We start from the raw sequence: 72089 nt of genomic DNA, 5'->3' as shown, positions 1-72089 counted from the left end.
AATCAAAGTGTGTTACATGCTGTTAGTCACGTACTGCCCCTCCCCTTAAGGAACAGGCAGCCCTAAAATTATGTATCCTGAATTGGACGTAAGGATAAATTATAGATCTGTGACTTTTGTGCATGGTGACCTAATTTTTATATTACATTAGTCAGTTTTGTTCTGCTTCCTAAATAGTGTATGGCCTTGTACCATAAAGGAAACAAGGTTTAATTTTTTTTCCCTGAAAAAGGAACTGGAACATTAGCTGAGATTACCGTATATGGTGTAGGGGCCAGCTGTAGTGCTGACTATCATGAACTATTTTGATTTTTATGTATCACCCCCACTCTTGGTGTTGTGTCACATGCCTGACTATCACCCAAGTAATTTCTTGTTCTTCCTATAGATTTTTCTTTCGTCACTTCTCCCCTGATTGATGTTGCATCGTCCCTAGTAATTGGGAATGTTAGCTGTGTCCTAGTCCCATTTTACCTTTTCCATATTCCTTTCACCAGTTAGCCTTCTTTTATTATTATTATCGTATTAGGTTCACACTTCCAGATTGCAGTAATGTACCAGAGACCCCCTATATTATGTATAATTCCCTTTTGTATGACTAGACTGTTTTTTTAAGAATTTTCTTTAGGCCTAACTCGATGTTTTTCAGTCTAACCGTCATGGTAGTGATGGACTGGTTAACTGACTCAATGCTATTATAAGACAAGTTTCCACATTTTTATTATTAGCCTGTGTATTGCATAGTGCACTTCATGCACAGATATTAAAAGGGAGGTATCTACATGTCCCTGATAATCTGTATCATGTAATTTCTCTTTTGAGATGTTCTAGATAAGGAATTTAGGAACACCTAGAGTTAATCATTGAGAGAAAAAAATGTGTTTACCCCATTAGACGATGTCACTATGTGTGAGGACATCCATTTAGATAACATTCTCATATAGTTATCTGCCCTTAGATGGTAGAGGATATGCTCTCACATGGAAACCCAATTGAAGAAATTAGAGGCACTGTTTTGCTTATTGCCTTTGTCTTTGTATTCTATGAGAATGACAGTGTGTTCTAGACCAGAATTGTCTCATGGCGTATGGCCACTCCCTCGCAGATTGCAGGCCACCTGCTTGCAATCCTCTTGTTAAAAACAAACTGTTTTTGTACTAAATTGAAAGAAAATAACAAATGTGTCCCATTTCCTACGTCACTAGGTTCTGCGGGATTAAGTCATAATAACCTGCGGACCTTTGATGAAAAGCTAATTCCCATCAGTGTCAGCTACAGTCCCAGCACCCAGAAAGCAGTAAGGCTGGACAAGCAATCGCCAGCGCGCAATCAATGGTACCTCCAAAGCATCGAACTTGCTCCATCAGACGGCATTGGACATCACAGAACCAGAATTTCAGTGCAAAAGAGCAAAAGAGAAGGATATCTGTTGAAGTTTCAGTTTTCTCACCTGTCATGTGCTGGTAACCTCTGACAGTAGGCAGTCCATTGAGCCCCTTTGCCTGAGTTTTGGCCACCCCCCCCCCCCCTTTTCTTTGCTCCAACGGAAAGGCAGTGCACCAGAGGATCCAGGATTGGAAAAACGCACTACATTTTGGTACCTATGATTAAATGAAAGAGCAGCCCGAGCATCCTCTGACACTGAAAAGCGAGTGTTGGAGTCTGAAAGTGTTGCTGAGTATGAAAGCCTGTTGCTCTTTCATGATTAATAGTACTTGGGTCTGCATGAGATGATCTGTACCCATGATCAATGGAGAGCACACTATCTGTAGTGCCTGCCGCAGAGGAGAGATATTGGTGCACTGCCTTGAGACATTGAGACTGTCAAATAAGCTGCGAGTGTTTGCCAGAAGGGCACTCCAACGGATACTGAGAAGGACCATTTTCATGAAAGGCCTGAATGAAGAGATTCAGAAAAGGGGGTGGTGATGAACAGAGTGTCTGAATTAAGCAGACCACTCTTACCCAGTCCAAAGATCAGGGCTTGATCCATCACCGTTATTTATCTCACTGCCCCATCCCAGCTCAGAACCTGGCTATATGCAAATTAGTCTGTCCCTGGCCCAGTGCATCATGGGAACAGGGCAGACCAAACTACCAAGCCAATTCTTCACCAGAAAGGAGACAAGCTACCGGGGACCGGTTTCTGGCATTTCAGCCTCTTCGGCCCGGCTTGCTTGAATCCTGATGGAGCAGTGAGAAAGGGACTCATGTCTGAGTATACCCTGCCACACCTGTAGTGGCCAAAAACGATTCAGAAAAGAAAATGAAGAGGCCCATGCGGAAGAAAACAACAGAAGATGATTTGATGAACATTAGAAGCCTGCCGGAGAGACTTGGACGGACTCTGGGTATTTACCGTGCGATTGCATAAAATGGGTGTTAAGAGACTGATTTTTGCTGTTTTGCTGGCCTTTTTTTTAAAAGTAGTATTCTGTTAAGTAAAAGTAGAATAAAGTCCATTCCCTGTGGAAGAGTATCCCTTTTCACCTCAGAGCATTGATGAGGATCACCACTGTTTCACCTGAACATATAATAAGTTACTGAAATGCATAGGAGCCATAAAAAATGTTACTAGATAATTTTAGGATGTGCTTTCTGCTCAGAGTTGTGAAAAATTATAATTTTGTTTGTAATAGTGGTCATTACTTTCTCCTGTTGTCCATATGTTCTTAATAACATGTTTTCTAGTATTTTTAAGCATTACGTTGTCTTTTGTGGGTTGGATCGTTTTCACTACCCAATTGACTTCTGCACCCACCTCCCAACCTATGTCTTTTCCTACTACTACTTCTTTGCATTCTTTTCATATCTTACCTGAACACAAGCAGATTAGAAGGTCGGAATTTGTGAATAATTCCTTTGTACAGTTTCAGCATCAATACCAGTTAGTAATGAACATATTGTTGGGTGTGTGGTCTTATGCCACATACTACAGATAGAGGTATTCCCTATTTGGTTCTGTCATTTAGTTACAATGGGTCAGACGATGTTCATTTATGCCAACAAAGTCTATCCCTTGCGTTCCATGAAAGATAACTCAAGTAATAATGCCTTAGTGAAGGGAATAACGGATAATATTGACATCGATTCAGATACAGACTGAGTGATTGCCTATGTAAGGGCAAAAGGAGGGTCTGAGGTTCTGTGAATTCTGAACCCATGGGTTCCATTTTGTGTATGGCAGCCATTTTGTTGTTGCCCTCACATAGGCCATGATTGTGGCTGAAACTAGTCTTTTAAGGACATGTAGACCTTAGCTTGAGTTCATGCTGACTCCTGTTTGACCTGAGTGAACTGACCCTGTTGCCTGAAGCTGACCTTGTTAAACCAGGTCCTGCCCTTTAGCTGATCAAGATTGAGGATCAAAGCACAGACCTTTGTAGAGTTTGGTATGCACACACACACCCCTTATCCTGCTTTCTGTTCCTTCTTTTATGGTCTGTTTATGATATGAGTTGTGGTCCTTTTATTATGGGTTTGTCCGGCTTGTCTAAAGAAGAATGTTGGGTTTGTTCAATGATTGATTATGGGCCGGACAACTGTAAAATGGGTTTGTTGTTTGGCAGACCTTGCATGTCCATGTTAGGCATTTTTTGCATGCTTGCAAAAGCTAGGACTGCCCCTTACTTGTATGCTGAAGTTTGTAACCCTAGCATATAAAAGGCCTCTGTTTTCTGTATTCCTCAGACTACCTCATTCAGTTGCTACGGCTTCTGTGTGACGTGGCCTCACTTATTAAATTTAATAAAGATGTCTTTTCATATTTTCAGCTTCTGTGCCAAGTTCTTTTTTTATTAGTAAGTATTCCCTGAGAATGAAGATTTCAGTTCTTCAGCGTCTCCCTGAATAGCGAGGTCCACCGCAGCGGCTGTCGTCCCACCAGCATTGGAACCTCGGGCGTACCTTGCTGACACAGTTCGCGCTGCTGGGCGCGGCACCTCGGATGCCTCAGCAGATCGCCGCCGAGGACAGGACCCGCTCACCACCCCACCGCACCCTCAGTGAGTAGCACAACTCAGGGTCTCAGATGGTCCTGACCCGGGTCTCGATGCCACCTGTAGATGCTATAGATCGGCCTCGGCGAGCGGAGCCCCTTACAAATGGTGCTACTCAGCCGCCATCTTGGCCATGCCCCGAAACATGTTACTTAAATGAAATCTATATTCTTTACAGATTTGTTTACTGGTTATGTTTTCCAGATTGCAACTTTAAACCATAAGAACAGTCAACAATGAGATGTTATGTAGTCAACACCATATATTTGGTGTCCTGGTGAAGGCTGCAGCATACTTTTTGGAAAAATATGGGGACCCCTACAGAACAAATAGAATTGCTATGTGTAGGGAATAAAGACTAGGTAGATAAATAGAGCAATAGCAAATCATTCAATTTCAGCATATATAGTCTAAGTGCATTCATAGATTATCCACTACTTATATACAAAAAAATATATTTATATTATTTTCTTTTTTCTTTTGCATTCATGATATAATTCATTATTTTTCTTTTTTTTCCACAAATGTTTTAGTTCAATTGATGTATAACATCATCCATTTATAATCACACTTCAATTTCACAAATTATATACATGTCTTTAACGTTCAAAAATAGAAATCCTCAATGGTGAGTAATCATATAGAGGTAACCGATATTTTTGATGATGGCTAGCGGCAGAATAGGAACTACGTGCGTTTCGGCACTGCTGCCTTCATCAGGATACCGTCTTTTAGCACAACTATTGGAAAAACACATAATACACCAAATTAATCATTTATATTAAACTAATACGCACCTAGAAAAAATATATATACATTATTTACACTTGACTGAATACATATAACATATTAATGCAAATATGCATATTCTACACGGCATCAACTTAGTGTTGAGTCTTGGTTTCTGTACACATTATATTACAATGATCATTCAATGACAAAAAATGATTAACAATAGAACTCATAATGATTCTGTACACCTTATATTTACAATAATAATTCAATGAACAAAAAATAATTAACAATAGAACTCATAATGAGATGAGAGAGGCAAGAGAAACATGTATGAAGGAGGGATGAAAAAGAACAAAAAAGCCACAAGAATAATTTTGGGTCAGACTGAGAATAAAGAAAAGAGAAAATCAATAAAGGTAGGGGTAACAATTACAGCTACAAAATTGCTATCCTGAATTTATTTCAATACCCATTTTATATTTATAGTCAGATAGTATCTCATATATAGACTGTATCTTATGTCAATATATCCAAAGAAAAGGCAATCTTTTCAATTATGGCAAAAATTATATATATCAGACAGATGCAACAACTTTCCAGCTGTATATTTTGATACTTGTCTTTAATATATATTTACTAAGGTGTTGTTACAAACCTAGCCATTGATGGGAAATCTCACATTTTATTTTAACGAGGGGATCTTTTATCATCTGTTATTTATTTTCTAGTACTTACTTTCAACAAGATAGATTATTCTCGGTAAATTGAAGACCTCCTAGTTTCTTTGAATAGCCACGGGTCTGATTATACATAAGCCGTGATTATTTTCTTTCTATTATTATTTTTCTATTTTATTTTTAGGAGGTATTTCAGAAATTCGGCACATTGCTCATACTTACTTCAAGACAATAAATGGTAGATAATGCATATAGTTTTCTTAATTCTCATTAAAATAGCATGTACAGCAATAATTATCATGCGCTGACCCGTTCTCAATCTGTTTAATGATGACAGAAGAAGAAAAAGAGATATGAGATTCTAATGGCCGGTATGAAGGATATCTGCCGTTAGAGGTGTTTTGAAACCCTGGTGTCCAATGCAGTGGCGTTAAAAGTATATGCCCTGAAGAAATTGCCTGACAAGTACCATGGCAATGAAACATGTTGGCAAGTAGAACATGGCTCTATAGGTAGTGGCCATATTCACTTTTTTAATATACGCAACCAGCATAAAAGAACAAGAATAAAGTTATCTGTTCATGCTGTATGCGTGGGTTTATGTAGTATGTTACATGTTGTATGACATCACTTTATGTGTTATTTGTATTGTTTCCACTGCACTTATCACTGACAACACAGTTGTTTTCACTTGGACACTGTTTCTTTAAGCTCGATGGCACCAATGATGATAACAGGGCCGTCCTGGTGAGTACCTACCAGGGGTCCCATTGGTGGTGCGCCCGTGAGGTGCCATCTTGCTTTCACACATTTTTTCTAACACAGTTTTTCTAACACATGTAGGTGTGGGTTTCTCATCTGTCTAGATAAGGGGACGGGCTTTTTAAAGGTGGGCTACTGACTGGCGTATACCCTACTCTGCATTTATAAAGATTGGGAGGTTGTCTGTAACAGATTACGACAAGTGATACCCCAGCTCAATTGAAATTGAATGCCCCAGACCTAGGTCATTATTGTTGTTGGGAATTTTAAACTGCCTGAATCATGTGTAGGAAAGCTTTAGGTGGGATAAAGTGATATTTATGGACGTCATTTAGGGGTCACCAGGGATCACAGCTATGACCCACTGCTAGCCCCTTGCAGCCCATGGCACTGCCTTTGCAATCCTTTGCCACAAGGGTGGCAAAATGAGTGCCAGTAAGTCAAAGGCAGCTCGACCTTATGCAGGTTGGTTGGGGCTCCACTTTCCTTGTTTTCTTTGAATCTTTTATTACACTAATAGTGCATCATGATTTATTATTCACTATTAGTGTAATAAAGAATAAGTTATAATTAGCTGGAATATGACCCTCCTTGGCAGCTGAGGTCTGTAACAAAATTGTTTTAATGTATGTTGTGGGTGTTCCTGGGAGGTGAGAGTGTGTTTAGGTGAGAGTGAATGTGTGTCTATGGAATGTGTTTGGATGTGTTAGCACACGTGTGCGTGAAGGTAAATGTTAAATGGTGTGTGATTACACGTTTGCTACCCCTGGCATTTTGGTGATTTCATGTTCCTGTTGCTATTTGAAAAAAACAAAAAGGTGCTGCCGAGGTCGGTAGACTCTTAATAGGTGACAGTTTTGTAAAGACACCAGTTTCATTTCTCCCAGGGCACTGTTGGACCAGCCCAGCCTGTGCCTTAAATATACAGCACTGTATGACTGTCCTCCTCCTCTTTACTCTACAAATGAGAGCTATAATGGGTATGTATAAGAGAAGCATCATAGGAGATAGGCCATATTCAGCTACAGTCATGTGTTCAGGTTATCCGGCATAAATATTTGAGAGATAAATGTACATGCAATGATTCTAAATTTATATTAATATGCCTCGTGAATATTCATGTTGAAGGTCTTAAAACCTGAAAGGCCTGTTGCTCTCAAGGATTGGAGTCTGAGTGATATGGAATGTTGCTTCTACTTGTGACTTCCAGCCTTGATTCAATTATGTGATCACTATAAAGTTGCTTTATAATGCAGTGACAGTTCACATTTTTAATTGAAGAGATGGTTTGGGAATTGCCTGCAAGTCAGTATCCTATGGTCAGAGTTGTATCAATTTTGGCAGTAACCAGCATATGTAGCTAAACCAGATTCACATATCCCAAATTCTATGTAATTCTGTGCAGGACAAAAAAGTTAAGAAGTAGTCAAAATAATGGGTTTTAGAATTCTTACCCACATAGGAAATGCTGTGCTCAGCTACTGCAAAAATTGCTAAACATATGTAAGCCATGTGTGGCATAAACGTAGAATACATGGTTTAGTTGGTTTGGTGTGAATTTGTTCTTTAGAGATATGATCTTTTGAAAAAAGGTGCCAGCTGGGCTTGAACGAATTAACACTTTTGTATATCTTGACAGTTGAGAGGGCATGTTTTGATATGATCATAACTCAATGATAAATATGCATGAAACTTGACAGATGCTTAGAATGTTAAGCTTAAGCTTGCTAGTTTGAAATCCATGTATGTTCATTAAGGGAGAGCAGTCAAAAAATGAAGCGCACAAACGTGTTAATTTGCTACTGACTTTGGCACTGTGGCAGAGGTTTAGAAACATTCGTTTCTATTTTTATTTCAGTTCCTGTACAAGTCAAGCAAGGGGGGGGCAAAGTTAACGTGGACAAATACATTTTTCATTTGCTAATAATTTGGCATAGTGTGATGGATCTGCATAAAATGTGGCAGGAAATAAGCCACACACCACACCAAGTGCAAGTATTTCAAATTTCATGCGGATGCAGTATCGGGGAGCAAAGTTAAATTATAGGAGGTAAAAACATTTGTATCTGCTAAGAACTTTGGCATCGTTTGATGGATCTTCAAGAAATTTAAAAGAGACATATCAGACTTGTGTTACTCTTGGTGTTCTCATGTTATGCACACCCATCTTGAGAGAGCACATTTAAAGAGATATCAAAATTGTTTATTTATTAACAAATTTAGCACTGTTTGATGATTTCACTTCAAATATAGCAAACGTTTGGCAGATTTTTCCTGTTGTATTTTAAGATTTGAGCAGATCTTTAAAGGCTTGCAAAGATAAATGAGGAAGGAGCGTGCAATTAACATTACATTCATTAATTACTTCATGGTGTCTGTTGAATCTGAATGAACTTTACTAGTCAGCAAATAAAGGAAGGCCAGTTCACGAATATCAGGTTTCATGCAGATCAAACGGAGCGGGCATCAAAGATGCCAGGATCTATGTCCTATCCCCCTCTGTGAATGGCCAAATGCCTTTCGTAGTGGTGGTTGTCTGCCCATGAAGCTTTAGTACAAGGCCCTGTGCCAATCATTCAAAGCACACGGCCAAACATGTGCATGTTCGGGGCTGACTAGCCACAAAGGGTGAGCGCAAAGCCTTGCTAAACACCAGGCCCTGCAGGGAATTCCCCCAGCACATGGCCATGTGCAACCCGAATTGGATATAAGGAAGGAAAAAGCAGTATTTTAAAAAAAAACTAACATTCACTGAAAAAACATAGTCAATTGTTAGGTATGGGTCAGGGAACACTAAACCAAAAAGAGCCCTGGAATTTGCCAGGTGTGGTAAGCATACCACAAGGTACACCTTATCTCACGCCCCCAACACCAGCCATGCTCAGGACACCACTTTGATAAAGTCATGTGATAAAAAAGGTCAACAGAAAGGAAAACATGGCAGGCAAATAAGTTCTGTTGCGCATTGCCATAGCTGACAAATTTAAGGGCTTTATCATTTATGCTTTTTATGAAAAGTAACTAACCTTTAACCGAGTTTGTTTTCAGGGAATATATAGCCCTAGTTCTAGTTTCTCTTCTCCGAACATATTAATCTTTCACTGATACATGAACTGAAAAATAAAAGAAGCCACTTAAGAATATAGTAAAAAAAGAAAAACAGCCGCGGAGTTTCACTATTCAAAAACCTGTTCTACGGCAATCAATCTGATGTACCACTGCATTTGGCAAATTGGTCACAACTTCTAATAATCATGTGTTACAAATTAGCCTCTAATTTCTGCAACATGAAAGCCGGAAGGGGTCCCTTTCTGGTGAGAGTGACAGATGGTGCACCATTGTTAACTGAGCTGTCTTTCAGCTTGCAGCCTGGCGCTCTAGTCAGTAAGTTGGCTAATGGGAGAGTCCATTATGGAACCAGCGAAGAGTAGTTTCCAGTCCATCAACCCTTAATCAATTCAATTCAAGCTTCTTTGTTGACTCCATTTTAGGAATCTATCCATGACCTCCCACCGTGCTAGTCCACGCACTAACCGAAAAAAGAAAACCTACCACAAAGAGACGGAACACACAAAACAACAATCCAGGGCGGATAAAAGGACGGAGAAGTAGGAATAGGCTCAGCAGGGGAGGGAGACTTCCATCGTGAACTGCCGAGGTGATATTTCGCAATCTTGCGGGCCTACTGCTGCGGCAAATTAAATGGCAAGGGGACAAATGTAGGTGCTTTTGCTGGGTCTGGAGACGGCCACAGCCGCACAGAGAGTTCACGCCTTCCCACTGGGGGGCGCTCCAGGGTGGTGCAGTAATGGCCACGCTAATGTGCTCGTTACCCGGGGAGCCTGGAGCGCAGCTGTCTGGTAGCAGAAGGGTTTTCCCAGAAATATTGTTTATAATCACCTGCAAGTTCGCGTGCGTCAGGTTCACCCGGAGGAAAGGTCACAGGGAAGAGAACAGACGTAATTCCATCATAACACGGCGGAGTCAAGCGCAGCAGGGTCGCCGCATAAACCGGCAGATGAGGTGGCAAAAATGCCTCTGTGATGATTGGCAGCAACAGCGTCTCAAAGCAGGCGCCATTGTTTCACTCAATGGGATACTACAAAGCATCTCACGTTAAATGTACTGCTAAAGAGGGCAAATAACCATTACTTTACACCCCAAAAAACAGACCTGTCAATTGATAAACGTATCAAGAACATCTTAAGCCATGCGCTCCCAACAGCAATTTACACAGATGGTACTTCTTGATATATTACTATGTAAAACTGTGTTATTATTGTTCCTTCTGAAATCCGTATTCACGTTTTTTTGCAGTTTTATGTAGGCGAGCTCGACTCGAAGCTGTTGTAGCACTTTATTTTAAAGGTTTTATATAGCGCTGGCTTTACTCGGAGGTATCAGAGCGCTTTACATGAGCTTCAGATCATAGTTACAGGTTACATCGTTACAAAGGTTACACAGTTATTAGAGCATGGCAACATAGTTACTTGTAAGGTCAAGATAAACAATAATCACATGTAAGGGGAAAAGCAGGCAGGGGGAAATATTTGGGGGAAGGAGCTGGGGAAGTAGACAGGTAATCAAGGCGATAAAGAGGAGGGGAGGGTGAAGGACACCGCATGGAAAGGAGGGGGAGGGCGACGGGGACACAAACCGGTAGACGAGTCAAAGCAACGTCCAAAGTCCAGTAAGCTGTGATCCCAGGGGAAGTTGTATCACTTCCCTATCTCTGTTGCAAGAGGCTCCCTTTACGTAGTGGACTCTCTCAGAGGGGTCTCTGAGACTCCAAGGCCTACAAACTGGATCCTATCCCAAAAAGGGGAGAGGGAGTGCTTTGGCAAGGGGTGTCATACCATACCTCAGCTGTGAGTGGCTCCCTTGGCGCAGTGGACTCTCTCAGCGGGATCGCTGAGACTCCAGAGTATAACTATTGGATCTTTCCCCAACAAGGGGAGAAGGAGTGCTTAGTCAAAGGGCACAAAGGACAGGGGGCTAGGTAGACTAGCAAGCAAGACGAGAGATTTAGGGGAGAGGGGCTAGGAGCTAGGAGCTATGGAGGTAGACAAAGAGAGAAAGAGTACTAAATGGGAACTAATTTAATTAATGAGTTATTATATAGCGCTGGCTATACCCGAAGGAATCAGAGCGCCTTACATGAGGAACAATATTGTTGCAATTTACATCAGTTAAAAGTTGCATAAGTATCCAGAAAAGCATTTAAAGAACATAGAGGACAAGGTGAATGGAGCAAGGAAGGGTAAGGCGATAGAGTAAAGGGGTAGGAGGAAGATAGGACGTAGAGATGAGGGGAAAATCTGCCCAAGGTCCGGCTGGGTAGGTGACGGCAAGGGGGGGAGGAGGGGAGTCCACAACCCATCTCCTCTTTAGCTATATGGTAGCTCCACCCGGCATCAGCCAAATCACTAGGTCTCCACAGTCTGGGGTAAATTCCGCAAGGTCCAAGTCCTGATGTGTAGGCAGGTTAGGGGATAGGTTCAAGGTCTGGTCAATGTCCAATTGTTATCCCAGGGAAGTAAAACAACGTGTAGGGGGCCACTATGCAAGCCATTTTGGGGTCAGGCAGGGGACCGTACTGTACACTCGGACACTAGTGGCCATCCTAAGGTCAGGCATCAGGCAGTTAAAGTCAATATCCAGGAAAGCAGCCGCCAGAGAATAACAAATCCAGTGTGCACACACCATCACACGCACAGACATGCACAAGCACACACAAATTTGAGCAAACACTCATATGCGCACTGACACACACACAAAAGCACATAAACAGAAAACATCCAAGAACACAAGCACACATAAAATCCTATGCTCTAATACAAAACACCAAAATACATGCACACGCAAACATCGTCACATGCACAGACATGCACAAGTACGCACAAATGCGCTGGCACTCTCATACACCTAGACATGCACACATACACAAGCACACATACAGAAACTATCAAAAACACAAGTGCGCACACACTCTCAAACGCGAACAGAGGGCGCATATAAGTGCGCATACAGAAACATCCACACGCACAAGCACACATACAATCCCATGCTCTAATACAAAGACACTCAAAAACATGCACACAACATCACACACACCGACATAAGCACACATACAGAAACATGAGCACCATTTACACTACACAGGGCACATTCATTTTTTGCAGTCCAGGGGTGATTAGTGATTTGCTCCGAATAACAGGCTGTTGAGCCGAGGACGAGACTCAAGCCTGGTTACCCAGCTCCAAAGTTGCATCTCTGGACCTTACTACACCCTCTCGCTTTTATGTTTTTTCAGCGTAGCCAATCGCAAACATAAGCTATGATACTCGATAGAGTTAACAGATGACTTCATCAACACAGACACATTGGGGGAGATTTGCTAAGATTTTAATGCCGCTTTTGCGTAACAGAAGTGGCTTAGCATTACTTAGCACCAAGGGGGCCTACCATGGGTAGAGCATGGGCGTTCCCATGCAACCACCCAAGGTTTCTCACGCTAAACCCAATTTATTAAACAGAGTAAACAGGCTTTAGCATGAGAAAACTGTGTCATTTTAAAGTAGGCGCAAAGAAGGAGAAATGCTTTCATTTCTCTTTCCTTTTCCAGCTTTGCATGTGTGCTGCAGTGTACAGCGCACATACTAAGTGTGAAAAGGCTTCAAGTTAGTCTCAACATAGTATTTTGTTTTGGAAGGGGTCCCTTCCAGTACAAAACCTATACTAGACTCACAGAGACAATCTTGTACTAAAGAAAAAGGTGCATCAAAATAAAGTGATATCAAACCAAGAATTGAGAACTAAAGACAAACGGCTCGGCTCACGCTCAGAGTCCTGACTTTACACATGGAGTCTGTCCTTCTCTGACTCTTAGAGCTGCGCTGGTGAACTGCAGATCATTGGGCAAACATGCCATTGAGATCTGGCAGTCCCTCCCGGACAATAATTGGGATCTGTTTTTCTTAACAGAAACATGGTTCAATGATACCACGAATCCCATCGTCACTCTTGCCCTTCCGGAGGGCTACAGTATCATTTGCGCCAATAGATCTAACGGTAAACAGGGAGGTGGCGTTGCCCTAATATATAAATCAAAATGGACGGTCACCATCCCTCCTTATGATCAAATCGACTGCATAGAAGGTTTGCCTTTTAGTGTTAAAATATCCCCGTCCACCTCCTGCTCGGGAATACTGATCTACCGTCCTCACACCTGCCAGTTCTGGCGGATTACATTATTCAGATCAGCACACGCTATGCTAACTTCACTGCCTTAGGGGACTTCAATCTCCATGTAAACGAGGAATCCTGCCCCCACAGCAAAAACTTTGTTTCCACGCTGGCGGCCTGTAATCAAGCCCAAAAAGTATTTCTACCTACTCATAAAGCGGGACACACATTAGATTTGATCTGTACCAATCTGACACATATCTTGACAGCCCACCCAATTCCGGTCATTTGGTCAGACCACCTCCTCATCCCTTTTGAGATTGATATTCCTTGTCCCAACAGACCTATTCTTACTCCCAAGGCCTCAGGGAGAAACTGGAGCCGCATTACCTTAGAGACGCTCCAGGAATATTAAAAAAACTCACAACCTATCCCGTCGTCCGACCTCGACAATAGCATTGACTATCTGGACGTCTGGATCGGTCAGGCCCTAGAGGTTTTGGCCCCTTTGAAACCCATTAAAACCTTCAGGGCAGCACCATCAGCACCTTGGTATTCCGAGGAGCTCCGTCAGAAAAAAGCCTCATGTAAATCTCTGGAACGATCTTGGAGGCAGAACTATTCCTTGGAAAGCAAAGCTACCTATAAGATGGCCCTCAAGGAATACCGCAGACTTATTGTGGAGCACAAAAGGGATTACTTGGCTTCTAGAATTAAACAAGCAAGCCATAGCACCAGGGAGATCTTTAGCATAGTCAGGTCCTTTACAGACCCTAACGCACTGACTCGGATTCAGCCTGCCTCCCAGTCCCTTTGCGACAAACTTTCACAATTCTTTGAGGACAAAATTGAGAGTATATACTCCTCCTTCCCTAACTCCAACAGTGATGTACTGGAGGAGGAACCGTATGCTTACAATTCAGGTACCCCTTCCCTACTAGAATTTGCAGACATATCTGAAGCCGACTCTTTGGTGGAACTCCTTAAATGTATATCTGGATCACCTAATGACCCTTGGCCAGCGAAACAATATAAGAAACTGGCAGTTTTTCTCAATCCCCACCTAAACCTTATTTGGAATAAATCCTTGAGAACGGGTAGATTCGCCACCAAATGGAAGCACGCTTCTCTGGTCCCTATCCGGAAGAAGCCCAACTCAGACCCAGACAATCCCAGTAATTACAGGCCAATTTCTCTTTTGCCCGCTCCTGCTAAAATCCTGGAAAAATTGGCACACTCCCAGCTTGCGAATTACATCGAATCCAATGGAGTTCTGCACGACTCTCAGCATGGCTTTTGGACAGGCCACAGCACGGAGTCAGCCCTGATTGAAATGGCTGACTCGGTGAGATGGACGCTGGACCGGGGGTCGAGGGCGGTGTTAGTGCTGCTGGATCTTTCAGCAGCATTCGACACCGTCTCTCATAAGATCTTGCTGAGAAGGCTGGGGGATCTGGGTGTAGGCGGATCTGTACTGAAGTGGCTTTCTTCATATCTATGCGATCGCACACAGCAGGTATATACTTCTCCTTATACCTCCTCCGCTAGACCACTTAAATGGGGAGTTCCACAGGGCTCCTCCCTGAGCCCACTCCTGTTTAATGTTTACTTCACCCCACTGGCGAAATTAATTGCGCAAACTGGGATTAAAACCACCTCCTACGCTGATGACATTCAGCTACTTTTTACCTTTGACGAACCCTCTGCCTCTACCTTTGATCCACTGAAATCCTGTCTTAGGGATATTTCCAGATGGATGGACTCTAATTCTCTCCGACTCAATGCTGAGAAAATGGAGATCCTGTTTTTCAATTCACCGTCCCCTCTGGATTCTAGCTTGTGGTGGCCTGAGGATCTGAGCCAAGCCCCCACGCCCAAAGACTCTGTGAGAAATCTGGGAGTTCGCTGGGATAACCATCTCAGTTTTAATGCCCAGGTCCAAGCAGTAGCAGCATCTTGTTTTGCGAAAATCAAGACAATAAACAGGCTTATCAACTACCTGCCAGTTGACTGCCGTAAGACTGTGGTCCAAGCATTGATAACATCCCATCTTGACTATGCCAACACGCTATACCTCGGCATCACAGCAGGTTTATGTCATAAACTCCAGACTGTCCAAAACGCTGCCGCTCGGCTGGTGGAGAGAATTCCTGCTAGATGTCATATCTTCCCACATCTCCGCAAACTCCACTGGTTACCCATTGCTAAAAGATGCGTATTCAAGGCCATGATTTTGGCTTTTAGAGCCTCTAGGGGTAAAGGATCGGCCCATTTGAAAAGCACTCTGCGGCCATATGCCAACGCCAGGACATTGCACTCTAGTTCCCTACTTCTTCTCGCCACTCCCAGATTCAAACAAACTCGTTCAGGAGGGAAAACATTTGAAGTTTGCACCTCACAGTGTTGGAACAAGCTCCCGATTGCCCTCCGTGCCTGTCAAACAGAATCGGTATTTCGGAAATCGTTTAAGACCCATCTTTTCTGTCTATAATGTTTCTTTCTTCTCTCTTCTTTTTCCTCTTCACAACGCCCCCTGTTCTCAGATCTATCAGCGCCGGGACGCCCCGTTGGGGCAGCTGTGCGCTTTATAAAATACACAAATCAAATCAAAGATCCCCGTTAAAGAAAGGAGGCTCAAACGGCCTTTCAGGTTGAAATGGTCTAAACATAATATGGTAGTTTTAAACGAGTACGACTCTAAAAATTAAAGATAGGAGTAATGTGCTTCCGCAACTCAATTTTAGCCTTATCGGAGAGCACTTTGAACCTCTTTTGTATAACCGGGATCTTTAAATCTCAATTCTTGATTTGATATCAATTTATTTTGATACACCTTTTTCTTTAAACAACACATAATTGGGAGTTTGGTCATGTTTCCTTCTGGTTTTAAATACTAAAGATGACACATACTAGACTAGACAGCAAACCCTGTCCCACCAAGAAAAGAAATGGTGCGCTTTCCCGTACAAGTTAATTTTTTTTAATGTGTAGTCTATAACCAGGCCTTCGTATATTAACATTATTGAGTGGAGGGCGTCCACGTTTTTGCCCCTTTTTGCTCCTTTTTTAAATATAAGCAAGTTACTTGGAACCTTTATAGGGATAAGGTCATGCAGGCCCCAGAACCAGGCTACAACAGTCAGATCAATTTTACCTATCCTGTGGAGTCCAGGTTCAGAGTTGATCTGGCTGTCGTTGGTGCTGAACCGAAGCCACAGATGGTGCTGTTTTTACCACTTAGATGGTGCTGTAGGAAACAACATTTATACACAACAGTTATTTGTTGATTCCATTAGGGGAATGGGCCACCTAGTTGGACGAATATGGACTACTAAGATGCCTCTGTCCTTAAATGTATTATATAAGATGATTAGAATTAATGCCCATACCTTCAGTTTGGTCGCTGACTGGCGAGGAATGTTCCGACTGATTCTGGCTGGTTATTGAAATTGTGCAATCATTTCCATATATTGCCCAGTTCCCTGACTTGGGACCAAGGATTGCTTAGACTGGAAGTCATAATACACCCACTTGTCCTTTCCTTTTAGATATGAGTGTTAATTCTAATCGTCTTATATAATACATTCAGGGGCGGAGTTATCTTAGTAGTCTATATTTGACCGACTAGGTGGCCCATTCCCCTAATGGAATCAACATTAAAGACTAATTAGCCCTGAAGAAGTCCTTTTTAAAAGGACGGAACGCGTCGGCAGTGTCTCAATCACCTTGAACATGTTTTAAAAAGACTCCATTGAAATTAAAGGAAGAAACTTGGAAGATTGTTTGTTGACATGGACTTTATACAATTCTTTATCTAAATTGCTGTGTGGTGCACATGTGCTGTTGCGTTAAAATTGCTATATTCCTGTGTTGGAATCAAACTGTGACAGTGGGTGTTTGTCAGTGTGCACACACATTTCTGGGTAGTTCCAAAGTAAATACACACACATTAGGGATAGCAAGTTAGGTGCTGAGGTCTATAGGGTACCACTGTCTAGCCTCTTTTGATTTATACACAACAGGTACACAGTGGCTGACATCTGCTAATAGTTGCACTATGTTCTCTGTATCTGCAGAGTCGAGTATGGGGGTCAGTTACCGGACTGGTGACCAACAAGTCTCGGCAGCGGTAAGCACAAAAAAAGCTTTGAGAACTTCACAGGGTCCAGGGGAGTGACGTAACAGCTTGAGACTTCAGGACAGGCAAGACTACAACTCCCACAATGCACAGGACGACCTAAGTTTGGGCAATCTATCGAAGGGACTGATGGCCAGCGATTCTTTAGATCCAGTGAGTGTTGTTACCTGTAATTTGCAGGGGACTAGTGCCACCTGTCCAGGGGAAGACTGAAGGTGCTTCCACAAGGGTCCCTCTCTTTGGGAGGGTCAAGTTTTGGCCAACAACAAGAGTTTTTCACTCAATTCCAAATCTGTTACTTCAGGGACAAGGTATCCCTTTTTTGCTTTATGTTTGTGGGCAAAGTCCTGCTGTCAGTGGCACAGGTCTCCACTTGGTCCTTCCTTGATGTACGTTTTTTTAGATGTAAGGTTCTTGTGTCAAGGGGGGGGGCTTAAATCCTAGATTTAGGAGATTTATGGGGTGTGGGAGCTAGTAGCCAATGGGTTGCTAATCCCTGCAGCTAGTCTGTTCCTGAGTATACCATGTCTGGTGGTGTAGGTCACCTCTTCTACCCAGAACCAACAATCCTAAAGATGTCAGAAATCAGTTTTAGCTGTACAGACCAGGCTGCCCAGAGGTGTGGCTAGCCTTACTTGGTGTGTACACCTCTTGCATAGCTAATGTACTGCCTTGCCTGGGTGCAAGCATGCCTTAGGCAAAGGGACAAGCTGCTTCCTCCTCAGGAGGACAGCCCAGATGTATGTCAGAGGCGGTGTAGCTTTTGAAGGTTACTGTTCTTATGTGCTAATTCACTAGCCATCTGGAACGGATGGAGGTGTGACCTCCTTCCTGCCCCGCCTTTGTCTCTGACTTCTCAAAGTGATCACACTGCCTGGCAGGAGGTCAGCATCTTGTCTTGATGGCAGCAGGCCAGGGAAAGTTTGGACTGGTCAGTCAGAACACAGTAAAGCTGGGACAATCAGGGGGTAACCTCTAAGGTCCAGAGAATCATGTCAGGGGTGAGAAGGGACATTGTTTGATACCAAACATGACTTATTTTAGTGATAACATAATGGAGCTGCCAATCTCGAGGGTGTGCGGGTGTCAGTCCATGCCATTCAATGGAACTCAAATGCATATAGTGGTTTCCAATGAAGAACGCCGTTGTAGAGACATATAGGCTTTCACTTACATGTCCATACTTTAAATATAATACATCCTTATTCTTGGGCTGAGGAGACCTTCCTTAGGCATGCCTTACATACATTAACCGCAGTGTATGTGACTGTGTCACACATGGTGAGGACACAGTGGAGTTCTAGCAGTTTGCACTGCTTTTGCAGTATGAATTACAGTGCAACCAGTTTAGCCTGATCTCCCAAACCCAATGTGAGGCATGCCGGCTGTCAATAGGTTGCATGGGTCGCATAGGGTGGCACAAACTTTTGTGCAGTCCTGGGTCCTCTTTACCACCAATGCCCTGGGAACCCCTTATAGCATATACTTGAGACATATAAGGGGGTAAAGCTTTTGCCAATTTGGAATTACCAAGTCAAACATAACAGTTTTAGGAGAGAGCACAGGCACTGCGGTCTGGGCAGCAGACTCCAGTGTACTATCAGAGTGACAAACATCATCATTTGGAACAAAAAGTAGGAGTAACCATACAAAAAGGTCACTTTCCTCCGCCGGGAATAAGTACATTGCTTGACATAAATAGTTAGGGAAATTACCAATCTTATAGTCTATTTAATAACTGTGAGGCTGGATTAGAAGTCTCTGTGAGAGGCTAGGCTTCTTGCCCTCCAAATAATGGACATTAGCCGTCACTGGATATTCAGTCATAACCATCAGCCTTTGGAGCAAAAAGTGGATGTGGTCATACAAAAAGGGGCACTTTGCTACAGGGACATGAATGTATGACTTGGCATAAATAGTTATATTAATTACAAATCTTATAGTCTATTTCATAACTGTGAGGCTAGTAACCAAGATATACATAGGTGTTATGTAGGGATTAGACTAATTTATTACATCTAGTAAGGATGTGTTATGTAAAATGCTTTGGGTGTTTCTAATATCCATATTTTTTATATAAGGACTGTCTAGATTATCTTAATAATTACCATTATTTTAAAGCATAAGGTTTATATACTGGTTGTACATAATAAATAAACATTTATTGTAAAATATCAACAGGTGTGCATGTTTTCAGAAGTCTGAGGGGAGAGTTTATGCATCTTTAAATAAACTCTGCAAAGAGGAGTGTATCCAGCAGAATTGTCTGACTCACAACACTCTGAATTTAGATGAGCCTTACTTGTCAAAGGGAAGAGTGACAGATATCTGTCTGCTCTCCTTCTCTCTGAAAGAGGTGTGACACACATTGCTTCTTGGGAATAAGGGCAGCTACCAGGATGTACACTACTACCAATGGGAAAGTTGACAACAGTGCCTGTCATGCTACGCCCTGCCTCCAGTATGAGGGTGCCAGGATTTTGCCATGGAGGCACCTCTAAGTGAAGACTTATCTGCAGGTTGTCAGGGCAAACAGCAGACTTGCAAGAATAACACCATATTCTCGCTCATGCTCACTTACATTCATTCATTTACACTCACTCTCTCGCATGCTCACTCTCACTAATTTATTCTGATTCACTTGCACTCATTCTTTCCAGATCAATATATGCACTCAATAATTCACACTCAATCATAACTTAACACTTATGTTTTTACATTCTCTCAATCTTACCTGCACGCACTCTGACTCAATGATTTTCACTCATTCATTTACACTCACTCTCACTCCCTCACAGTAGTGGCTCCTGCTGGGACTGCTACTGGGCGGTGACGTGGGGCAGGGAGGGGCAGGGTGGGTGGTAGTAAGCACCGGAATACGGATGAATGCAGGTAAGTTGACAATTAAATAAATAAAACAAATTCCGTTGCGCATCCTGCATCGCCAAATGCGATGCAGCACGCGCAACAAAATTTGTTTTATTGATTTAATTGTCAACTTACCAGCATTATTCCGTATTCCGGTGTTTACTAAACCCCACCCTACCCCTCTCACGCCCCACGTCACGTCACCGCCCGGTAGCACTCCCACCAGGAGCCGCTACTGCTCCCTCATATCCACTTCTTTTCACTCATTCATTTTCACTCACTGTAACTCATTCCTATTCACACTAATTCTCATTTATAATCTCTCACACTCACTCATGGCCTCTTACTCATTCATCCTCCCTCTCTTGCAGTCACTCTTTCTCTCACTCACTCATACTTGCTGACACTCAGCCTCACTCATCTTTACACACTACCTGTCATTCACTCTCACTCAATTATTTCCACTCACACGCTCACAGATGCACGCTCACACATTCTCTCTCACACACAAATATGCCGTCACTCTGACGCAGAGGCACAACATTTATTTAAAAGCATTTCATTTTACCTACCTCAGCTGCCAGTGACGGTCCCTTTCCAGTTCCTTGGGCTCCATTTTATTACACTAATGGGGATTAATCGATTGATGTTCACTATTAATGTCAGAAAGAAATGGGCCAAAATCAAGAATAGTAGAAACACCGCCACATTAATGTCTTGTTACTTATCGGTAATCTTCATTACCCTGATTAGGGTCCTCCTCGTCCCAGTCCTAACATAGTGAGGCAATCCTGCCTCCAGACAGCCAATCAGAATGATTAGAATAATTTCAAAGGTCACATAAGCCCCTCCTACCCACCGCCATGTCTGTTACCAACAAGTCCAAACACAAACACAGCGGGAGGGAGGGAACAGGACTGGGACGAGGAGGACCCTAATCGGGGTAATGAAGATTACAGGTAAGTAACAAGATATTACGCCCTCATGGGTCCTCCTCGTCTCAGTCCTAACATAGTGAGGAACTCACAAGCAGAGACCCAAGAAGAAAAAATGCAGGACACCAGGGATCCTTGCAAAAGCAGAAAACATATTCAAACAAATGATTAAGGAAGAGCAGCATACAAAATGCCAACAGCAAATCTGTCCACACAGGCATGTAAAACAGCAAGGCAATAATGCTGACCAAACATGTGGTGGGAGAGCCAAGTGGCCAAAACACCTGGACAGAGACCCCGCTGATGCCGCCCAGGAAGCGGACCCAGAATGTGCTGAATGACCCAGCACCAGAGACGGAGGAGGCGGAGCAACAGTCCAACACAAATGCACATAGCGAGTGAAGTCGGAAGGAGAAACCAACCATCCCTGAGCCACACCCCCACAGGAGACAAACAGGGCAGGTTAAAGACAAAACCCCAAGAGACAGAGGACAAAAAACAGAAGGGGGCGAACATCCAAGGATGAATGAACAAAGGAGTCCCCATCCCCAGGCAAAATATGAAGGAATTACCTCCAGCTGTAAATGGAACACAGAGGAAACTGAGGGAGAAAAGCCAGGCCCAGCCGCAAAACAACCCCAGCCAGCAGAAACTGCACATAAGGGAAGAAGAGAAGCAAAGCACACAACCGCCGCATGGAGGTGACGGTCACCAAAAAAGCCACTTTAGTGGACAACAACAACAAACAGCCACCAACAATGGCACAAAAGGGGGCACAAAACAGAGGACGGGAGGAAGCGGCCCAAGCAGCCATATGAAAATTCAGACGCCCCTGAATGTAAATAGCCCTAAACGCCAACAGATGAGATGTCGCCCAGACACAAAACATGGAAGTCAGCAGGAACAGACGCGCACCTGGACCCCCCAGAAAGTGCAAGTAACAACAAGCCACCTAATGTGGGTACGAACCAACAGACACGTCGGCCACCAAGGACCCCAATGTGGCTCCCCAACCCCAAGGACAGGCGTTCAAGGACAACAAGACGACAGCAGGAAGCAGACAACGCACCTCCTACACCAGGTTGGGAGAGCAAATCCGCCAGTCCAAATCAGGAACAGAACAGGGGAGAGAGAAACAAGAGCCACGCAACCTGTATGGGAAGGGTCACAACGAGTCAACAGAAGAATCACCAAGGACCTGAGGCACAGGCAAGCCCAAAGAACCACAGCCATGGTGGCAGCCACCAACACCCAGACCTGCAACCAACCCCGAACCGGGGCAGAAGGGCGACCCAGCAGGACCAGCAGAAGAGACAATAGGGTAGAGAATGGAGCCGGAAGGAGAAAACAGCCCCCTGCAAAGTGTTGAACAGGCCCCTGATAAATTAAAGTCCCTGAACAGGAACCAGAGGAGAAATGGCCAGATCCAACAAGAACCCCAGATCCTGGAACAAAGACATCAAGGCCACCACCGCAAGAAGAGCCCCAAGGAGGGTGGAAGCAGAAACCAGACAAAAGTAACATAGGTAAACACAGGGGAAACCCAGACTCAACAGAACCCCCATAGCAGGAACTAACACCGTGGAAAAACCCGGGGAGTAGTAGAGAGGCCGAAAGACAACACCTGAAACTGGTAATGGAACCCGTCACCGCAAACTGCAGGAACCACTGACCAGCCGGATGGATGGGAACGAGAAAACAGGTGACTCTCAAATCCAGGGAAGGCAAAAAAAATCATGCACCAGGTAGAGGGGAACGACGGACGGCAAGGGGAGCATCTATAAATGACCCAGGTGTACCAACCTGTTCAAAGACCGGACACACAGAATAGAGCGTAAGGAACCATCGGGGGCAGGGACCAGGAACAGAGAGGAATAGAACCCCAGGCCCTGCTCCACCACTGGAACCAGCACAAATGTGCCCTGTGACAAAAACAGACTGACGCCAGAGAAGATGGCAGATCACCTCACAGGGCCTATGGACAACAGGGTGACCTCGAAAACAGTCCGAAAGGGGGAAGGCCTAGCAAAGAAACCCAGTAACCAAGATTAAAGACCGACAGGACCCACCAGCTGGAAATTAGACCGGACCAACGATCCAGGAACAACTGAGCCAAACCCCCAAAAATGCATAGCCAACAATGTAGACAGGGAACTCACAACCAGTGAAACACTAGGATACGAACACATAACCTCATGAGGAAGAGACCGCAACCGTAACCACCGGGCCACGACAACTCCTCCTGGGCAGAACAATATTTGAGCAACACCCAGGGGCAGCTGCGGGTGCTGCAGAGGCCGGGAACTAAATGGAACGTAGCCCCCGACTACGTACCCAACCACAAAAGGGCCGAAAAGAAGACAGAGTACCCAGAAACTCCAGACCATGGAAAAAGGACAAGCCCCTCTGCCTGTGGAGTAGGCAAAAAAGCTAGGGATCCACAAACGGCAGGCAACGGACTAAGGCGTCTTAGCAGCGTCAAGGCATCAAAGCACAGTCCATACAGACCTCCTACCAGCCACCGCCACCCCAGCAGCCGAGCAGAAGGTCCTCAGGCTAACAAAAGTACAACAGACAGAAACCAAGATAAGACTTCCAACTGCGCCAAGACTGGAGAGAGATTCCCCAGACCCGGAAGACAGTCAAACAGGTACCCAAACTCTTAGAATGGACCTGCGAAGCATATGAGAAGCAGCAGAAGAATGCAGGAGAGCAGATTTCCCCAAAGACAAAGATGAGCTAGAAGCCATGGAAGACAAAATAGATAGACCCCAGGAACCAGAGGAAATAGAGTATCAAAACTCCGTCAGGTGATACTGCTTCCCCAGAAAACAAGGAATCCCCCGCAAGCCAACCTCAAGCCATTCGTCCTAAATGACACAATGGAAAGGCAGGTCATGCACCACCGCGGAACGACACAGGGAGTCACCCCTCCTCAGACAAGGAAGTAGGCTCAAAGTCCAGCACCTCACGGAATGGAGCAACCTGTCTGAAAAAACCTTTCATGGGACAAACCCCCAAGCAGGGAAATGACCACATACTCACCATCCTCCACAGAGGAGGAAGCAGAAGGCTCAAGCAGCGCAGCCTGCATGGGAAGTCAGCAGAACGAACCAAACCCCTAAACTTAGATCTGGAAATGTGCAACAGGTCAACCACCTGCAGCTTCCGAAACACAGAGCACACCAGCATTCCGACCGAAGTCGGACAGCAATAAAAACAGGCATGGTGGTGGGTGGGAGGGGCTTATGTGACCATTGAAATTATTCTAAGCATTCTGATTGGCTGTCGGGAGGCAGGATTGCCTCACTATGTTAGGACTGGGACGAGGAGGACCCATGAGGGGGTTGTAATGTTGCCCGCGTGTCAGGCCAGCCCACCTGACTCTGGAAGGAGGGTGGCGGCTTATGACCCCGAAAGCGTGTGAACAATGAGCTGGCCCAGCGTCCGCGCGGGCCGTACGCATAGTACTTAATAAATAGCCCAGGGCTCTGGGCGTGGTTTCATTTAGTTGCTGGCCACCAACGCAACCCATAGTGTCCGTGTCTATCTCTCTTGCAGCCCTGCCCCACGACACTACACTGGCGACGAGGTGGTCTTGCCACCCCGCTGCACCTCACCAGCAATCTGGTGCCTGTTACCGGCACGATCGTTGCGGGAGCACCTCTACTGTACCTCCCGGGTGGCCTACCTCGTCTCTGTGGTGCCTCTCCATGCGCACAGACCCGCAGCCCTGAAGGCGTGTCCAGCAGCGGCGACGTGTGTGCCTCACATCGCCTCCCCAGCTCCAGATGGCTCCTGCGCTGTGATCTGCCTTCCCCGTCACGGCGCCTGGCCGTGTGCAGCCTGTCTCCGCCTCCACCCAGCAGCAAGCCGGCCGCGCATGTGCGCGTGCCCGGCAGGAGTTTGTGCTGTTTTCCGGCCTGGTGACCTGCCCTGCCAAAGCCGGTGAGTGCGGTCATGTGCACGAGACCGCCGGTGATGCAATTAGCCCCGCATTTGCCCCCACGACACCTTCAGTGACCTCCATAGCCTACACTCAGCAACAGTGACTGTATAAGAGGTGTGATTGCCTTGTGGTGCTGCAGTGAGCTATTCCAGCACCCTCTTTATCTGCATAGGCACGGCTGTGCCCCATCCCCCACCTGCAGTGTGTGCCTCGTCATGCCCATGCGCTCCCCAAAGCGCTCCTGGCGGCCGTTGCCACCACCAGACTGCCACTCATGCCGCTAAGCTGTCGCAGCCTCTGTAAAGTGCCGACTGTGGACTCCCTCTGGGGCCCTGCCTCCTGCCTTTTGCCCCGGCCGACCGCCCAGGTCTGACACACCCAGGTTCACGCCGCCATGGCCATGGTACCCTTGCTTGAGCCCTTCGCTGTCACTGGGCCCCCTCCATCCCAAGCTGCACGATGGAGGGAGTGGGTGGAGTGCCTGGAGAACTTCTTTGAGGCAGCTGAGATTGCAGCTCCGTGGCGGCGGTCCATGCTGCTCCACCTTGGCGGGGCAGACATTCACAAGATCTCAAAGAGGGTCAGAGAAGGCGCCCGGGAACTACTCTTCAATGCGTGACGCCATTACCGCGTATTTCGAGCCATTTGCCAGCCCCGACTACGAGCGGTTCCTGCTCCACCAAGCCCGCCAACTTCCAGAAGAGTCAGTGGATGTATTCTACGTGAGGTTGAAGGAACTAGCAAGCACGTGCAACCTCCCGGATGAAGACGATGAAGTTCTGGCCCAGTTCATCCAAGGCTGTGCAACCTCGAAGTTACGGGAACAGGTCTTACAAGAGAACAATACGCCAATGAGGGACATCTTAATGCTCGGACGCTCCAAAGAATTGTCAAAGGCTAGGGCTGCACATATGGACCGTAAACCTGCCATCTCTGTCAAGACAGAAGCAGTGTGCGCCCTTCAAACCGACTCCGCGGAACCGCGTCCAAGACCTTCCCGGCAAGCGACCTCCAAGCCCGCCCAATCTTCCCGCAACCGCCCCTGTGGATGGTGTGGCGGCCCCGCGCTCCATGATGGAGCCTGCCCAGCACAAGGCAAAACCTGCAGTGCTTGCGGCAAAGTGAACCACTTCTCAAAGGTGTGCCGATCAGTACCGAGCAGGAAGCAAAACGGCCCACCCCGAAGAGTGCAAGCAGTGGAACTGTCTCCCGGCAGCCCAGCCAGCAGTGACATGGAAGACGGCGAAGCCGACGCCGCCACCGTCCATGTGGTCACGATGGTGAACACACTTTCGGCTACGCAGTCTGCGGCACCCATGTGCACCGTCAACGTGCAAGACCAAGCACTTGCAGCCTTAATCGACCCAGGAGCCACCATTAACCTCATGGCTGCCAGCGTATACAGGGCCTTGCCGAACCCTCCGGTGCTTTGTCCCACCAGAGTGCAGGTCTATGCCTACGGCACCAGGCACCCACTTCGGCTGTGCGAGGTGTTCCAGGTGGACCTCTCCCACGATGCCGCCCGCCAACGAGCCAAAGTGTATGTCTCGCAGGAAGGCTCGAGATTCCTCTTAGGGTACAGAGCGGCACAAGAACTCAGCCTGATCCACTTCGCCCTCACAGTCCGGGCCAATGACCTCGACCACCTGCTGCAAGGCGACCACCTGCTGCAAGGTTTCGCAAACCTATTTGATGGGATCGGATGCCTGAAAGGCCCAGCAGTCTGCCTTCATATCGACAGGTCAGTCGCCACTGTTGCCCTCCGGCAACGGAGGATTGCTTTTCACCTTTGGCCCAAAGTAGAAGCCGAACTGCGCCTCCTGGAGCAAGCGGGGATCATTGAGAGAGTGAGTGGCCCCACCCCAAGGGTGACACCCATCGTCGTGGCAGAGAAACCGAAACAGCCCGACGCTGTCCGCATTTGTGTGTACATGCGGAACCCCAACCTTGCCATCAAACGCGAGCGCCACCTGACCCCGACGGTGGACGACATCATCGGAGAACTATCTGGCTCGAAGTGGTTCTCGAAGAAGGACCTTCGGCCAGGGTACCACCAAGTTCCGCTCCACCCGGATTCACGCCCCATCACAACATTCTCCACACACGCCGGGCTCTGGCGCTACACACGCCTCAACTTTGGAATATCAAGCGCCGCGGAGGTGTTCCAGAACATCATCAAGAACGTTCTTCAGGGGCTGGAAGGCGTCCTAAATGTCAGTGACGACATTCTGGTGCATGCGCCCACACTGGAAGAGCACATCAGAGGCCTCCATGCAGTATTCACTCGACTCCAAGATCACGGCCTCACCCTCCATCATGAGAAGCGCGAGTTCCTACGCAGGGACATCAGCTTTTCCGGATACCGCTTCTCTGACCAAGGGATAGGTCCAGACCCCGACAAGGTCAATCAATTAGTAAATTTATAGAGCACGCTACTCACCCGTGAGGGTCTCAAGGCGCTGGGGGGGGGTGCTGCTACTGCTCGAATAGCCAGGTCTTGAGGTGTTTCCTGAAGGTGAGATGGTCCTGGGTCAGTCGTAGGTGTGCGGGGAGGGAGTTCCATGTTTTGGCTGCCAGGTAGGAGGATGATCTTCCTCCGGTGGTGATTCTGCACGTCCGTGGGATGGTGGCGAAGGCGAGGCTGGTGGAGGGGAGCTGGCGGGTGGGGGTGTAGAACGAGAGGCGGCTGTTGAGGTATTCGGGGCCCATGTCGTGGAGCGCTTTGTGTGCGTGGGTGAGGAGCCTGAGCGTGATCCTCTTGCTGACGGGGAGCCAGTGCAGGTTTCTCAGGTGGGTGGAAATGTGGCTGTGGTGAGGGATGTTGAGGATGAGTCGTGCAGAGGCGCTCTGTATGCGTTGAAGTCGTTTCTGAAGTTTGGCAGTGGTTCCTGCATATAGGGCATTTCCGTAGTCCAGTCGGCTCGTGACGAGGGCCTGGGTGACGGTCTTTCTGGTTTCTGTGGGGATCCACCTGAAGATTTTTCGGAGCATGCGCAGAGTGTTGAAGCAAGAGGACGAGACGGCGTTGACTTGCTTGCTCATCATGAGGGAGGAGTCCAGGATGAATCCCAGGTTGCGTGCGTGGTCCGTGGGGGTCGGTGCAGCACTCAGCGCCGTGGGCCACCAGGAGTTGTCCCAGGCGGATGGGGATTGTCCAAGGATGAGGACTTCCGTCTTGTCTGAGTTCAGCTTCAGGCAACTGAGCCTCATCCATTCTGCGACGTCTTTCATTCCTTCCTGGAGGTTGGTTTTGGCGGTGGCTGGGTCTTTGGTGAGGGAGAGTATCAGCTGGGTGTCGTCTGCTTAGGAGATGATGTTGATGTTGTGTTTGCGTGCGATGGAGGCGAGGGGGCTCATGTAGATATTGAAGAGGGTTGGGCTGAGCGAGGAGCCTTGGGGTACGCCGCAGATGATCTCGGTGGCCGCTGAGCGGTAGGGAGGGAGGCGGACTCTCCGGATTCTGTCGGAGAGGAACGAGGTGATCCAGTCCAGGGCCTTTCCTTGGATCCCAGTATTGAAGAGGCGGGTTATTAGGGTGCGATGGCATACGGTGTCAAGGCTGCCGAGAGGTCTAGGAGGATGAGAGCGGTTGTTTCTCCGTTGTCCATCAGGGTCCTGATGTCGTCGGTGGCTGCGATGAGGGCGGTCTCTGTGCTGTGGTTGGCTCGAAATCCGGACTGGGACGGGTCGAGCGAGTTGTTTGCCTTGAGGAATCAATCAATCAATCAACACATTTATATAGCGCACTACTCACCCGGAGGGTCTCAAGGCGCTGGGGGGAGGGGGTCCGCTACTGCTCGAACAGCCAGGTCTTGAGCTGCTTCCTGAAGGCGAGGTGGTCCTGGGTCCGGCGGAGGTGGGTCGGGAGGGAGTTCCAAGTCTTGGCGGCCAGGTAGGAGAAGGACCTTCCTCCTGTGGTGGCTCTTCGGATTCGGGGGACGATGGCGAGGGCGTGGCTGGCCGATCGAAGCTGGCGTTTGGGAGCGTAGAAGTTGAGGCGGCTGTTGAGGTATCCTGGGCCTTGGTTGTGCAGGGCTTTGTGTGCGTGGGTGAGGAGCCGGAAGGTGATCCTCTTATTGACCGGGAGCCAGTGCAGGTCTCTCAGGTGTCCGGAGATGTGGCTGCGGCGGGGGATGTCCAGGATGAGTCGTGCTGAGGTGTTCTGGATCCGCTGGAGTCTCATCTGGAGTTTTGCGGTGGTTCCGGCGTAGAGGGAGTTGTCGTAGTCCAGGCGGCTGGTGACGAGGGCCTGGGTGACCGTCTTCCTGGTCTCGGAGGGGATCCATCGGAAGATCTTGCGTAGCATGCGTAGGATGTTGAAGCACGACGAGGAGACGGCGTTGACTTGTCTGGTCATGGAGAGGGAGGAGTCCAGGATGAAGCCCAGGTTGCGTGCGTGGTCTGTTGGTTTGGGTGCGCTGCCCAGGGCGGGGGGCCACCAGGAGTCGTCCCAGGCGGAGGGTGAGGATCCTAGGATGAGGACTTCCGTCTTGTCCGCGTTCAGTTTCAGGCGGCTGATCGACATCCATTTGGCTACTTCTGTCATCCCTTCGTGCAGGTTGGCTCTGGCGGTGGTGGGGTCGTTGGTGAGGGAGAGGATCAGCTGGGGGTCGTCGGCGTAGGAGATGATGTTGAGGTTGTGCTGGCGTGCGATGGCTGCGAGGGGGCTCATGTAGACGTTGAAGAGTGTTGGGCTGAGCGAGGAGCCTTGAGAGACGCCGCAAATGACTTCGGTGGCCTCCGATCTGAATGGGGGGAGGCGGACTCTCTGTGTCCTTCCGGCGAGGAAGGAGATGATCCACTCCAGTGCCTTCTCCTGGATTCCGACGATGCTGAGGCGCTGTACTAGGGTACGGTGGCAGACAGTGTCGAAGGCCGCGGAGAGGTCCAGGAGGATGAGGGCCGCTGTTTCTCCGTTGGCGAGCAGGGCTCGGATGTCATCGGTAGCTGCGATCAGGGCGGTCTCGGTGCTGTGGTTGGCCCGGAAGCCAGACTGCGAGAGGTCGAGGGAGCCGTTTGTCTCGAGGAAGGCGGCCAGTTGCTTGTTGACAGTCTTCTCGATGACTTTTGCCGGGAACGGGAGCAGCGAGATGGGGCGGTAGTTCTTGAGGTCGGTGGGGTCGGCTGATGGTTTCTTGAGAAGAGCGCTGAGTTCAGCGTGCTTCCAGCTCTCCGGGAAGGTGGCGAGGTCGAAGGAGGTGTTGATGATGTCCCGCAGGTGGGGTGCGATGACAGCGTCGGCCTTGTTGAAGACGTGGTGAGGGCAGGGGTCGGTCGGAGATCCGGAGTGGATGGAGTTCATCGTGCGGATGGTGTCTTCGGTGCTGATCGGGGTCCAGGCGCGGAGGGTGGTGGTGGGGGGCGGTGGTTCGGTCGTGGCGTACGTCGGTTGAGTGCTGAAGCTGTAGTGGATGTCCGCGATCTTGTTGTGGAAGTAGGAGGCGAGGGAGTTGCAGAGGTCTTGCGAAGGGGTGATGTCGTTGTTACCGGCGTTGGGGTTGGAGAGCTCTTTCACGATGCTGAAGAGTTCCTTGCTGTTGTGTGCGTTGTTGTCCAGTCGTTCCTTGAATGCAGTTTTCTTGGTGGCGCGGATCAGATGGTGGTGTTTTCTGGTGGCGAGCTTGAGGGCCGTCATGTTGTCCGGTGTTGGGTCCCTGCGCCAGGACTTCTCGAGTGCTCTGCAGTTCTTCTTGGAGCTCTTGAGTTCGTCGTTGAACCATGGGGCTTTCTTGCTTCCGGGTCTGCTCGGCGGGGTCTTCAGCGGGGCGAGGTCGTCTGCGCAGTCGCTGATCCATTTCGTGAGGTCGGTGGCCGCTTGGCTGGGGTTTGTTGTGCTGGTGGGAGGGTTCTTGCTCAGGGACGTGGCGAGCTGGTCTGCAGTGATCTTGTTCCAGCTTCTGCGGGGAACCTGTTGCTGGTGATGGTGGAGCGTGGTCCTTCTGAAGCTGAAGTGGACGCAGCTGTGGTCCGTCCAGTGGAGTCCGGTGGCGTGGCTGAAGGTGATGTCCTTGCTGGATGAGAAGACGGGGTCGAGTGTGTGTCCGGCGTAGTGGGTGGGGGAGGTCACCAGTTGCTTGAGTCCGAGGTTGGCGAGGTTGTCCAGCAGGGTGGTGGTGTTGCGGTCGTTGTTGTTCTCCAGGTGGAAGTTGAGGTCCCCGAGGAGGATGTAGTCAGCGGATGGAAGGGCGTGCGGGGTGATGATGTCGGCGATGTCCTCGCTGAATTGTGTGCGTGGTCCCGGGGGTCTGTAGATGAGGGTGCCTCTGAGGGTGGTCTTGGGGTTGATGTGGACCTGGAAGTGAAGGTGCTCGGCGGGTGCGAGGGTGTCGTCGGTGTTGGTCGAGATGCGGATGGTGTTCCTGTGGATGATGGCGATGCCTCCTCCTGTCTGGTTGACGCGGTCCCTCCGGATGATCTTGTAGCCGTCCGGGATGGCGATGGCGATGTCGGGCGATGAGGAGGCGTTCATCCAGGTTTCCGTGAGGAAGGCGACGTCTGGGGCTGTGGTGTCGAGCAGGTTCCAGAGCTCGACGGCGTGCCTGTGGACGGATCGGGTGTTGAGCAGGATGCACTTCAGGTGGGTGCTGCTGGAGTTCGGCTTGGTGGGTGCTGGTGTAGCGTGGGTCCGGTTGCAGGTGAACTTGCAGGAGTGGCAGCTGAAGGGTCCGTGAGTGCGTCTCGGTGTGGCTCGGTAGCAACCCGGGGTTCGGCCGGTGTTGAGTGCGTTGAGTTCGGTGGCGTCGTAGGTCCGGCGGGTCGGCTTCCGTCGGTGGGGTCCAGGGGTCCTGGCACTGGGCGCGGTCCAGGCGCAGACGGGCCTAGACGGGCTTACCTTTGGCGCACCTTCGGCGCTCAGTCGGTGCTCCCGCTGCGCGCGTCCGCTGCGCGGTCGCTCTGGAGGCGTCATAAATCTGGAGCCGGGAGGGCGGGTCAGCTGGGAGGCAGGCGCGGGTCTTCCAATGGGCTGTTGGTGGGCGGGGCCGCAGGGAGGCAGCGGCGGGAAATCTGCACAGCCGGGCGGCTCAGCGGCAGCTGGGTCGCTCGGTGCAGCGGCAGCAGGCAGAAAGGTGGCGGCAGCAGGAGGGGTGACCCGGCCTAGTCAAAGGCACAGTGGTCACTCCTGGTCTCACGCTGTAGTCCCCTTAAATCTGGAGCCGGGAGGGCGGGTCAGCTGGGAGGCGGGCGCGGGTCTTCCAATGGGCTGTTGGTGGGCGGGGCCGCAGGGAGGCAGCGGCGGGAAATCTGCACAGCCGGGCGGCTTAGCAGCGGCTGGGTCACTCGGTGCAGCGGCAGCAGGCAGAAAGGTGGCGGCAGCAGGAGGGGTGACTCGGCCTAGTCAAAGGCACAGTGGTCACTCCTGGTCTCACGCTGCAGTCCCCTTAAATCTGGAGCCGGGAGGGCGGGTCAGCTGGGAGGCGGGCTCGGGTCTTCCAATGGGCTGTTGGTGGGCGGGGCCGCAGGGAGGCAGCGGCGGGAATCTGCACAGCCGGGCGGCTCAGCGGCGGCTGGGTCGCTCGGTGCAGCGGCAGCAGGCAGAAAGGTGGCGGCAGCAGGAGGGGTGACCCGGCCTAGTCAAAGGCACAGTGGTCACTCCTGGTCTCACGCTGTAGTCCCCTTAAATCTGGAGCCGGGAGGGCGGGTCAGCTGGGAGGCGGGCGCGGGTCTTCCAATGGGCTGTTGGTGGGCGGGGCCGCAGGGAGGCAGCGGCGGGAAATCTGCACAGCCGGGCGGCTCAGCGGCGGCTGGGTCGCTCGGTGCAGCGGCAGCAGGCAGAAAGGTGGCGGCAGCAGGAGGGGTGACCCGGCCTAGTCAAAGGCACAGGAATGCAGTCAGCTGTTAATTGACGGTCTTCTCGATGACTTTAGCCGAGAAGGGCAGAAGAGAGATGGGGCGGAAGTTCTTGAGGTCTTTGGGGCCCGCTGTGGGTTTCTTCAGAAGGGCATTGATTTCTGCGTGCTTCCAGCTCTCAGGGAAGGTGGCTGACTTGAAGCAGTTGTTTATGACGTTCCGGAGGTGGGGTGCGATGATGATGTCGGCTTTGTTGAAGATATGGTGAGGGCATGGGTCAGAGGGGGAGCCAGAGTGGATGGTGTTCATGACGTGGGTGGTGTCTTCAGTGCTGATGGGGGACCAGGCGCTGAGGGTGGTGGTGGGGGTCGTTGGTTTGGTGACTGGAGGCGGGGTCTGGGGTCCGAAGCTTTCGTGTATGTCTGCGATCTTGCGGTGGAAGTATGTGGCGAGGGAGTTGCAGAGGTCTTGTGACGGTATGATGTCGTTGTTGCTGGCGCTGGGGTTGGAGAGCTCTTTGACGATGCTGAAGAGTTCCTTGCTGTTGTGGGTGTTGCTGTCGAGCCGTTCTTTGTACGATGACCTTTTGGTGGTGCGGATCAGCTGGTGGTGTTCGCGAGTGGCGTTCTTGAGGTCTGTCATGTTTTCTGTTGTCCGTTCGTTGCGCCAGGTTTTTTCAAGGGTTCGGCAGGATTTCTTTGATTCTTTGAGGACGTCTGTGAACCATGAGGTTTTCCTGTTGCTGGTCATGCCTGGGGGGTTATTCAGTGGGGCGAGGTCATTGGCGCAGATGGTGATCCACTGTGCGAAGTTGTGGGCTGCGTCGTTGGTGTCGGCGGTGTTGGCTGGCGCGTTCTAGCTCAGTGATGAGAGAAGTTGGGCTGTGGTGATTTTGCTCCAGCATCTGCAGGGGATTTGTTGTGTACGGTGGTGGGATGTATTCTTTTTGAAGGTGAAGTGGAGGCATCTGTGGTCGGTCCAGTGTAGTCCGGTGGAGTGGCTGATGGAGACGTGGTTGCTGGTGGAGAAGATGGGGTTGAGCGTGTGGCCAGCGAGGTGGGTGGGGGTGTTCACCAGTTGCTTGAGTCCGAGGCTGGCGAGGTTGGCGAGCAGGGTGGTGGTGTTGTTGTCGCTGTTTTTCTCCTGGTGGAAGTTCAGGTCCCCTAGGAGGATGTATTCTGGTGAGGCTAGGGCGTGCGGGCTGATGAAGTCGGCGATGGTTTTGCTGAATTGTGTGCGTGGGCCCGGAGTTCTGTAGATGAGCATTCCTCTAAGGGTGGTCTTGGGGTCGGTGTGAATCTGGAAGTGTAGGTGTTCTGCGGCGGAGAGTGTGTCTTCGGTGTTGGTCGTGATTTTGATGGTGTTCCTATAGACAATGGCGATTCCTCCTCCGGTTTGGTTGACGCGGTCCTTCCGGGTGATCTTGTAGCCGTCCGTGATGGCTATGGTGATGTCAGGGGCTGAGGAGGCATTCATCCAGGTTTCCCTGGAGAAGGCGGCGTCTGGTGCTGTTGTGTCGAGGAGGTCCCACAGTTCGATGGCGTGCTTGTGGACGGAGCGGGTGTTGAGGAGGATGCACTTGAGGTGGTTGTTGTTGTTGTGAGGTTCGGAGGGTGGTGGGCTGGTTCGGAGGCAGGTGAATTTGCAGGCTTGGCAGGTAAAGGGTCCGTGGGAGCGCTCCGGGGTGGCTCAGTAGCAGGCGGGTGGTCATCTGATGTTGAGTGCGTTGAGGGCGGCGCTGTCGGATCTCAGTCGAGTAGCCTGGCTCCGGCGAGTGCCAGGGGGTCTGGAGCTGGGCGCGGTCCAGGCATGGACGGGCGCAGATGGGCTTGCCTTTGGCACGCCTTCGGCGTCATTCCGCACCCCAGAAGAACAAGCCACACTGAAAGCGTTGTATCAAGTGCGCAATGAACTATACGTCTCAACAGAAGGTTGCCTCATAAGAGGCCCACGCCTCGTGTTGCCTGAGGCCTGACTCGACAAGCAGCTCTTTTAGCGCATGGAGCGCATCAAGACATAGCGAAGTCAAAGAATCGCCTCCGAAGCAAAGTGTGGTTCCCAGGTTTGGACCGGCAAGTGGAATCCATTGTCCAACGGTGCCCGGTGTGTCTGGCGACTAGCCTCCCAAACCGTCCTGCACCAGTAATCACAGAAGATGGCCCCACCTCTCCGTGGGAAAGAGCCAGCGCCGACTTTGGCAGCCTCCCAGGTGGGAAGTACATGTTGGTGGTCGTAGATGATTTCTCATGATACCCAGAGGTGGAAATTCTGACTTCCATCACAGCTTCGGAAGTCATACCCAAGCTAGAGAAGGTAATAGCCACCCATGGCCTCATCGACGAGCTACGCACAGACAATGGCCCACCCTTTACCAGCACAAAACTATCTGAAAATCTTGTGTCCCACCAGATTAAGCACTGCCGGGTGACCCCAGGTGGCCTCAGGCAAACAGAGAGGTGGAACGGTTGATGTGAACACTAAACATGACAATCCAGATAGACCTGGCCGACGGCCAAACCCTGGACCTGGCACTCTATCAGTTCCTCCGAGAGTATCGCTTGACTCCCCACTGCACTACCGGCATCCGCCAAGCCGCCTCTGTTTCGGCAGAACCGTGATGGATACCATCCCACACCACCCAACGTGGGCAGCGACTCTGACCCCTCCGAACCAGTCAATGGAGAGGAGCACAAAGACCAACCATGACGCGTCCTGAAGAAGGAGAGCCCAGGACAGCCCCATTGCTGTTGGCGACCAGGTGCTAGTGCGAGACCGTCACCCAGGGGGGAAATTCCGGATGCCTTTTGAATTAGACCCACAGACTGTGACCAGGATCAAAGGCACCATGGTCACCGCCTCCCGGGGAACTGAGAGAGTCACCAGGAACATCTTGTTTTTCAAGAGGATCCCCCTGGACGGCTTTGAAGAATTACCAGTGCCCGGTGAACCCGACCACGAGATGCCCAGAGGCCCATCTGAAGCAGGAGAAGATCGCAGAACTCGCCCGACCCAGAGCGTAAAGAGCAGCCTAACCACCCGAGAGCCGGAAGAACTGCCGCAGCAAGAGGCGTGTAACGGCCAAGGGGCTCCCGAGGCAGACTGCTCGGAAGACATGTTCCTGACCCCTCCGACTAGAGACAGTCAGAGCCATTACAACCTGCGGCCCCATCAGTGGCCGTCCCAGAGGTACCAGGACTTTTTTTCCCGCTGCCGACCACGATGAACTGGCGAGATGATGCACCAGGGCAAACCAAGTAAGACTCTTCCTAATGTTTAAGTTGTAGAGACTGAGAGATGTTATTTGCGAAGTTTGCAATATATGCTGTTCATAATATTTTGCATTTTTGGGTAAAGGAGGAATGTAATGTTGCCTGCGTGTCAGGCCAACCCACCTGACACGCACTGGAAGGGGGGTGGCGGCTAATGACCCCAAAAGCGTGTGAACAATGAGCTGGCCCAGCATCCGCGTGGGCCGTACACACGGTTCTTAATAAATAGCCCAGGGCTCCGGGCGTGGTTTAAGTTAGTTACTGGCCACCAACGCAACCCATAGTGTCCGTGTCTATCTCTCTGGCAGCCCTGATCCACGACATCACAGGGGTAATGACGAGCTTTTGGTTGTTTGCATTGATTGTGCCACCTGTGAGGCCAGTGGTTGTAAGGGGTAAGACAGGTGCCACAGCTGTGACCCCTGTCGGTTCTGACACTCTCAACTGAACTTTTGAGGACATGACGTACCAAAGCTTTGTAAAGCATTTTCTCCGACCAGCAATTGCTGCGGCCAGTGAGCAGAACTCACAGAACTCCGGGATGGAGAGAGGGCGGGAGCGGAAGAAGGAAGCTGGATATGATTAAAGGAGACAGCATCTTAAGTGCTCCCTCCGTCTCCCTGATGGATGACTTTTGGCGTTTTGACAGCGGCTGCCTGTTGGACTCTTGGCGAGATGTACATTAATAGACAGAAGGCGATTATTCGCTCGTCCGCTGGTTACATCTCGCTCATCAGGTGAGCTCATTAGTGAGGGTTCATGCCTCTGTCAATTAACCCCAAGTCTGCCTGAACCCCGTGGGCATACGTGGTTCGCAAAGTTTAAATGCAAGAAGGAAGGAAAAACTATCCCATGAATTCTGAGGTATAGATAGAAATTCTTTGGAGCTTTAACAGAGAAATGAAGCGCATGGAAAGGAAGAAAGAGAGGAAGAGAAAGCAACAGAAAAGAGGGAAAAAGAGATAAAAATGCAAGATAATTAAAAATCTGAATGACAGCGTGAAAATGAGGCTATGAAAAAATAAAAAAAAAATGGGTCAGCCCAGTTTTTTTTAGACACTGGCAAATCTGTCTACTCTTTGTGTCGAACTTGGTATATGGTGTGGCACCGCAAGCAGGGAAAACAGAGGTCAGGGTCTGTCCTCTTGGAGGAGGAGCAGCATGGGTTGTTTGCTAGAGGTGTAGAATGGGCTATACAATATAAGGATGATGACGCGTACCAGTAAATGATGAAGCTATTGGAATTAATTACAGAATGGGTTCTCCGCCTTGTTGCAGCTATAGAGCAAGCAACCAAGAAAACTCGCAGTATTGGAAGAAGGATTCATTAGAACACGGACCAAACACTTACGGGAGTATTACAGAATCTCTGGCTAGGGGTGAATAGGCTGTTACTTAACCTGGAGCTGAGCTGAGCGGCCAGGGCTTTCTGGTCCTGATGGAGCGCATATGACGTACATTGTAGACTGCACCTGTTAGAAAAAAATAGGCTAAAATATACGAGCCCAAGCAATCACCCCCTATGAGCATGTAACCCCGGATTGTTGTTGTGGAACCTAACTATCGACTCCAAAATATGGTTTTGGTTGAATATCGTGGCTAAAATATCATTATGGGCAACAAATTAATGGACAACACATTAAAGGTAAGTATATTGGGTTTTTTCTTGCTGTAAATAATTATGATGCAAAAAATATAGTATTCTCAAATATCATAGTATTTAATAATATTTTGATTTATTTTGTTGGGCATTTTCATTTTTATGTTTCGAAGCAAAAGTATTTTTCTCTCCATTTTAAAATAATTATAATACGTTATTTAATTAGATTTTTTTGAGGTTGCGAGTTGTTTTGGGGTTGGTAGTCTTTCAATAATTTTTTTTATTATAAATAATAAATGCTATTCATTTTTTCTTTCGAATCTTCTTTGGGGGTGGGTAAATAGGGGAACTAGTCACCCGGCTCACCACCTCTTGGCGGCGGGTGGGGAGGGGGGGGGTGGCGGTGGTGGGTGGGGGTGAGGATATTATGCCATAATTGGTGACTAACGGTACAAGAATATAGTCAGAGCAAAAAGCATGTGCAAGCTCCTCTACTATGACCTCGAGGGCCGTCCCTTTGAACACCCCCCTCCTTCTGAAAGCTGCCCACCCTAGAGTGTCCACCCTCCAGAGATTACCAACCAAATTCCAACACTAAACAGCCCAGTCAACGAGGTATCGCAGTACCCTCCATGTACAGGCTTTGACATTTATCAGCCAATGAGTGTTTTCGTCCTTGTGCCTCAGTGGTAGAGTCCCTGCGCTCTCCAGTTCACGGCCAGAGCTGAGTACAACAGGCCACTGCACAGCTGCTCGCAGAAAGGCTTCCCTTTAAGATCAGACAATAGATGTGTACCATTCAGTTTACTAGTTAGTTGTTCTATGGAAAGTATAGTTCGTAGTCTATGGTACCATGGAGTCAGCGCCGGGCACTCCGCTTATCCCCAACTATGCTTATCATTAATTTCACCGCCAAAGGCACTGTGTGCTCATGTACCAAACATAGGATGTCACTGCTCGCCTGTCTGTTGGCTTAAGGCTCAAAAGCATCACCTCTGGTATGTGGGGCGGTGGGTAAATCAGTACACTATGTAGAAGCTCCGATAACTCTACCCAAAAGGGGAATATGACCAGGCAATCCCTCCATATGTGTAACACCTCACCAAATGCTCCGCTTCCCATCCAGCAGCTGGGAGAGGCCTTATGATACATGCGATGTAGCCTAAGGGAGGGTGTTGTTTGGCCCGTCCTAGACTTGATAGTGTATCTCCCTCCAGAGAAGGGAGGCTTCGGAGGAGTGGATGGCTGCCCAGAGTCTATGCCTATGCTTGTGGGTTTCCTGCAGTTGTAGGAGCCAATCCCATTCCATATTATGGCGGCAAGTCTGCGGGGCCTCAGTTACAAGTGGAAGCTTGTAGAGGGCAGAGATGTTCCCCTCTGTTCCTATGAGTTTAGGGGAAACTGTTTCGAAAGTGGTTTTGGATATAGTTGCTTCCCCCCAAATTGTGAGGTGCATCATCCAGTGCCCAAGTTGGGCGTAATGGAGCCTCTCAGTCTCCGGGAGTGTGAAGGAGGCTTTGCATTGCATACAGGATTTGGGGATGGTACTTTCAAACATGTCCAAGGTCATTGTATCCTCCACACTACAGTTGCAACGGGCCCCCAAAGGAAACACTGCATGCCTGGAAAGGCATTACACCGTCACTATCGTAATATGGATGGCGGTGCCACCATATTGCAGGCCTTTTCCACCCAGTAGGCAATCGTGGCGATTGCCTACAGGTGGAAAAGCAGCGGGCGGTCTTTCCATCCGCCGCAGTGCCTGCCATGCTAATGATGTGTGGATGAAAGGCCGTCCGGCGCAGTGTTGTGGCAGGTGGATCGCCACCACCGGTAGGGCTGTGGCGATCCGCCCACCATCCTTATAGACCCCTAGGTCTCCAAACACATATGCTCATTTGCACAGGTGGAGGATTCGAGAGTTTAGCCTATTGGTATAATACATGCACAATTGCCACGCACGGACACAAGAGCGTGTGTGGAGCATCATGAGGGGTGCTTCATCTGTTCAGCTTCCAGTCACTAAATTTTGCTTTCTAGCTTCTGAATCTGCAGCTTACATGTCCTGGACAGCTCAACTTTAAAAAAAAAATGGCCTTTAATATTCGCCTTGAAGGCATCCCATACACCTGGAGTTGGGACTACCCTCCCTTCATTAAGCTCAAAATATTCATCAACCTGCTGTCCAGTTTCCTATCAGATAACTGGGGGCCACATAATAAGAATTGGGCCATTTGTGACTGCTAAAAAGCCTTTTGACATGTACTAACTCTGTTTTGCGAGTCAGGAACCTATTACCGAATTGCAAATTAGGGCAGCCCTTCCTAATAGCGACACAAAAAGTTTACCTGTGGCAGCCCTCATCCCGCATCTCCACATAGGCCGGCGGGAGGGGGGGGGACATATGAATCATCCAATGAGATCAGAAGATATTTCAATACAGGAGCCAATTTTGATCCCCTAGGCCAATCCAAGCCTGTTTTGGGTTGTCTATTTTGAGCTGCTCTGAGCCTCATAATCTACAAATTCCTTGCTAAATTCAAATTAGGGACATTCACGGTCTCTGTCCAATACATGGCCAATGCCCCAGCCGGAGGGGCGCCTCTAGCACCAAGGTTCTAGATTACTCTGTGAGACTCCATTGTGGTTCTCCACCTGGATGCACATTATGGCTGCAGCTCTTTGCACCTCTATTATAGTATGGTATTTGCTGTCAGTGTCAAAGGAGAGGCCAAAGGGACAGATCCACCTATACCGGACACTTTCCTCTCGGAGCTTCCGTGTGATGGGGTGGAACTCAGCACTTCATTGTAGTGTTAGCTAAGAGACCTGATAAACTGTATATGGGTAGTCTTGAATACTCACCTCCCCAGCTTTTATCACCTTTTATAAGACTTCTTCCTTCATCTGAAAATGAATGACATTTGACAAGGACATCTCGTGATCTCTGTTGGGAATGACGTTGAGGGCCTTCATGACATACCCTATCATAGGGATGCCTCCGGATGGCTATCACCCAGTATAGTTAAGAGCATACCACCACTAATGCTGTGAGTTTGGAGTCTGGAATCTCTTTGCCAAGGCCTCAAAGATGCAGGTTCTGTTATATCGAGTGATTCTAAAGGTCGTGCAGCTTATCAATAGCCCCCTTGAGATGTTCTTCTAGTCTTGAACCGTTCTGTACCATCTCTCCATGGCCCACTCTGATGGCCTCCACTCGCTCCTCCACTTCCAGTATACGCTGCCCCACAGAGTACACATCTGTTTGGAGTTCAGAGATTTGATTGCTTAAGTTTTTTCAAAGGTCCACAAGCCTCCTTGTGAAATCCTGATTCAGCTCTTCTCACAACTCTATCTTAAAAATGCAGAGGCTATCTAGTAGATATGTTTTAGTGAGCCCCATTTCAGTGCTGGCACCAGTCCGTCCAGTGCCTTGGGCCATGGGCTGCCGCCTATCCAGATTGGCAAAGAGGTTGCAGCAGGGAGATTTCTTCTACTCAAGGGGGCATAAGGGTGTCCATTCCTCTGTTGCGCAGCTCATGGGTGTCCCATTGTTTTTTACCTATTAGTCAGTAGGTGAGCCCTTAGCCTCGGGCAGAAATGCTTCAAGTTGCATTATAGTATTCTCCTTCCCATGTAGCACAATACCATGGGGTAGGCTCTTTTGTGACCAAGCTCTTAAGTAGGCCTGGGAGTAAATTTCACTTTGCGCATAGCGTTTGGGGAATTCGGAAACTTCGCAGCACAAGTAGAACGTGGAGTTCCCGATAAATACCGATTTCCACCATTTTTGTTTCTGTTGGAGCACTCAAATGATATTTTAGCACATGCTGGCGAGCAAGAGGAGACTTGCCAGGCACCCAAGAGCGCCTGCAAGATTTGGCGGCCACATGTCAGCGCCCGCTAGACTTGATGGCCGCCTATGAGCCCTGCAAGATTTGACGGCCGCTAGCATGGCTTTAGGCCGCAACAGCATCATCCAGGACCTTTGTTCTGGTGGCAGCTTGTGAGAGCGAGCGACAGTGGCTGCATCCTAGAGGAGATTTTCATCTTGAGAAGCTGCTACATCTACTTGAAAAGACATTTTCGAGTTAATATTCTTCTCCAACAAGGAGGAGGTGCGATAGGGACTCCAACTTCTTGTTCTTGTCAAACAGGCTCCTTCCAGTGTTTTCTCCTTTTCCTGGTCACTTTTCATTTGGATTTGGAGTGGGAAGGATCACGCTCTGTGTCTGCTGCATATATACCATTGGATTTAAGGACTTTGTTTCAGTGATATCGCAAGTAAGTTCAAAAACTGTAGTCTAAGGGTGTTTGCTTGATTGAGGGTATGCACCGTGGTTTTATTTGTACTTTTATTAGATGTGTAAGATTTATTGTGGTGGGTGTCCTGCAGTTTTAGCAGGGGGGTAATTTTTTTTTTTGCATTCAATTTTTCTTGTTTTGTAAAGGAAAACTGTTGCACATTTCAGCACATTTTCTCCATGTCTTTTTAATAAATTTGCAATGGTCATTTATTTTACTATGTTGCATAGTGTTGATGGTGTTTTAGATTCCGAATGGATTTCCCAGATTCATACCCTTGTATAGGTACAATTCTCGTTGCCCTTATATAGGCATAAGAAATTGAGCCCTAAGTGAGCCATAGCCCATGCTACCCAAATACAGGCATGGCTACTTTCATCCGTTCACCAAACATTACAACGATATCTTGGAAAACCAGCTAAAGCCGTTAGGGACTTCCCCTTGCTTGAATATTGATTTTTTCAAGAACTCAGTTAGTTTTACAATGAACATCTATTCCTTAGGAGTACATTCATGATGTTCATATGCCCCACTTTACGTCAAACATGGCATTCCTAAACACGTTCAAGGTATAAATATATCTTCACTTGCTATAGAAAGGCACGGTGGATCGGAGCAGTTCAAAGACCTACTTGACCGATGCAGCTAGCTACAGCAAGTGCCGAAGGAAGCCGACTCTTCAGCTGACGCACTGATCAGGAAACTGAACTCCTCTGCCGAGAATCCAGCTCCAGTGTTTCTGACTCCCCATGCGGGGTGTTAGGAAATCGAGTCCCGAGACAGAGATACCAGAGCTCCTTCGTTCTAAGGTATGGAGCTGATTAGAGTCTAGAGAAACCTTTGGTAGATTCTTGGCAAAAAACTAAACTTATGCAAAAGACCATACTTACTTTCTCCCATGTACTAAACTTAGGTTAGGTACATTGGGGTAGGCGTATTTTATAAACGCCAGTTGAGTATTTTAGTCCATGTTATTTATGTATGTATTTTTATATGGCTTAGAAACCATACAATGCTGTTACAGTATTATTTCAAAATACTATTCTCGCTGTACTCATTATACTTTGCATTCTGTCTAACGATTGTAGCAGTTCACCTCTCTTGCATGAGAAAGGAGTCTGTTTAATAAACCTTTTATTGAAAATGCCCGTCTCACTATTTCTCTGCAACTCTGTAGAAAGGAAGCATGCACAATTGAATGAGTGAAATACTTATCTATAGTTTCCACGGCTCTGAGAGATATGTTCTTATTCTTGGGGAAACAAAGTTGTCATGTTTATGCGGTTGTCAGAAACTAATCCCTTCTCGTGAATTTGAGAACGTTTCTAGTGACCTCTGAGCTTGCTGGCACTCACAATTAAGTCTTAGTATATTCGATAGAGACCTACTGACCTACGTCCTACGTCAAATCTATAGGATATATTATTCCAATGCGCAAAGCCCATTGGGAATATAGGAACTACACTACAATAGTCTGACAATGTTTTAGCCATCCAGTAAGCCCAGTACTAGTCACGGGTGTGTGAAACAGCTGTTTTTGTGGAGTCTGTTGAGTTGAAACATCAATTAGTTCAGAGATGTCATTGGATTAAACAAAAAAAAATGTTTTTGGGGATATTTCACATCTTTTCGGCAAAAAGTGTATAGGTGGGGTAATATATATTTGATGACTTTGGAGAATGCGTGTTGTAAAATTTGACAGCAGAGTTGATTTTTGTTATTGGCATTTCTAAATTAATGCAAGTGTTTTCTTCAATGTTACCACGCCTTCTTTGTCTGGCCAGTATGTGAGTGTGTTTGCCATATGCCACTATTTGTCTTTTCCCCATGCCATGTGACCAGGGTCAATTTTGTATAGTCAGTGTCCATAGGCCTGCATGTGTTCTTTGTTTTGCATGCCTCCTTGCTTTCTGTTAGACCATGTGGCTGTTGGCCCTTTTGTGTAGCCAGACAATGTGCTTTTTGCTATAGGCCTGAATGTGTTCTTTGTTGTCCATGACTCCTTGCTTGGTGTTGTTGTATGTCCATGTGGCTGGTGGCTATTTTGTGCAGCCACACAGTGTGCTTTTTCCACAGGCCTATATGTCTTCTTTGTGGTTGCCATGCGATTTTGCCATATGTCTGCATGTGTTCTTTTTGGGGGCCATGCCTCCTTGCTTGATGTTGTTATTTGTGAGGCCAGTCAGTGTGTTTTTTGCCAGAGGCCTGCATGTTGTCCTTGCTGTGGCCATGCCTCCTTGCTTGATGTTGTTATTTGTGAGGCCAGTCAGTGTGCTTTTTGCCAGAGGCCTGCATGTTTTCCTTGCATTGGCCATGCCTCCTTGATTGCTGTTGTTGTTTGGCCATGTGGATCTTGGCCATCTTGTGTAGCCAACTAGTGTGCCTTTTGTCATAGGCCTGCATGTGTTCTTTATTGCCCATGCCTCCTTTCTTAGTGTTGTTGTTTGACCATGTGGACGATGGCCATTTCGACTAGCAAGCCAGTGTGCTTTTTGCCATAGGCCTGCATGTGTCCTTTGTTGTCCATGCCTCCTTGCTTGATGTTGTTGTTTGACCATGTGGCCAGTGACCGTTTTGTGCAGGCAATCAGTGTGCTTTCAACATAGGCCTACATGTGTTCTTTGTTGTGGCCATGCCTCTTTGCAGATTGTTGTTGTTTGACCATGTGGTCAGTGGTCATTTTGTGTAGCCATTGGCAAGCCAGTGTGCCTTTGGCATAGTTCTGCGTGTGTTCTTTGTTGGGGCCATGCCTCCTTGCTGGTTGTTATTGTTTGACCATGTGGCCAATGACCTTTTGGTGTAGCCAGCCAGTGTGCGTTTTGCCATTGGCCTGTATGCGTTCTTGTTGGTTGACCACGTGGAAGGTGGCCATTTTGTGCAGCCACCATATTTCCAGTTTTCAAAGCCATTTTTATGAAGATTGATAGAAGAAGCCTAAGCCTTTTTGTTTGTGTTAATTTTTTTCCTTTTCCATGATATCATTTTAATTATATGCTTGGAGTCTAGTCGCTCGTAGTAAGTGTATTGGATGATTACGAACAGTCTTTGATATTATATGCTATTTTTGTATTTTTCGACCTTCACCTCCTTGCCCCCCAAGTCCCAAATGGGTTTCTCATAGTAACCTAGCACATCAGCAATTTTTTTTGTATTTCCTTTTATCAAATTTATTTTTCTCCAACTATTTTTCAATCTTTTTTGCTTTTATCATTTTTTATTTTCTTTTGTATTCTTTTTTCCTTTTTGCAATTTTAATTTAAAAAAAAATTTGTTTATCAATTTATAAAAAAAATCTTTAATTTTTCGTTTCTTTTCAGTTTTTGTTGGACTTTCCCACCATGCATTAACCCCCTGCCTGCCATAGGTGCATACCCACACAACAACATTTATTTTCTAAGAATTATTCTATTTCCACCTGCACCTCCCTGAGCGCCACATTTCCCTAGAGGATGCACATTAAGTAAACTGTTACATCTGTATGTTGTTGCTATCCTTCCTCATTGTAAATGCAATATTATGTTACATTGGTGCGGTTTGACTTTGGAATAGAAACAAAGTATTGCTATTAATTAATTATTTATTAATGAATTACGTAATCACACTAAATTATACTGTCTTTGTCTGTACTAATTCAAACTGCAACAATACAACATTTTACTAATGGCTTTCTTGCTTGTTTGATTTAAGGTGCACAAGAGAAGAGCCAACAACTACAGAACTCCCAGATAGTAGGCCTGTACACGTGAGCAGAACAACACTTGAGGTCAGTCCTCCAATGTCTTAAACTTGTGAAGCTAAGTACTACTGCAAACTGACAGCTTCAAGATGGCCTCAAAGATAGTTGCTGCCAAGAAAGTAGCCAGTGAGAAGATGCAGCTTCTCACCACTGCTGTGACAGACCAAAACCTTTTTTTGGACAATATCATGTACTAGCCTCCGGGGAGCAAGCTGGAAACAGCACTCCCACATCAACGGCCTCACCCCAACCTAGGCCCAAGCCCATGTCTGCCATTGAGGCAGCCACTGCAATCAGTGGAACTCCGACGAGCAGTGACATTGCATTGGATTTGTCTCTTTCACAAAGTAGTACCCAATCGTTGCCAGAAACTCAGCTAACTGGACAAAAACAGCTGCAGAAAGCATGAAGTAGGAGCAGAAAAGGAGATAGAGCTTACTATTGAGCAAGTAGAACCCTCTGTTTCAGAGATCCATTGGCTTCCAGATCTAGAGCAAGGAAAAGAAAGGTACTCCACAATCTTCTCCAAGCCCCCTTCTGCTGATCTGGACATGGATTGTAACCCGCCTCAGTCCAAGCCATGCCAGGAGAGGCAAGGCAAAAGGAAAGTTCCTGAAAACATTAAAGTTATGGATGAAGAAGAGGAGTATGCTGATCCAATCATCATCATGGATCCTATCCAAGCCCCATAGATGGGGGCAATAACCCCTTCTCTGCCCCCAGATGGGCAGAAAGCCCAGTAGCCACCTAGAATTTTTTAAATTCTACGTAGGGGTGGGGGCTGCCTAAAATGGCCATGCCATTGCCCGCACCCTTCACAAAAATTAGCCACAGTCTTTCTGCCTTCCCCGGGAGGCAGATGGGGGAATACTCCATGATTCTGTCTCCTCCGGGGGGAAACATGCTTTACCATGCGGATTTTACTCCGCGTGGCCTTTACAACGCGTCCCTTACAACGCAAGTCGTTACCACGACTTGCGCTGGAAGGCGCTAAAGGATTAAAATTAGTAAATTTTCTATCCCAACACCTTCCCTAGTGTCCACGGGGACTGGTGTTAGAATAGTAAATTATACTATTCGAAATCCGCGCCCCCAACGCAAGTTGTGGTAACGACTTGCGTTGTAAGGGACGCGGTGTAAAGGGATGCGTTGTGACGGTACGCGTCATACCGTCATACATCCCCTCCGGGGGCATAGGACCCACTAGGCACCAGGGATTACACTGTTTTTTTTAGATGTAGGGGTGGGGCCTGCCTAGAATGGGTGTGCCAATGCCACCACCCTCCCAAAAAATGGCCACAGTCTTTCTGCCCCCCTCTGGGCAGATTGGGGCAATAGCCCCTGATCTGCCTCCACAGGGCAGTAGAAAGCTGACTAGGCACTGATCTTTTTTTTGCAATGTGCCTAGCTGAGGATTTTGAGACTTAGAGCAGTCAGCACCTAGGGCAGAGCTTTCCAAACTGTGTGTACCGACACAGTACTGTGTCGCCTGTAAATGGTGGGTGTGTCGCGGGCACTTACACATAATTGCTGCTAATTAAGAGAGGCATTCCTGACACTCTGCTCTATAGTCTTTTAAAGACCTGTGAAGTGCCCGGGTGCGGCTGTGTGTGCTCGGGAAGTTGGGGTGAGGTGCAGATAAGTTAAGTCTGGGACTTTACTCATTTACATACAGTATGTAATGTTTGAGGTAGACTTGCTGTGCAGGATCATGTTTTACCACCAGATGAAAAAAAAAATCCTAGTTCCGCTGAGATGGCGTACTTTCGATGAGACACTGACAGCCCTGATGAAACTCACCGAGATAAAGATAGATCAAGATCACCCCTGTATCCAACCAAATGAAACGTTGCTAATGTGAAACATACAGTAGAGGAAATGTTTTTTTTTGTTATCGTTGCCTGGGCCATCTAGATCGTATGTAATTGGCACGGTCCAAGTCCGTCATTACTTTTTGCTCGTCTTTAATACATTCGAGAGACACCATTTCCACTTTCTTACTGTCTACAGTAGGAATCGTGATGAAGGGAGGGAGACAGATGGAGGGAGAAGGGGGAGGGAGACAGAGGGTGGGAGACAGAGGGAGGGAAACAGAGAGAGACAGAGGGAGGGAGGCAGAGAGCGACAGACAGGGAGACAGACAGAGGGAGGAGGGCGACAGACAGAGGGCGACAGACAGAGGGATACAGACAGAGGGAGAGAGATAGAGGGAGGGAGACAGAGGGAAGGAAACAGAGGGAGACAGACAGAGGGAGGAGGGCGACAGAGGGAATGAGACAGAGTGAGGGAGACAGACAGAAGGAGACAATTTTCCCACTTTTATTTCAGAATTTTCTTATGAAGGGAGACCCCCACCTCCTCTCCCCCCGAACCTCCCTTAGGTGGTTTGGGCTCGCTTGCTCGCTACACTGCCTTACTGTGTCACAAAATGATGCATCTCCAAAACGTGTGTCACCAACATGGAAAGTTTGGAAAGCTGTGACCTAGGGAAACCTAGCAAAACTGTACATTTTTTAAAACTAGATACCTAGGGGAATTCAAGGAGGTGTGACTTGTGTGGATCCTCTAATATTTTCCTACCCAGAATCCCCCGCAAACCTCAAATGTAGCTGAAAAAAATAACATTCATCTCACACTTCTGTGTGGGAAAGTTGTGAGATTACCTGGCTGACACAAATTTCCTACCACCCAGCGTTCCCACAGGTCTCCCAATAAAAAATGGTACCTCTAGGTGGGCCAAGTACCAGTGGCAGGGAAGGGCCCAAAACTTATTGTAGAGACATTGAAATTATCTATCACAAAACTACCTGGTTTTGCAAGGGGGGCCTGCTGCATTTTTGGTCTCCAGCTCGACGTCCATCCAAGGAAACATACCAGACATTTCTGAAACCTAGACACCTGGGGAAGTTCAGGGATTCAGGGAGGTACAGTTTGTGTGGATCCCGCAATGTTTTCCTACACAGAATCCCCTGAAAATCTCAAATGTTGCTAAAAAAAAGTACATTTTCCTCACATTTCTGTCTGTGATCAACATGCCGGCACAAATGTCCTGCCACTCAGGGTCCCCCTCAGTCTATCAAGTAAAATGATACCTCACTTGTGTGGGAGGACCAAGGGCCTGCAACTAGGAAGGGCCGAAAACATAGGGATTGAGGAAATAGTACAGCGAACTCTGAGCACTATGTTTTTAAACAAATAGGTTTTTAGGTGATTCTTCATTGGACACCCACACAAGTGAGTTATCATTCTTATATGTAGACCTAGGGAAAAGCTGGGTGGTAGGACATTTGTGCAGGCACAGTGATCCCACACAGAAATGGAAGATAAATTGGATTTTTTAGCTATGTTTATGTTTATGAAATTTGTAACGCGCACAACTACTCAAAGAGTGTCCCGGAGCGAACCTGGTAGGGAAGGGTGGAAAGGACTACTAGATGAATTGAAACGTCTTTAGTCTCTTCCTGACGAGCTTGGGGTCCTGAATGCTGCGGAGTTCCAAGGGAACAGATTCCAGGCTGAAATCACTCTGAAAACAAGAGATCTCCCTCCAACTCTTTTAAGGCAAAATCTTGGGACGTGGGCAAGAATCTGCATGGCTGAAAGCAGCTGTCTGGAAGGAACATAGAACCTGAAGCGCTTTCTCGTGTAGGCAGGAGCGTGTCCGTATAGAGCTGAGTGTGCCAGGACAAGGGATTTAAACTTAACTCTTTCTGTCACAGGTAGTCAGTGGAGATCGCTCAAGTGTTGCCTCATACTGGTCTTTATAAGGATATTGAGAAGAGTCCTGGCAGCGGAATTCTGGACTACCTGCAGTCTGTTCAAGAGCTACATTTGAGGTTTGCAAGAGATTCTGGGTAAGAAAACGTTGGGGATCCACACAAGCCACACCTCCCTGGACTCCCTCTGGTGTCTAGTTTTCAGAAATGTCTGGGATTGGTAGGTTGTCTTCGATGGCCAGCAAACCCGGTAACTAAAATGCAGGGGGCCCCTTGAACAGCAGCACACCTGTTATTACTCATTGGCTTTCTTTGCATTTTTGCCTTCCAAATGTAAGACAATGTGGAAGAAAGAAGTCATTTTGAAAAATGTCCTCTAATTCACATGCTTGTATGGGCAGCCATAATTTCGGATATGTGCAAATAACCACTGCTTCTAAACTCTAAATATTGTTTCCCAATTTGAAATATATAGGTCTCCTTGGTACCTATTTTTCACTCTTTATATTTTACCAAATGAATTGCTATATACCCGGTACACAATGAAAAACCATTGCAAGATGCAGCTCAGTTATTGGCTCTGGGTACGTCTGGTTCTTGATGAACCTACAAGTCTTATATATCCCTGCAACCAGAAACATCCAGCAGACGTAACGGTATATTGCTTTAAACAATCTGCCATACTTAGAAGAAGTTACAGGTGAAAGTGTTGGCACAAATGGCTGTTTTTTCCAACTTTATTCCAATATTTATTTTATTTCAATTGTTAGTTTCTATAGAAAAACCTTGAAGAAGCCACACAAATGACCCCTTTCTGAATTTAGAACTTTGCCTACTTTTCAGTTCTCCAGGATCCATTATTGCTTTCACACCCATTTATACCACTAACTAGAAGGAGGTTGAAAGCACAAAAAATATGAAAAATAGCCCAGTATAATGCCATAACTGTGTAGAAGATTTTGGTTTTCTGCCAAAGGTCTGCCTGTAATGAAAGCTGGAAAGATGGTGATTTTAGCACAAACAATCCTTTTGTTGATACCTTTTGCAGGGAAAAAAAACATAGATGGCTTCTTCTGCAACACTTTTTTCACACTTTTCCAAAAAAAAACAAAATTAGCTGTATTTTCACCAATTTATCGGTCCCCTTCAGGGGAATATACAAACCCTGGGTTACCTTTAGAATCCTCACGATGATGGAAGAATAGGATGCTAATTTGGCATGGATAGCTTATCTGGACAAAATGTTACAGGGGCCTAAGCGTGAGCTACCCCAAATAGCCAAAAAAAGGCTTAGCACGGGGGGCCAGTAGCTATGGGGTTAACTGAACTGTCATACTCATTCGTTCATTTCCTTCCACAACAGATTGATGATGTGCTGCTCATGGCCCAGAAGAATGTTGTTGTTGTGTAGAGTTTTTCTTTGTCACACCTTTCTCCAAACCCCAATTCCCATCCATTCACCAAACCTCTAACCTTCTTTCCCCAAGCTGTGTGATTTATTGAGGTGTGACTTAGTTTGTACCATAAATGGATCACATATTTGGTGCAGCGGATGTGGTAAAAGAGACACAAACTCACTGTGGGATCTTCTATTAATTGTGAAATAGCCCACAACGGCCCCATTTACCCACCCACGCATAAAAGTGATCCATATTTTAGATATAGAAAACATCATTTATCAACATCATAATTTAGGCCTAGTGTTGCATAAATGCTGAACCTTGTCCACTCTAGACTTTGAGTCCACGTTTCCTGACTCAAGGATTTTGTAACTTTAGTTTTAACAAAATACTAGCTCCCCATTGTCCTGAAGAAATTACTATGGCTTTTTTACCTTATAATATCAGGTATTCTTTGTTGTGTCATGGTGGAGTAGTCTGGTGACAGTCTAAATCTTTGTTAAGCGATGCTATGAATATAACCCACTGACTTTGTGTTTTTGTTTCAATTTAGTTGCCTGCGATGGATAATCCTTTAGATTAATCTTAGTTGGAGCTCACCTAGGTGAGAGTGGCACCTCACTTGTGATGCCTTCCTTGTTAGCACACTAGCCTGCTGCTACTACCATCACCATTAAGAATAGGAATGGCACCTTGGGAAACCCTGCAGTAACTAAGGTTGGAAGATTGAGAGAGGTAGTAGCCATTGCTTCATCTATTCAGGTACGAGAACTATGGAGTAAAGTGATCTAGTTTATTTAGTAAGAAAGCAACAAACTTCTACTGCATAAAAGTAATTGGTTATCTAGATTATTGTAGGCAATATAGGTCTTGCAGCATACCGCCCTATTGGTCAAGATAGTTAGAGAGAGTAGTAAGACAAGGGTATATAACTAACTATAACTAACCTGTATACACTTTGATAAATGGATTAAAAGAAACAGGCTATATAAAAAGACAGCAGTGCAAAGTAAAAGTAAAACACAAAAAAAACTACTTACGGCATAAAGTATGATAAAAAAATATTTTTTCCCTTTAATATTTAGCAACAAAAATCCCACCATTTCCCCCAACAATAGGCCCACCACTTTCCCCAAACAAATCACCCCATCCCCAACCAAGAAGAAAACTGTCCAAAAGTCAACAAACACCCGGCCCCAACTCCCTTCCCACCCTCTCAACCCATAACAACAGTCCCTCTCACAAAAACAAAACATTTTGAAAGGGCACAGAAGAGGGCATCGTCAATTTGGGCCCAGAGCTGGTCCAGAGCCTGCTCAATCCTCCCCAAAAGGCTCTCTAAATGTCTCCCCATATGGCCCATCTGCTGCAGGAGGAATTGCTGGAATACACTGATTGAGGGGGGGGGCTCACTGGCAGCAACAGCAGTTAGGGACCTAGCTGGCAGTGGCTCCGGTGATGTAATGGCTGGGAGACTGGAGGCTGTGGCTGGCTTGCTGAACTGGAGCACAGGTTAGAAGCAGCTACTTCGGCTTGTTTCTCCGCCAGGGCCACCAGCCGCCGGTATTCTGACTGGATGGTCTCAAGCCTCTGCCGAGGCAGCCAGGCTCCTATCTCCTAGCTAGTCGGTGGTGGTGGTGGTGGTGGTGGTGGACCAGCAGAAGTAGCTATAGCAAGAGAAAAAGAAAAAAGACAAATTGTAAACAATGCTCTGAGTAAACACTTTTAAAATTAAATAATGGGTGGCACATTAGCAGTTAATACATTGCATGGAAAAATAAAAATAAATTACCACTAGTTACTGAGTCAGGTATTATGCACTATGGAGTACACATTTTTGTGAAAAATGAATGGAGGCATGCTAGCCAGCGCATCAGTTACTTTGCTACTCTCTGCAGTCTGCAGTAGGGCAGCTGTAGTGGACAATGATCTTACTTTAGTTCCAATGGCCATGCTCTTCTTCAAATGCCTTTCACATTCTACTCTGCCTCCAAAGAGGCAGATGAATAATAAATAAAATACTATGCCACAGAGGTCACTTATAAAACAAAGGGCCATATTACCAAGCAATAGCGATAATTATCGCTATTGCTTGGTTAGAGACAAAATTTTACCGCTGAGCTGCGGCGATTTGGTATTACCAAGGTTTATCGCAAATGCGATAAAAAACGGCCGCAATGCATGAATATCGCTGAAAAGTCAGCGATATTTATGCATTACCGAGCTAATGCTCTTAGCCATGTTATCCACCTCCCATTGGATAACATGGCTAAAAACTGCTCAGGGCAGGTGTTAGCTTTTGGAGATGTTCGTGCTTAGCGCGAATATCTCCAAAAGTTGGTAATAGGAGATAGCGATGTTAGCGACTGTTTCCAGTCGCTAACATCTTGGCACGCCCACTTTGCATGCCCACTTTGCATGCCCACTTTGCAAGCCATGCTGCACTGTCATGGAAAGTGCTGGTATATAGTATGAATGAATTACAAAGCACAGCATTGGGAGGGCGGTTGGGGGTGAGGGGGTGCTCAATGACCATGGCCACTCTCTTGTAAACTGTTAGATCATGAGCAAGAAAAAGAAAGCCTCCTCAACAAACATGCGTGGTGAATAACATGTAACCTCTTCCATGCTCATGACGGCCCCCGGCCGTCATTAGTCATGGTGGGCATGTGCGCACAACGGCCGAGGGCCGTCCGAGCCACGTCCAAGATTGGAATGTCCCAGCATAGCCGCAGTAAAGCTGTTAAAATACTAGGTTACTTGGTCCTGCAATCTTCACAGTAGACAGTAGAGTACCAAAAATCAGTTCTTAGTCTTGTAGTACCACAAGATATATAGGGGAGAGGGAAAGATCACTAACAAAGCAGAAGTCAACTACAGACTAGTACAGACAGGAGAAAGTCAGCTACAAAAAACTCATGAAATATGGAAAAAAAGGAAAATTAATGGATAATAAGAATGAAACAAAAACTGGATATGGGAGTTGGAAAAAATGAGACAGTATAACAAAAATAAATAGGGTAATATTAAAAGTGATATAAAATAGTGGGTAGAGATAAACATTAGGGAAGTAATAATAATTAATAATAGAACTTACTGGGGTTAGCAAAGACCTCAGCAGCAGTGCTGGTGGTCGGTACCTCCTCAGCAGCAACCCCAGACCTGCCTCCATGCTGCCCCTCTTCTTGCCCTAGGGTGCTGATTTAATAAATAAAGAAGATAAGATAATAAATTAGTGGCACAGTTAGTCTCCACAAATACTTATGACAGGCAAACAGAGCAACATTGCACTTGTCGAAATCAGATCGCCTATAGTACTAGTATTGATACTATCGACTATTATCGAGTTGGCCATCCTAATCCTAAAATCCCTATTCCAGATTTCCTTAACAAAAATTAAATTTTGGACTAATACTTTTCAATGAATGATCTTTGATTCTATTTTCACTTCCCAACTCCCTTGATGGATCAACTCAGTATCCCTTTTTTGCAATACATACGTTCATACTGCACATCAGTGTTAAATTCCTTACGACTGTATGAACTATATAAAGAGAAGCCACAGAGAATGCTAACACACTGATATCACTAAGTCACTATGGTGGCAGGAGGACATAGAAATCTGCAATAGCTTCGTAAATAATATCAGCCAAAGCGAGCACTGATGAGAATGATTAGGTAATGCTGCGCACCTGCCTAGCTCAAATTGGATAACATAATATTCTTAATGTAAACTAAGCTTAAGTTACCTCTAAGTTTGAGCAGCATGCTATTCGTATATTTTTTTTGCATTGTAGAACATAAAAGCAACAAATAATTACTCACTAAGCCCTGCAATCTCAATGCCTAACAGGTCGAGCAGATCCTGATCCTGGTCCAGGATATCCGTCCAGCAGTGCGCAGCTGCTGCTGGGTGTGCTGGAGCCGGGTGGAGGGGTGTGCACAAAGGCGCATCCTCTCCCATTGCACCCGACGCTGCCGCAGTGGGTACCTGCTCCCAAGCCTGCTGCCTGCTGTCAGCATGGCGAGAAGGTGGTGCTGCCCAAAACAAATGAGCGCTGCCATCTCAGCCTTGTAAAAGATTGTGCGGGCTGCACCCCTTGGCCTCGCTGCCATCCACAAGGTAGGCGGCTGCTCCTGGTTGTCGATGGGGGCTGGTGCCACCGCTCCCTGGTTACCCTGCTTTGCCATGGGGCTAGATGGGGATAAAAACAGGAAAAGGAAGTAAGTAAGAAATAAGGTAGTCAAGCGGAAAATACACAAAATATTAAATGTCACAAAAAATGAAAAAAAAATACACAGACAAAACAACACACTAATACAATAAATAAATTGGGGGGTAGATAAGTTAGATAGTGAGAGGATTGAAAAGATTAGATAAGGATTGGAAAAACAGGCCCAGCACCATGAACAGAACAGAAAACAAAATGGCCACACCCATGCCAACCACGTGGTACCATTCAAGTGTGATTTCCGGCACAAAATTGCGCTTTGCGCTGCGTCCGAAATAGAAATGTTAAGTGAACAGGTGTGGCGAGCAGCTCCGCCCACTTGCGGAACTCTTCATAGCACAGCAGAGTTTTTTTTATCACTTTGCAGAGCTGCATGGAACACTACTCTGCAAACTCTGCCCAGGCCTACTCCTAAGTATGGCAGTTAGGGGTGAAGAGGCATTGGGAGGTAGCAAGTCTGAAAATCCTAGCACATACAATCTGGTGACGTTCCTCCTTCTGCAGAGAGGTGCTGCCCTCCTACTTAAAGCCACTGTCCTTCATATGCCTCCTGGGGATGCTCAGAGGGCCCCACCTGCCATAATGTGTGCATAATGCTTGCCAGCTGTGCTCACCACCGTAATCTGCAATGAGGGATCACAGATGCGTGACAAGAGAGGCCTGCTCCATCCAACCAAGAACTACTCCTTTCCAGTCTCCTAGCAGTGTCAGTGATCGCCAGCTGTGCTATGGTCTGGAACTATGGTACCTGGGGACTCCCTGCAACAGGAGTCGGGATCAATACGTCGGAAGTGCTGGTTTCTGAGAGCAACGCCGTGCTCAGCGAAGACGTCTCCCATCGGAAACAGCCCAAACAATGCCGGGAATTGAATCAGGAACTCCAGAGGGGAATACCTTCCGCTTACTTCGGAAAACAGGCAAACAGGCAAGATTGTCAAGCACCGCCTCCCGGACGAGGAGGGGCTTTATAGGGGTGGATTCCCTTCAGGTGTCTGATCGATGTTCCTCCTATGTGTCCCAGGGGTTCTGGGAGGTGTAGCGCGCTAGGCACCTAGTCCACCCAAACAAAGCCGCATGCATACAGGGGAGGGAACCACTGTGAGAAGGTGTGTTACCTGCCATTCTTCCCTGTCCCTGCTGTGTGATAGCGACAATATGGTACTTCTTCAACATTCCTACACACACACTCTGTACACACCAACATGTAAAAAATATTTGTTACAGTCAATTTTTTTCATACAAATTCACAACCTCCACAGTTTTGCCTTTTCATGCCCAACAAGGAACACAATCTATGGTCTTCTTTCCCCAAAATGTACACTTTCCTTCATGAATGGGCTAAGTAACCATGAAAAGCTAATGATCCTAGTAGACGGGTAGTTTATTTCCTACATTTTCTATTTTATACCCAGCCCAAAAAGTCCTATTTTCATGCTTGCATGGTTGTATTGTGATCGTTGACGCATTTCAAACCCATGTTATATTTCTTGGACTCTCCTCAGGACTCAGAACGTAAATGTACTCTCAAATCTATTGGTTATAAGCCTGAAACTGTGAACTGTACTTGCTGATTTTCTCCAATCTCTACTCAATCGTCACTTATCCCGCATTCAATTCTACACCGTCACTCCGTGATGTGAGTGCAGTTCTATCCCGCAGTTCCAACCTCCACTTCTTTGCATATCTCTTCGCCCGGAGGAATTGCTCTCTTGCAGCATTGGATTGGCTCGGGGTGCTCATGCTTTTGGTGCGGCCTGGGGAACGATGGCAGATGGTGTCATATTGCTCCGCCATCTTGGCCACGCCCCAGTATTAATTTTGTAGTTGGTTTTTCAAAGAATTATTATTACATAAGTATTATTATACATGTTCATTTTGCAATTTGCATTTAAAATAAATTCATTACCTCCACAGTTCTGCCTTTACATGCCCAACAAGGAACACACTGTATTTTCTTCTTTCCCCAAATTGTGCACTTCCTTCATGAATGGGATACTCAACCAGGAAAAGCTAATGATCCTATGTAAATGTAAATGTACAGGAATTTATATAGCGCAAATCACCAAGCGGTTTCTAAGCGCTTGCTTAGGGAACCCGTCCTGGTATTCCCCTGTGAGATAACCCCGGCAGGGTATCCGCAAGGTGAAAGCCAGGCATCCCGCCGCGAGGGGCCGTTGTGGAGATTAAGCAAGCTATTGCCCAGAGTCACAGAGTGTGAACCCGTGAATCGAGTAGGCACCGGAGCGAGAATTGTCGAGTCCATGGACATTTTAGGACTCAAGACCCCGCCAAGCCGGGAATTGAACCCTGGTCCCGTGCTGACCTCTGCTTCCAGGTCTGCCTCCTCTAACCAGTGAGCCACACTTCTCCACCTAGTGCACAGGTATTTTATTTAAATGTTTACTTTTTACCCCGCCCTAAACGTCCTATTTTCATGCTTGCATGGTTGTGTTGTGATCGTCGACGCGTTTCGAACCCATGTTATATTTCTTGGGCTCTCCTCAGGACTCAGAACATAAATGTACTCTCAAATCTATCGGTTATAAGCCTGAACCTGCGACCTGTACTTGCTGATTTTCTCCAATCTCTACTCAATCGACACATATCCCGTATTCAATTCTACACTGTCACTCTGTGATGTGAGTGCAGATCTATCCAGCAGTTCCAACCTCCGCTTCTTTGCTCATCTCTTTACCCGTATGAATTACGCTCTTGCAACACTGAATTGGCTCGGGGTGCTCATGATGTTGGCATGGCCTGCGGGAGCGATGCCAGAAAATGTCATACCGCCCTGCCATCTCGGCCACGCCCAGTATTCATTTTGTATTTGTTTTTTCAAAGAATTATTACTACATAAGTATTTTTCTGTGTTCAATTTGCAATTTGTGTTTATTTATTTCGACAGTTTCATTTGAGTATATCATATTATATGATGGGTTGGGGTTTGGGAAGGTAATGCTTTGCACTAAAGGTATTTTAACTAATGTTAAATAGTTATTAAATTGCAATATTAACTCAAATTGAATAATATGTGTTTGTGCTTAAAATTGACAGTTACATTATATTTAATATAGTACTATGAATGAATCACCGTTTCATATACACATATATTGATTGTTGCTTTTTTAGATGTATTGATTAAAAATACATACATTTATAATTCATTTTGAGTAAAAATATGTTTTCTTAATATGTTTACATTGATTGCTGTGTCGCAGTTAGAATAATTAATTTGTTCCCAACATTATATGCGCTTGTCCCAGTGTTTGTGAGATTGGAGGTAGAATACTAAATATGACCCCCAAATATATACCATTTTATTAATAAAAGATTCTGCTGCTGTGTCTTGGACAATATTTCTGACTTCAATTTCTTCCAAATGGAGATGACTATACTCATTATTTAAGTTTTTTGCAAAGACTTTTAAAAAGTAGATTTTTTTAAACTGAGGGGCTTATTTATCAGCACCTTGCAACACTTTATTGCCATCGTTGCTTCACTTTTTGGCGCAGGGGTGGTGTAAATAATGCACCACGTTGCGCCATATTTACAAAGTGACGCATCACTTTATAAACACCCGCGCCATGCTATACCTGCGTCAGGAATAATGTATGCAGGGTCGGCGTTCCCCCGCAAGAAAGATTTCCCTGCACTACTTTAATGAGGCTACCAGATTTCACGGCTCCACTACTAGAATGCACTGGGCCAAAACCTTATGCCTGCCTCATAGCAGGCTTAAGCATGATGCAGTGCAATAGTTATAGGCCACCACCATACATTGCTTAAGTTGCGTCATGATTATGACACAGCTTTAGCAAAGCATATGTTTTGCACTGACAGATACGTCAGGATTCGTGACACATCTGTCAATCCTTGCGACATTGAGTGCCTTACAGTATTTGCGGCGCATTCATGGTGTCGCAAGGAGGGCACAGTGAAAAATGTTGCATCGCTGTTTTACCACAGCAATGCAACACTTTTTAGGTCGAGCCTAAGCCATCCCGTTAGGGATGCTTGGCGAGATATAAAGTAAGGGCTTTGAAAAATGCACCCAAAGGCGGATTGCCTACAGTGCATGTGAGCCGGGAGCGTGCACATCGCACACCATCGGCATCAGACTTCAAAGGAAGCCGCTCCCCCGCCCACCACGCAATGCCACTCTCCCGCCCCACCACGCAATACCGAGAGCTTGTTTGCAAGCAACACCCCAGCTGCTTTGCCACCCCCTCCCTTCCTGCTGGCATTCCCCCCTCCCTTCTTGCCCAGTCCTTGTTTCCCGTCTCATATTTCCAGAATTGTTTTGAAGTAGTGAGCCACACTTACGCATAAAAATCGTAGCTTCCAACATTTTGGGTAATTTTCTTTAAACTCTGGATTTTTGCTTTGAAGTGATTGGACCACGAGTTCTCACAGGCTCCTCTCCGCCCCCTTTTTTTAATGGCCCTCCCCTCTCCCAGCATAGAGTGCGCAAAAACAGGTTTCTCCCTACCTTATTTGTTGGCCTACATTTCACTGCAAGCTGTGGCCGTAATCAGGCTCCTCTGCTTGCCGTAACCCCTCCATGTTCCCCCTCCCTCCTGGTCAGCCTCGCTCTCCCAAGCACCTCGCTAAGGCACATACATATCTTGGACCCTCATTGTGTCTGGTATCACTCAGGCAAACGTGGTGCCGAATAATATTTCAACCAAAACGGTAGCCGTGTATTTAAAAGAATCCCCCTTACTGGATGACTTGCCTCTCCCTGCCTCTCCCTGTCCCATAGCACTCTTTGCTCAATGCCCTTCAGGAATGCTAACATCCCAGATCTGAGAGAATTAATTTGGTCGAAATGCACTCTAGCAATGTTTATGTTTCAGATAAAGGAACTACAATGTCGCTGCTTGCCCTTTTGACCTCTATTTCCTTGTTCATGAGCTGCTTGGCAAAAGTGATACTCAATTGCAAATCTTGACTTTTCTGAGCACACATAGTGAAATCGGATTTCATTTTAGCTTTATTTCGGCTATAAACATCCTGTTAAAAGTTCGTACCTCGGAGAACTCTTTGAGAATTAGGCGTGCTCTGCCAGACAGACACCAGCTTGTCCTCTAGCACACTTACAGCAGGACATGACGTTTCTTACTTTTTGAGGTGTTTTCGTTCTTGTGTTGTCTATATTTCTCGAGGAGTGAGCACGTTTAAACAACAACTTGAAAACAGGTTACTTTTATTCAAGTAATAACTTTAACAAGCCACTGCTGTGCGTTTTAGAAACACTGGCTACATCTTTTGCAAAAAATAATAAACATCGGTTAGGTTGGCAGTCCTAGTTAGTGCTTGCAGAGGATCATGGATGCAAATGGGGAAAGAAGGCCTCAGAATCCGCACAGGCAAATCAGTGTTGCGTTTTTGTTGTTGCAAACAACAAGACACATCTCTATAAAATTGCTTGCAACTGTAACAGATCTAGTCTGTGTGCTCACACATCAATTGTATTTGTGTTTACTTTGCAAGTTTCTTACAATGAACCAAGAAATGTCTATCAAAAATAGTTTTCCCGTTCTTTTTTCAAATCAAAAAGAGTGCTGATGTTCAGGGCCAGAATAACATGGCATGAAAGGGGCTAACACGGAAGAGTCTTTAGTGGTGAAACCCTTTGCACCCAGTGCTGGATTAAACGCTGTGGAGCCACACACAACCACACACACAACCGAACACACACAAACACACACACACACACGCAACCACAACACCACACACACAGCCACAACCACACATACAACCACACACACAACTACACACACACACAAAACCACACACACACACAGACAACCACACACACAACCACACACACAACCACACACAACCACACACACAACCACACAACCACACACACAACCACACACAAACTCACACACAACCACAACCACACACACCCAACCACACACAACCACAAGCACACACACAGCCACACAAACCACACACAAAACCACACAACCACGCACATAACCACAACCACACACCCAACCACACACACACACAACCACAACCACACACACAACCACATACATCCACAACCACACACTACTTTAGGACACACACTCTGCCCCCTCACACACTCTGCCCCCTCACACACTTTGCCCCCTCACACACTCTTCCCCCTCACACACTCTGCACCCTCACACACACTGCACCGTCACACACTCTGCACCCTCACACACTCTGCACCCTCACACACTCTGCACCCTCACACACTGCACCCAAGTTTGTTTACCGCACTCATTATTACCTCACTCATATCCATCGTTTTTTTTAGCAATAACAAATTACACACATTTGGAAACACCTCTGCAGTTTTCACTATTATTTATCACTCACTAAAATCTCCTGTATTTGTAACGGACATAAAATAGAACCATTATACAATACAATCACCAAACAAAGAAACAAACTGCTACATTCCTTATTTAAAAAAACGATGCAGGCATAAACATGCATTTGGCTGTGCCACAACACACACACACGGCACCCTCACATTACTTTAGGCCACATACTCTGCACCCTCACACGCTCTGCACCCTCATACACTCTGCACCCTCATACACTCTGCACACTCACACGATCTGCACCCTCACACACTCTGCACCCTCACACACTCTGCATCCTCACGCACTCTGCACCCTCACACACTGCACCCTCACACACTACACCATCACACACTGCACCCATGTTTCATTACTGCACTCATTATTACTTCACTCATACCCCTCGTTTTTTAAGCAATAACAAATGACACACAATTGGAAAGACCTCTCTGCATTTTTCACAATTATTTATCAGTAAAATGTCCTGTATTTGTTAGGGACATAAAATAGAACTATTACACGATACAATCACCAAATAAAGAAACAAACTGCTACAATCCTTATAAAACATAAAGAGCATTCAGGCATAAACATGTATTTAACTGTGCCACAACACACACACTGCACCCTCACACTACTTTAGGCCACACACACTGCACCCTCACACTCTGCACCCTCACACACTCTGCACCCTCACACACACTGCTCCCTCACACACACTGCACCCTCACATACTCTGCACCCTCACACACTCTGCACCCTCACACGCTGCACCCTCTCACACTCTGCACCCTCTCACACACTGTACCCTCACACACACTGCACCCTCACACACTGCACCCTCACACACTGCACCCCTGTTTGTTTTCTGCACTTATTATTACTTCACGCACGCATAGCTTAACAAGCATTTGCAATGCAATCGGTCTCGCGCAGCTGTTTTCCAAACTCTATTTCCAGTTCCGAACAAACGTCTGCCACGCTCTGTTGTGACCCTTTTGATGCACGGAGTGGGTGGAAAACATGAGCTTTTTGTTGTTATTTTCGCGTTGTACGTTTTAACAGACACACTTCGAGGCTGTTCTTGGCATGATATCGGTGTGCTCCTCTTTCAGCTTTCAAAAGTTATTATTTGGTGACTTTGCAAGGGAAGTTATATTATGAAAGCAATCTACAAATATATGTAATACAAGAAGTGTGCAAACTGTTTTATTATCGCACACACCCTTTGTAAGCACTGGTTTAATGATCTTTAACAGAGTTATAAGTATGTGCTCAGCCCCCCCAACCACCCAAGCTAACAATCACAGGAGGATATTAAGTATATTCTTTCTTGAATAGTAGTTTGGTACACGCACACTGCGCACTCCTAGCACTAACGTTGGAACCTACGCAACTTAAAGCTAAAACAAGAAGTTTGCAAAACATTTTTTTATCCCACACACCCTTTGTAAGCACTGCTTTAATGATCTTTAAAACTGCAAATAAATAATTTTTTTTAAACGCACACTCCTTGTAAGCACTGCTTTTAGGACATTTAAAACTGCACAAATATCCCTGAACGCCAACGCCATTTGATGCAGGATTATGTTGACATGAGTACAACACCCAGTGGCAATGGCAGTATCTTCGAACCATTTTCACAATGAAAGTTGAGCTTTAGAGTATTTATTTATTTATTTATTTATTACAGGATTTATAATGCGCATGGCTGCCTCAGCGACGAGGCGTCCCAGCGCAACCAGAAACCAAACCGGAGCAGGAAAGCACAGCAAGCGAAACATATCACAGAGTAGGGAACAGCCTACTCACCCTACCTGCAAATGCCTTGCATTAATGGCTGACTCACTCTCACTGACTATCACACTCTCACTGACACTCTCACAGACTCTCACTCTCACAGACTCTCACTCTCTTATTGACACTCACACTAACTCTCACTCACACTGACTCTCACTCACACTGATTCTCTCACTCTCATTGACAGACTCTCCCACTCTCACTCTCTCACTGACTCTCCCACTCTCTCACTCACTGTCACTAACAGACTTTCACTGACCGACTCGCCCTTTCTCTCTCACTCACTGACTGACTCTCCCACTCACTGACTCACTGTCCAGACTCTCACTGACGGATTCATCCACTCTCTCTCACTCACTAACTGACTCTCCCACTCACTGACTGACTCTCCCACTCATTCTCACTCACTGACTCACTCACTCAGTTCAGTTCAGTTCAGTAAGATTTTATTTCGATGATTAAAAACCATCATAAAAATACATATTTACATTTAAAATTCGGTTAAATCATATGTCTGAACAATTACTTTAAAACCAAATACATTAGATAGACAGATAAGAATTATAAAAACCATTGTAATATACATATCATCACCATATCCACAAATTCATATTCATTAATGTTCATCTCTTGTGTTTCTTAAACTAACAGCTACTCTGAGAAAATTAATAATAAAACATAAAGTTCTTGTGTCGCTTGCCCTTTGTAAGAAGAGTAAGGCAGCCTTCGCCTGACGGAACTTTTTCTCTTTTAAAATCTCCACCAGAAATTTCCGCCTAGGATTCTGATAAAATGGGCATAAAAGTACAAAATGAAGGGTGTCCTGCGGAGACCTATTGTCGCAGCCGCAGGCACCCTTCTGCTTAATTGTCGCAGTGAAACCAGATGGGAAAGACAAAATGTTTGGCAGCAAGTTGAGCCTAAAACGGCACATTAGAAACCTGTCTTGTGGGTTATACATCAAAAAAGGTAAGGTTCCATACCCTCACCATTAGTCACAAGGCGATGAGTAATTACAGATTTCTTTGACATTTTTAGCTCAGCTCTACAGAGTGCAAAATAGTCTAACAGTTGTTTCTTAGTCTGTAAGATACAAGAGATGGGAGTGGTATCTGGGTTAGTGAAGAGGTCCTTCCTATCTATTGCCTCCAGAGTCTTCTTGACATAATGTAGCCACTGGATTTGGGACCCCTTATCCCTTGATAGGCAATCAACAATGATTGTTCTACTAAGTTCTGCCTCAGGGTTTTTCCAAATTCTAAGCCAGGCCATTATAGGTCTTAGCCTGACCTGATCAGTAATATGGGAGATTCCTAATTCATTGTGCACAATCTCCGCTGGGGTGCTCTGTGCTAATTTTAATAACCTGCAAAGATATTTATCTTCTTCCCGCTGCAGCTGGGAGGCATCCACAAAACCCCAAACGTCTGCTCCGTACAGGGCTTTTGCAGTACTTATAGAGGTGTATAGGTTTAGTACCTGCTCGGGCGACCAACGACCAAGCCTGTGGGCAAAATCCAGTATTGCACCATTGGAACGAACCAGCTTAGAACAGTGTTCTTCGAGCAAGGTTTTAAATTTTAAATCCCCGTCAACAACCAGGCCCAGGTATGTAAAGGTTTTTACGGTTCTCAAGCTGTGCGTCCCTATGTGGTAATTATACCTTCTGCTGCTTTTTTGCCTGCCCACATTACAAAGGACTTGCTCAAATTTACAGACAGCTCTAGACTGTCCATAAATTGAGCAAACCCCGTGATCAGATGCTGTAAGCTCCTTGGGGTACGTGCAAGCAGGACCGCGTCATCTGCATACAATAATACCGGAATATGACGCGATCCTGCTTTGGGACAATCTGTGTTCAGGGCAATGAGAGCTTTCTCGAGATTATTTATGTAGAGTGAGAAAAGAAAAGGGGCAAGTATACACCCTTGTCTCACTCCGCTAGTACATGGAAAGGGTTCGGTACTTCCCCCCTCCGTGTTATAGCGGACCCTGACAGTCGTGTTCCAGTGCAATTCTCTAAGAATGTTAATTAAACCAGGGTCAATCCCGAGACTAAACATCATAGCCCATAGCTTATTTCTATTTACATTGTCAAAGGCCGCCGCCAGGCCCATAAACCCCAAATAAACAGTTTCCCGGCTAGCCTTTGTGTATTTGGCGACCAATAAATAAAGATTTAAGCATTGATTGCTAGTTGATTTCCCAGCCCTGAAGCCATACTGTGTATCAGCTATGATGTGGTGCTCCTCGGTCCAGTCCATCAGTCGACTCAATACAACACGGCCCAAAATTTTAGCAGAGACATCAATCAATGATATGGGCCTGTAGAATTGAGGATTGTCCCTGTTTCCCTTCTTAAATATCGGGACAATCACGGCTGACGACCATTAATGGGGAAGCCCAGATTTCACGGCTGCATTGAGGACCCTCGTCAGAATTGGAGAACATAAGGTAACATTACTCAGAAATAGGTCTGGTGGAGTGCCATCTGGGCCCGGGGCTTTATTTCGGTTAAGAGCCCTTGGATAGCTTTGGTGATTTCAGTAACAGAGAAATCTGTCAGTGCTCCGTGTTCCATCCCAGCCCTCATCAGGAGCCCCCCTGTGGGTGTGATTATAGAGACCCTCAAAGTGTGACACCCACTGTTCAGGCAATATATTAGTGCCAATTACAGGGGCTCTAGAATCCTGGAGGCATGGCCTGTTTATTATCCTCCAGAATTCACTTACATCCCTATTTTCCCCCGCCTCCCTCAAGTCTGCCCAAACTTCTGCTTGAAGCGCATCCTTCCTTTGTTTTAGCACTGACTTGTAGTTCTGTCTTGAGAGTGTAACCTGGATTCTGTCCCTGGGCCTGGCTTTCAGACTTAGTTTTATGTCCTTTAATGCACGAGAACAGTTGGCATCAAACCACTTTGGCTGTGATGTAGCTTTCCTAGGGTTTTTTACCTTTAATAAGTCATCAACTAGACTGGTTAATAACCCAAACGCCGTGACCAGGGAGGGCCCCTCTATCAGTGGGTCTAGGCATTTTCCAATCTGTGTTTTACCCTTTTCTATCAGAGACTTATAAAATACCTGTGCGTCAATTTTCTCCCATCTAATCCGTCTCCCCTGGTCAGTAGGCCTAAGGAGGGTGTCTGCCTCAATACATCTATTTGGGCTGCCCCTGTTCATGAGTTCAAGCGCTAGAGGGTTATGATCACTAAAGGCGCTCCACTTAATCGTGACCCCAGTAACCCGACTCTTGGCAAATCTAGATATTATAATAAAATCTATAAAGGAAGAGCAGCCTCTGCCTTTAAATGTGGGGGTGAGAGAACCGTCTTCTTCAGGGGTTACAAGATCGATAGTGTGGTCAAGAGCATATGTGTGTAAAAGATTTCTTAACACCCGCCCTTCAGAGTTATGCTCAAAATGAGGGCCGTTTTCGACCGAACAGGATGACCAATCAGGACTAGCTGGGATCAAATTAGGGCATAGATGGCAATTTAGATCGCCCATTATCAGCACAATGGGATTTGTCACCCCTTTCCAAACCTCTAGCTCTTGTTGCAGTCTATGTTCAAGTTCGAGAAGGACTGTATTAGTTCCTCTAACCGGTCCTGTATTATAGACGTTAAATAACAGAACCCAAGAACCATTTCCTGAGAGTCTTAAGGCCTGTAGTGTGTGTGAGGACCAAGAGGGTGTCGTCCAGACCCCTTTTATGCTTAGATCTACATAGGTAGCTAGTCCCCCAATTGCCCAAAACATTTAAAACCCGGGATTTGAGGGGGGGTACAGTCAGCCACCCAAGTCTCTTGAAAGCTGATTATGTGAAAACCATTTAAGTGCTTTCTCCAATCTGTGTTAACAAATTTCCCCGCTAGGCCTGCAATGTTCGAAGACATTATTTTTAAAGAGCCATCAGAATCTTGCGCTGCCTGAACTCCCTGGTCAGCACAGATAGGTCCTTCTTTGGTTATTTGCGACCCCTGAGGAATACCCTGGCATTGTGATGAGAGTGGTGCACCGCTACCACCCTGGTTGTAATTTCCTAGGCTCTGAGGGATAGTTACATCCACCCCACCACTAGCCTTGTTATCTTGGGGGTCCCCTTCCCTAGGCAGTCAATCGTTTACATCAAGGGATAGTAGAGGGTTAAATCTATTTGACCATTCCTGCAAGGACCCTTCGTTTAGGGCCAGGCCTTCTAGTGTGTAGTGCCTGGGTCTAACAATTTCAGGAGCCCTTCCCCTTCTGACAAAAGTATATCCAGAGCTGAGTGGAGCACGCTGTGAGGGATAGAAATAATGTAATGGCAAAGGGCGTATCAAACTGCGTTGATTAATATTACCATTCCTCAATATGAACTCCGCTAGGTTGGGTTTTCTGAAGTTCACTATAACACAGTTGCCCACTATATCTTTGCATTTATTTCCTATCCAGTCTACTCTTCTTACGTTTAAAATCTCCCCGCTTTCGTTGTCTGGCAGAGGGGTGTTCGTATTTAGCCAATGGGTAATTTTGTTTTTTAAATCAACGTCCAACTCTTTCTGTTCCGGCTTAAGTTCCGGGACCCCTGCTAGAATAATCACATATGGGCACGCCTCAGGGGGTAAATTTATTGCTGGGAGTGAATTAGATGTAATCACTCTCTCAGCTGTCTTTTTACCTATGTTTTGTGCCAAGGGGAGTGTTGGAGGTAGGTGCCTGTTAGTTTGAATTTGCACCACGTCCGATTGATTTTGACCCATGTCAATCCTCTTTATCCCTGCTGCCTGGGCGATCCCTAACTCTACCTGAATTGTGGGGTTTGGGGACGTATGTAGTTGCACAATCGTGCTTTGCTCCACGTTGGCACAGTTGCTTCTAGTTTTGGGTGCCTGTTGGGCCACTTTACAAGGAGAGGTGTTATTCGTGGTGGCGCATTTTATTTTCCCTTGTTTGTGTAATTCATTTGTAATTTTGTCAAGTCTACTAACTAGAGGTTTAATTTGACTTGTAATGAAAAGTTCTAGGTGCGCCTGTAGGTCCGCTACTACTTGAGCTATCCACCCTGGTGGGACAATCCGCTGTGCTGTTACTTAGTCAATTACTTCTACCTCTGTAGTTTCTCCACTCAACCTAGGAACTTTTTAATTTATACTCCTAGAGTGGGGTTTCTTTACTCCCGTGATTTTCTTTCTATTGGGTGGGATTTTTCCCCTGGGTATAACTGTTACTGGCTCTTGGTCTAATATTGGCTGTGCACAGGGAACAGTATCAGCCGAGATTTCCAGAGATTCGAATGAGGGGGCAATTAAAATTTCCTTTTGGAGAGTCTGTAATAAAGACGGGAGATCAAATACTGGAGTTAATGACAGACGTCTCTCTGTACGTTGGATCTCCCCAGAGACTGCACTAATGACCTTAGTTAACATAAGATCAATTGCAGTAGGCTGAGTTTTTCGCGGTGGCATAACATTAGGCTGTACAACTGTTATTACTGTGATAGGGGGGTGTGAGGTTTACGTTTAGTAGAGCGAGTTTTAACTTTACCAGCCATGACAAACAATGTTGACTAGCAGATCGCTTCACCCCACTGTCAGTAAATAAACACACAAAGGGTAGCCACCCTCAACCCACCTTCATATATGCAGATTACACAACAATAGCCCACCGCTATAATCCACTCTTCTTATGGGGCCAGTTCAAAGGTCCGGTTTCCACTTGGTACCAAACAGATTAAATGTTCTTAGTTAAAGGACATAGAGAGCTGGCCCAGCCCAGCCTTTGCCAGCCACGGACGGCCACAGACGGCACGCCCTTTGCCCGGGCTTAGCCTGGCGATGCCCGCCGCCCGCGCGCGTCCGCAACGCGGAGGGAGCTTCCGTGCTTTATGCGCCTCCAGGCGCGGTATGGGCGGAAATGGGCAGTCCAGCAATGCAGCCTGGGAGCTGCAGTCGCCCCCAACTGCGGTCGTACAACAATGGAAGAACGGCGGCAGAGGAGACCAGCAGCGTCAGGGCCCCAGGGGTGATGTGGCAGGTGAGGCGGTGATGTTAGGTCCGGTAATGCCCCCGATGTCAGAGGCGTCTCCCCGCTCCCCCGAGGGAGCTTCCGTGCTTTATGCACCTCCAGGCGCGCTATGGGCGGAAATGGGCAGTCCAGCAATGCAGCCTGGGAGCTGCAGTCTCCCCCAACTGCGGTCGTACAAGGATGGAAGAACGGCGGCAGAGGAGACCAGAAGCGTTAGGGTCCCAGAGGTGATGTGACAGGTGAGGCGGTGATGTTAGGCCCGGTAATGCCCCCGATGTCAGAGGCGTCTCCCCGCTCCCCCGAGGCAGCTTCCGTGCTTTATGCGCCTCCAGGCGCGCTATGGGCGGAAATGGGCAGTCCAGCAATGCAGCCTGGGAGATGCAGTCTCCCCCAACTGCGGCCGTACAACGATGGAAGAACGGCAGCGGAGGAGACCAGCAGCGTCAGGGCCCCAGGGGTGATGTGACAGGTGAGGCGGTGATGTTAGGTCCGGTAATGCCCCCGATGTCAGAGGCGTCTCCCCGCTCCCCCGAGGGAGCTTCCGTGCTTTATGCGCCTCCAGGCGCGCTATGGGCGGAAATGGGCAGTCCAGCAATGCAGCCTGGGAGCTGCAGTCTCCCCCAACTGCGGCCGTACAACGATGGAAGAACGGCGGCAGAGGAGACCAGCAGCGTCAGGGCCCCAGGGGTGATGTGACAGGTGAGGCGGTGATGTTAGGTCCGGTAATGCCCCCGATGTCAGAACCATCTACCTCAGTCAAGCCAGACCTTTGGCTTCGCTATTAATTTGCTTAATTGTCTGTTTCAATTCCTCTGAGAATGCCTGCATAGATTCCATGTTGCAGATTGGAACCTGGAAGCTCAAATTCGACAGTTGAACTGTACCTAGAGCCTGTCTGGGCGCCCCGAGTCATTTGAAAAAATAAAGTATCAGACTTAAGCGTGCGGCGTACTACTTTTTAGTTTCATCTCTAGTGCCCTTTAGTATTCGGTGGTTCCATGCTACAAGGGTTAGAACACCGTCTTCATTCTTTGAGTCAGGCAAGCCGTAAAACTTTAAGAGCCTGAGCTCCTAACATATCTTCACTAAAGGGTCGGGTCTGGTATATCACAAGCTGAGGGATCCGTTTTCTAGAGGTACGCGTGGCTCACTCACTCACTCTCAACACATATTGCATTACAAATGCAATCGGTGTCACATTTGCGAAAGTTTAAGCTATTGACAATGCTATTAACCCCTTGGCCGCGGCGGAATTACCAGGGGGGGAGGGTGGACCGCGCGGCGCTGCCATGCTCGTGACGGAACCACTCCGTCACGAGCCACGGGCACGCTGTGCTTGTTACGGAGTGGTTCTGTCACTGCCCCGCCCGCTCATTAGAACAGCTGCGCCGGTGCGGAATTCCTGCAGCGTGGGCCGGGCGGCCGCGCCGTGACGGAACCACTCTGTCAGCAGCACAGCGCGTCCGTGGCTCGTGACGTAGTGGTTCCGTCACGAGCACGGAAGGGGTTAATGTATCTATTTTCAAAACCAACACATAAATAAAAAATTGTCATTTACAATCCCAATAGCTCAAACTTTCCTAATGCGAGACCTATTGCATTATTATGAATGAGGCCCTCAATGTTTTCCCAAAATATTTTTCTATCAAGATGCTGATGTTGTGACATACAGCCGCGCATAGCAAGCATTAAAGTAGATTTTCCTCGAACTGACAATTCTAGCAACAAGAAGGAAGAAAAGATTATAAACGACCTTTTAGTGCCTTATAACGACCTTTTAGTGCCTTTTGTCAAGTGTTGGCCATAAACGTAAAGATACAATTTCCAAGGTAAACTGCCTCAGACCTGCCTACTAATCCATTATCCAGCGCATGCACTGCTGATGGGCAGGGGTTCATTGAGGAAGCAAACAGAAAGAGAGGAGCCATCAGTGGTTCTATTAGTAAATGAACTAGGTTTGGCTTGCCTTCTGTGAGAGCAGAAGAACCAAAGGATCATGCAAAAAACACATGTTCTTTCAGAGCTGTGCATTTAAGGGAAGTATAAACAAATTAGATAATTCACTGGGCCTGGGTGTTGGGCCTGTCTGTCATCTATTTACAGAAGCGTCAACCCAGCCAAGCATAGGATAAAATATTCAAATTATTGTATCATGATGCCACATTATTATGTATTTTGTCCTATTTTTTTGATAAGACCTTTTGGAGTTAATGGTTTGGCCGGATGGGGTGGAGTGTATAAGCTAATGTATGTGTGATTCTAGTTATATGTATAAGAGAGAGAGAGCTGGGATGCTACTTAAAATGGGCGCCTGAACCTTGATGCTATGAAGTGCAGTACCTTCTTCTCTATGCTCTGCAGCGTTCTTCGTTCTTCCTGGTTTTCTCTAGTTGCGCGGGCCATCAGCAGACTTACCAGGATTGTTGTTCAAATGCGGGAGCTAACTGTTCCTTTTAAGGTTGTGTCTCTCCCATCCACTCGGGAAAAGGTGTTTTTTCGGTTATTTTCTTCTTATTTCGTGCTAATAGTAATGGTGCTCTTAATAGCTGCCTTACCTCGCTTTATGGAAGCTCAAGCCCGGCAAAACGTTGATAAGTATTTTCTTGGCCTCATCACTTTTTTATGCAGAGCTTCCTTGTTGGTTTGG

Source organism: Lissotriton helveticus, chromosome 7, assembly GCF_964261635.1.
Source record: "Lissotriton helveticus chromosome 7, aLisHel1.1, whole genome shotgun sequence".
In the NCBI taxonomy this organism is placed as follows: Eukaryota; Metazoa; Chordata; class Amphibia; order Caudata; family Salamandridae; genus Lissotriton; species Lissotriton helveticus.
Note: the sequence above shows the minus strand (reverse complement) of the source record.